The sequence below is a fragment of the Rhea pennata genome, chromosome 5, assembly GCF_028389875.1.
Source record: "Rhea pennata isolate bPtePen1 chromosome 5, bPtePen1.pri, whole genome shotgun sequence".
NCBI classification, from domain to species: Eukaryota; Metazoa; Chordata; class Aves; order Rheiformes; family Rheidae; genus Rhea; species Rhea pennata.
The window spans coordinates 52620666-52687205 of record NC_084667.1 but is presented as its reverse complement, the minus strand read 5'-3'; the positions used below and the strand labels follow the sequence as shown (position 1 = coordinate 52687205).

The window sequence follows — 66540 nt, the reverse complement described above, 5'->3', positions numbered from 1 at the left end:
GATTTGAGGCAGCTAGGCAATATTTCTTTTATATTGTTATGAAATGGTAGCTATTTATTATCCATCACTGTAGCACAGCCACTTCATATATAGTGTTTGGAATATTTATTAGTTCCAGGAGCCAGGGAAAAGAACTATATAACACAAAATGCTGTGCATTTCATTGTTGGGCGTGCTAAGGCTTTGAGAATTTATGAGTACCAGCCAGAGAGACAGTCTGGGGCAGTAGTGCTGCAGAATCCCATGTTAAGTTTGGCAGAGGCAACTAGTTTTTACATTGCTAAGGGACCTTCTAGTACTCTTGAGTCCATGTGGTCCCTGAACACTAACCATAGTATTATGAATAAAAGTGTATTTAGCTTAAGTAACTAAATGGCAACCGGAAGTAAATAAAACAACAGCAAGAGGTAGTAGGAGTTTTAGGCAGGTAAGCCTAGCTGGGTAAGAGTTCCTAAGTAGGAACAGTGCAGAATGGATAGTTCAACCCATGCAAAAGGTATGAGCTGCAAACATTCCTACTCAAGGGAATTTATAAGGACCATAAGAGTGATCCTGAATGCTTTTAGATGCAGGTGTCTGAGAAACTGCATATAGGAAGGGAAATGAAGGACTGGGCATTCAGCGGCTCATGGAGGAGAGCCTACCATGTGAAAATGTTGGTTGTAGAACTGACGTCTATGTAAGAATGTTGTAAGGTATTAAATGCTCTGTCTTGAGTGAAGCTTTTGCTCATAATCAATAGGTGTTTTTGAGTTAAAAGCAGTCACTGAAGTGGTTCTGATTCAGCTGTGTATTTCAGTTTACGTGGAATGCCATGGATCCAACATTAAATCGTATCAGGAGCAAAAAGAGCAAAGGAAATAACTTCAGTGGAGGATTAGAGCACTGAAAAACATCTATCAAAACTGAAACTTTTTCTGGAAATACAATTGGAAAATATTTAGACTGCACTTTGCTCTGTGTGCTCAAGTAGCGAGTGCCAATAAAAATGAAGACAAACAGAAGATTGCCTTATTTTTGACAATAGGAAAAGCAGCAGATGTGTTTAAGAGTTTTCAGTTAACTTAGAGGAGGCTTATTATGAAACAACAAGAATTTGAGGAGTACAGCACTGTAAATAAAAAGAATGAGTCATAGCTAGACTTGCCAGATCTGTCTGGACCCAAACCCAGACTCCAAATAGCATACCGACTGTGGAGTACTCTGGATTACGGACCTATGGAATGCCACCTGCAGGCAAAGGTCACGTAGGTGGTAGACCTCTATCTTTATGGGGCTTCAACAGAACGACGACTGTGGCATGCTGCCCAGAACCTGCTTGGAATGGGAATTCAGGGAGCCCCAGCACTCTGGCTGAAGTGTTCCTTCCCCTGAGCTCAACCAGTTGCTTCAGCTTCCTTGTCCTGGTGCTTTTAATAGTAGGATGCTTTACAAGCAACCTGAAATCTGCAGTGCACCAGCTAAATGTGGCTGGTAAAGCTAGTTGCAAGAGAGAAGTGTTCCATTAGAAACTAAGATGGAAAAGGAAACATCAGAAAATAATGCAACTAATCAAAACCTTGAAGGACCATACCTTTCAGTTTGGAAGGTGTAAACAAAACCCTGGTGTGAGACCAGACTGTGACTGAATCCAGCCTATAGCTCACAGAGTGAAGGATATGTCTGCTTTGTCACAGCACGTGGTCTTGACTTTGTGCTTGATGCTTTGTCTTCCAGTTGCTCCCAGTACCTTTGCATCCATGTTTGCCACCAAAAATTCAATGCAGAGGAGATGGATTGGTGCTTAAAACTTTCATTTCAAAAAGCAGTCAAATTTGCCATCTAGGGCCTTCCCTCTTTCCCTCCCTTTGTCTCCTGAAGGTATCTCAGGAGACTGCCTGACTGCATGTTTCAGTGCCAAGATCTGTGGGAATAACCAAGCCTCACTATATCTTCTGTGGTCACTTCTTGGGGCTGCAAAAGAGGCCCACACAGGCTATAGACTAAATCCTATTAAAAAAAAAAAAAAAAAAAAAAAAAAGCTTTTGCTGGGAAAATTTCCTGCTCACTAGTCCTAGGTGATGATTAGTAGATGACTGGAGCCCATTTCAGTTGCATAGAATAGAAGAGTAAATTTAGAAATAAGAAATCTGTATATCATGGATCACAGCTGGCTTTCTGAGACACCTGGTTGAAAATCTCAAAATATATGTCTAAGAGACCAACCTTAAACCCACTGGAGCCTCAAAGCCAGATTACAGTGCCTACAGTTGCATGGAAATTGGGGACAATAAGAAGCAGCCCAAGCTTCATACATGATAGAGCCCCCAGAAGCTCCCTAATGGATTGTCCAGGAACAAGTCAGAGCTCTGAGTGTTTCATCAACACACTCCTGTTAACGAGCAGTCTAGAAATCGGGACATATTCTGCTGAATTCTTCTTATAGTAAGGGAACCAGAAGGACTAATGATATCATGGATGTCGAACATGCTCAGTAATTGCATCGTGACGTTTTCCAGTTTCAGTTCTTTAACCATTCCTAAAATACTGTTTTGATCATTTCTGAGCATCAAGATTGTGTTTTTACAAAACGATTGTAACTGCAAATTCTCTGCCGTTACTTGCGTGCATGAAGCTTTCCCTCTTACCACATTGCAGCTTGTTTTTTTTTTTAGCAGCATTTGACAAAATGGATGTTTTTGAGTATCTTTGGGGAATCTTAGTAGATTTTATTGTCTGGATCTCCGTTGCCTGCGTACTCCCCAACTCCTTCAGAAAGCCCCAGTGGATTTGTGAGATACGACTTCCTGTTATGATAGTCACAGCAACCTTTCTTTAGCTAACAGTGGGCTTGGGTTTAATAATAGAGTTTTGAATTATCATTTCTACCAATTTGTCTCATATAGTGGATTTACTGTTCTGAATTTTATTAAGCAGTACATGGAAACCTTTTTAAAACAGTGTCTTTCTTGGTACTGTCTGTTCTTCTAGCACTAAGGTAATTTTCTGAGCAGTTACCCTTAACAGTAAATAATTCAGCTGTTCCATACCTTCACATTTAATCCAGTTACAACACTTTGGATTCATTTGAAATTTAGAAATTAATTTGTTACACTTCATTTTGTTGATTTGTTCTACAACCTTTTCTGCTGACACTTCAATTTTAGGCAGATCATCCTGTGTATCATCTTAGAAGAAGAAGAAAATCCACTAAGGAAACCTCCTGAAGTTTCTTTAGCAAATGTAGATGAAGAAGAATCACTTAGTTTTCTGCTGTGATTTTATCTTTTTTTTAAGCACTATTTTTATACCTTGTTCATCTGTTGGCTTTGCAGACTGTTTGGCAGTTTTCCTGCTCTTGATGTGTTTGCAAAAGAATTTATTATTAGCTTTTATGCCTCTTACAATTTGTTTCTCAAACTCTTTCTTGGCCTGTTTTCTTGTCTTCTTACATTTAACCTGTCAGAGTTTGGGTTCTTTTCTATTTTCCTCATTTGGCACAACTTCAGCTTCTTGAGTTTTGCTCTCTTTAAAAGTGGACAAAATGGGAACTGATTGCTTTATCAGGCTCCAGCTATGGGGGCTGCAGCAGTACAGTGTGCCTCTATTGGGAGAAGTGTCCAGAGAGAGTCCAAATTAGCCCTTCCCTGGCATGCTCTTATATTCATCTAAAAGAAAGTTATATAAGGCGCACAACCCTGGGAAACAGATAGGAAGGGAACCAAAAATGTACACAGCCTTGCTGATTGTTTTATGGGAAAAAGAAGCCATGAGACTTTGCTTATGTGTATACCTATAAGAATGAAACTCATATTTAAAAAGTGAATGTTTTCCACCGCTTGGAAGGAGCGAAGCTCTGGAAGAGAGGGCTGATGTCAAATATTTTTCTACTCTGGGTGCATCAGCAGGGTTCTGGCAGGTGCCCTTGCAAAAATAGTACACATACTTGTGAACACTCAAACATCCCCTTTGGGAGAACTTGTTTGAGTTTGTTCTGAACCTGAACTGTTTTAATGGAAATGCAGAATATGCTTGATGCTAGAGAGAGTGGTGTTTTGCTCTGTCTAAAAGCAAATTGCTGAAGCGAACTAAAAGAAGCATTAAAAAAAAGAAAGGATGCTGAACTAACTTTAAAAACCCTGTCAAAATACAAATTCTATGTGTTGGAGATAACGTGTGTTTGGAGAGGAGGGAGCACAGCAGATGCAGGTAGAACGCAGCAAGACCAGTGCTTTACCAGTGCGTGTGACCCAGCAGGACCAGGAAGGCTACCAGGTTGATTTGGAAGGGTGAATTCCTGTTTCCAGGCAGCTGCTCTAACACGCATCCTGAGGCTGTTGTGAGCAGACGCGGCATGGTGCGCAAGTTCATAAAGAACCTGAGAAACGGCAAAAAAAGGCTAGAATCTTGAGAGAGTTAAGGACAAAATTAAGTTTTCTGTGAATATTTCTAATGAAGCTTTTGGTATATCTAACTGGTTATAATTGGAGGCCAATGGCCTATGTGCCACAGGCACTTGCAAACATTGATTGTCAGTTTGCTCAAATAAAGAAATAGACTTTAGCCTTAGCCCAGGGCTATTAAGAGTTTTATGGAATTATTTTTAGCCATGCTGTCTAGAGTGTTTGACAAAAACACAGGGGAGAAAAGATACCTCAATCTTATAAAATAAACAAAAAATGAATGAAAATTTCTGTTTTAAGGCAAAACATGACCTGTGGTTACCAGAGCTATGCTCAGGATGAGATTGAACAGAAAGAAAGCAAAAGTATTGAGAGAGAGGCTGAGACATTGCATTTTCAGATTCCAATAGCAACTTGAAGAGATCTCTGAGTTCTTGAGAAGATATTTTGACTTTAGGTACAGGATGATGTTCTATACACTTTTTACAGAAATATAGTTTTTAGATGATACGTGAAGGTCATTGAAGGATTGAAAAATCAAAGAGAAAAGCTGGGGATGTTCTATACTGTAGCAAAATAATAATGCTGAGGAACCTGTTACAGCTTGTCACATGCACAAAAAATGTTGTGGAAGACCTGTATTTTTCCTAGGGGAAATAATCAAAATCTTTTAGATTGCTTATTTGCTTTACTTCTGGGGGGGGGGGGAGGGGAATGAACCAAAGCTAGTTATTCTTGGAAGAATACTAGTCTTATCTTTCTCAGCCTTCCTAGAAGCCTACAGCTAAACAGGTGATTGTGAGTGTCAAACTTGATCTTGCTAAAGATAATGTACCTGACATAGTTCTGTCTTACAGCAGATGCAGTGCGGTGGGCATAGGTTTAAGCTTTTGGATTAAGGTGTGTACCTTCTAGATCCTATTATCCCTCATTTCACGGAGTTGATGAACATGTTTTCAAAATAATAAAGCACAATTAGATACCTGATCCATGTTTAATGCTTACATTTCAGAATAGAGCCAGTGGTGCCTGGGTTTTCCACTGATTAATCTTGTTCTAAAGGAAAACGTGCTATTAGAAATCGGTGTCACACCACACCAACTGGTGTCACACAGTCACCACAGGTGTGTAAATGTATAAAGAGCTGGATGAGGTAAAACAAAAACTTAACTCATCTGGTCCGTGTAATTGGGTGCTTGGAGAACATCTGCCACATCACTAAGATGTCACTCTGCTTATCGTTCCGGGGAAGCAGTGATAGCCCCAGTGGCAGAACTGCATCAGATAGTGTGGTTAACCCCAAGGAATGCGTGCGTCGAACAGATGGGTGACATCCCCGTACAGGAGGGAAGGTAGGGATGCTGGATTGCCTATTTTCCCCCATGGATATCTCCCACAGGCGGTAACTGCAGCACACTGAGACTGCTGAGCCCCAGGAGACAGCACAACAGGAACTGCTACATTTCCTCCTCCTTAACAACAGCAGTGCAACCTGAGGATCAACCCAGCACAGCGTGGCATCTCAGACTCTACAATTCCCAGTAGGTTTTTGTTAGAAGATTAGCTCTGATTTTTGAAAATTCTATATTACATTCATTTTGACTGCTAATTCTTGCTTATGTTATGTTTGACTGGAAAATAAAATATGTGGAGAATTGTGCCACCTCAAGGTGGCAAATAGAATTCAGGCACTGAAAGAAGCAGACCTCTGCTTGATAACACAAGGTAATTTGCCCTCAGAAAAAAAGAGGGAACACTCCCCAAATACTAGAAGTTTGCAATGGAGATACTGTCCTTGGAGATGGAAGAAACAAGCCCAACCCTTTTCAGGCAGAACTAGGGCTTGACACCAAATTCCCATGTGCTTAGTGAGTATGCTATTCATGCGGCAGTAGGGTGAGATGCGTGTATTTCAGCTTGTCGCTTTAATGTGTTATATTGCCACATGGCAGTATAAAAAGCTTACTTTTTTTGGCAATCTCCAAGAACACTTAGCTCAACCTTTAGCGTTTGGAGAAAGCCACACCTGCGAATGTCATGGAGCTTAGGTGCTGTCAAAATGCAATTGTTTCTGCAAACGTTCAGCAGTTATAAGTGATTTACCAGTTTTTTGGGGTAGGAAATCTGGCTCCATAAGGTTTGATGGCAGCAAAATGGATGTTATAAGCATCTGAATTTGGGACATTTCCCCTTAGAGTGTCAGTTAATGGCTAAGTCTTCCTGTGAATTTGGGTCTGCATGACTATATAAGACGACGTCTATGACTTGTCACTTTCAGTTACTTTGGGCTTGCACAGTGATCACCATACACACATACGTAATTTAATTCTGCTCCCTCGGTTCGACAATGTTCATGGGAATATTCGGAGAGGGTCAACTTTAATAAAAAGGGCAAGGACGTCTAAGAAGGCTGTTTGGAAAATACAGTTCTGGAGAAGTGTAAGTAAAATATCAGATTTTTTAAAAAAAGGAGATGAAGTGTTATAAAAATTAATAGGTGAAGACTTGTTCTTGTGAAGCACACTTTTTGTTCATAAATGTTGGGTGCAATTATCTCTTACTTTGTTTCTTGATCTAAATAAAACTTCCATCCCAGCATTCGGAACCTGTTAGTTTATGTTTTAGAGTACTGAGGATCCCCATTAACTGAGTGTCCTGCATTATCTGCAGGAGCATGGGGCAATTTGTGCGCTCTGTCGTCTGGTCCGAAGAGGGTAGAAATAAGGTTACACTCCGTAGCTTGTGCCCTTATGATTATTTATTGTACAGTTTTCAAAATCCAGGTCTTGAACATAGTTAGACCTGAGTTTCAACCCTAGCTATGCACAAAGCAAACTTTTGAGAGCATGCTTAACAGAACCCCATTTTGAACTTAGAACTAGTCTGTAGCTCTTCGTTAATGTGAAGGAAGAAGTCAAGACAATCTGAGTAAACTAGTGGATTTTAGAACACAGGGGAATAGTTGACAGTTAAAGTGAAAGAGCTGCTCCACCTGAAGTCTAGCCACCATCCTAAGCGTAAATGGTGAAGGCGTCAGCAGATGGTGTAGAAAGATATGTTGAATTGTCTGTGTTTTTATAGGGTGAACAAAGCTTTTGTATACCACAAACGTCTTCCTTTTGTGAAACTCTTCATATCAAAGGGAGCTATAAGAAGGAGATGGCTATATGTCATTATGATCACAGTTACAGGAAGGTAGTGCAGAAATTTCACTTAGCTGTAACATCAAATCCTTTTATTCAGGGGGGAAAAAAAGGGGGGAAAAAATCACCACATTCTAAACTAGGCCAAGTTGTGGTTTGGTACACTTTTTGTACGCTGGGTTTTATCCACTCCAGCTGTCAGATGGAGACAGGAAAAATCAAAACATTTGTGCAGTATTCCTTTTAAAGGAGCTGCTTAGGTGGTCAAGTCTGGATACACCTCCTGTCTTCAGTGCCTAGTGCACATCTGCCAATTGGCTGCTGAATAAAATTCTTTAGCTGGAGGCAATTCTTTGGGAGCAGACTTGGGAACTGCATCCATACGATGTGAAACTGCCTCCATAAGGTGTTTTTAGCATGTTTGCAATGATTTTGACATGTGATGGTGATCAGCAAGTGGAGTATCAGCAAGCATATGGAACAAACTCTTCACCTACAAATATGAATGCTCAAAACATCTGATTTGATTATTCCTCATCATTCAAAGATGATCTTTACACACCTAAAATACAGCAAGCATTGCTACTTTAAGACTTGCTACCTTTCCCAATCATCGAGTGCACTGGGCAGCGCTGGACCTACTACGGGACAATGAGGCTGCTCATTGCTAACCTCTTCCACAGTGACATTTGCCCAGTCTTTGCTTTCCATCTTTTATCTGTTTTCTGACCCATGACAAAACTTTTCTCTCACAGCATGCCCAGTTAGCACCTTCAGCAGTCTCTTGTGTGCAGTTTCTTAAGCCTTTGGGAGCTCTATTTAAAACGAGTGATTCAGTTCTTGTTTAGCTGCGGAGGTACTGACATGGTTCAAAGAACTCTAGGAGAGTGTTCAGTTTTCCATGCAATGCAAGTGAGGTAAGCAAGTCACTAAGACACAAACCAGCAAAATGGCACTGAGCTTCTGGTGCTGTAATTTTTTTGAAAAATCATTTGGACAATTGCAGCCAGTTACTGAGGTACTGAGGTCTGGCATTTCCTATTGGCATCAATGTAGCTTGGTGTTTGGAGGCCTGAAACAGCTAAATCTTTGTATCCAAAGCCAGATACCCACACTTAGAGGCCACTTTTACAACTATCTGTTACAACATCTGTTTCTCCACTTGCAATGTAGAGATGTATGATAGATTTTATCTTACTGGACCTTCCACTTTAGGAGAAGAAGAGCTTCCTCAGATGGAAAGGATTTTCCAAGAAAATCAAAGTCTTCATTTTATGTCTCTACTTAATTTCAGTGTTCATTGTTGGATCTAGCATAACCTTTGCAGCATCTGATTGCTTACCTCTCACATCTAATAAATGTCCTGCTTGACCTACTAGAGCTCTGCCTGTGGCAAAATTGCAAAACACCTGAAAAAGTACTTTATTTCCTTCTTCTTCAGTCATAACTGGAGATCTGCAATATATGCGTTTCCTGAGAAATATTCTGTTTCACAGACTGCTCCCTTAAGTGTGGGGTCAGCTCAAAAAGGGTCAGTGTTTTCAGACAAAGCATTTGCTTTCGTTTGAATGTTTAATTTGTTTATTCCTGTTTTCAAATAATCTCCAAGCTATATAGTTCCCGTAGTTGTGATTGTCATGAATTCAAGTTATTCACCTCCCGAGGGCCAGAACTTTCATCAGTATGCCCTTGGCACAAAGCAGCAAGCATTGCATATTCATTGTCCGAGACACTGGCTAGAGGGGCCCAAAAAAGCTTGACTTTTTTTTTTTTTTTTTTTTTTTTTTTTTTTTTTTGTTCTCAGAGCAAGGAAAACAATCCCTTCCCTTCTCCGGTCCCTTGATAAGTGTTTCTGTCCAATAACGGTGCTCTCTGCTCTGAGGCGTATTTAACTGTGAAGTTTGCAGCGGGAGAGGCTTTCCTTCAAGCTGTTAGTGCTTTATCCTGGCAGGCTCCTCGAGATTGTTGTGAGGAGTCTAGCCAGTTGGTGAGCTTTGTAATCTAAACCAGCTGTCCCCAGGCTGAGGCCCCCATTTGCATTGTTTAACATACTTAGAAAATGAAGTGTTCATTTTTAACATTCCTCCTCCAATTGGTTTAATGCTGAATTACAGAAGAGAACTAAGCAAAACCAGGTGCTTTCTCTGTATTCTCTCCAGTGTCTGAGGAGGTACAGACTCCTGATCTTCTCCATTACTTGCTGTTTCATTCTTTGGACTATAAATGACGGAGGAACTGAAGTGCTAGCAGAGGGTAATGTTTGGAAACACTTTCTAGTTATTCATCAGCACAGACTCTGTTTTTTTTCCACCTTTCCTCAACGGTTTTGGACATGCAAGGATTAAAAAGGTAAGTGCTATGCATGAAACTTCTTTACTTACGGAAGGGAAACCTACTTGTGGAAAATATCTGTGGCGAGGATTCAGTATGCCAATCCACTTGCTAAAGCCATTTGCAAAGAGACGGGATCTTAATGGTCAGAGGTGGGGAAAGATAATCTGTCTGTTATAAAAGCTGTGCTCTCTCTTAACGATTTCCTTCTCGATCTATGCTTTTATCCTACGCTTTAGGAGCCTCAGCATCTGCAGGAGTACTGAATTGCAACAGCAAACCATCCCACTGGCTACAGTAATTGATTTAAAGTTAATTAGTTACTATTGCAATACTTAATTACTAATTTAAAATATTTTGCCTGCTAGGCAGGCTACTGTGACCAGCTGAAAACAGTGTTGATAGGTTGTGCTGCATGTCTGTTAATAATTCTCAGGGGGATCTGAGATCAGAAGTAATGGGTAAATTGCAATGGTGGCTGCAGACAGAACACGTATGAGGCAATAAGGTCACCCTCCCACAAACCAAGAGGAAAGAGTACATCATCCTCTAACAGCTGAAACTAAAAACTGTATACGAAAGTGAGTTTTGCCTGCAGTAAGTTTATAGTGGATTTTGTTAGCGTGTACTGCTCTACAGTAATGTAAAATGTAGCCCTGTTGCTAGGTATGTTAACGCTCAGCTATAACCTGTTTTATTTCCTTCTAGTGCCGTTCTTGCCATACACAAAGTGAGTATGCAGTCGTTTTATCCAGTGCATACTTTAAACAAACCTTCAGAAAGATTCAAGGAATTAATAAATGAAGTGCAAGCCTAAATGGATAATATTGTACTTTGAATGCTTTGCATCTGATTGTAAGGAAGGGTCTGTGTAGAATTTGGCTGTCCTTGTCACTCAGAAGTTGCCAGACAAGCACAGGCTGTCCCCACAGCACCATGAACAACCATCTTAGGGACCTGTTTGCTTTTCAGAGCTTGTGCCTATCTCCACATTAAAAACATACCGTGTTCAAATGTATCCGTTACTGCTTGGGAGTAGTTTTGTCTAATACGTTTGTGGTCTTGTTCAGCAGCTCAGTTTGCACTGGAAATCAGAGACAGCTTTAAGAGAGAAAGTTGGCAGCTCGCTTGGGTAGCAGAACTAAGGCTACCTAAACTATGCCTTGCTTCCTGTACTGGTTTTGTGGGAAATATACTGTATATAATTGCCATTCAGAACTAGAATCCAAGACAAGCAAGTTGTAGGTTTAATTGTATTGAGAAGAAATTCTATACAAGGCATCAGCAAAACACCAGAATCCATAGTGCATAGAAAATAAATACATTTCATTTTGTTCTTTCCTGATCTTCTGTCCATTAATAGATATTTGGGGCAGTTAGTTGACCAGAGAATTTTATTCTCTAGGAAAAGAATTCTAGGTATATCCACAGAGCTCCGTTAGTGAGGGATCCTACTATTCTTTCAGTTGCAGTGAAGAAACCCAGTAAGTCCCACTAGATCCTGAGATGATATAACTGGGGAAGGCCCCATTGAAGATAGCAGCTTCTAGTAGCTGATGACCTGGCACACTATGTCTACTTGTAGAGCAAAATATTACTCAAGATTGAGTAAAGGGACAGAATCTGGCCCTAAAAAATGGATTAATCTCAAGTGTAGTCTCCTGGGGATGAAATGCGGTTTAGCGGTTAGAGCAACTGGCTTGGATTCAGGACCTCCTGCATGACATGTCTGCAGCCCTGCCAATGAGTTGCACTGTGAGCTTAGGCAGGGCCTGTGCTCTGGTTTACCCATCTGTAAAATGTGCATTATGTGCATGAAAAACTTGGATATTCTCAAAGGAAAGGTATCAGAGAGAGGCAGAAATGCTTTACTGAATGTTACGCACTTACTCATTGAACACCTGCTGTATCGGGTGTCATTAAAAAACAGATTAGTTAATAGACATGTATCATCTGATTTTGATCCCACTTGCTTAAACCATAGTAAGATTAGCAATTTTGAGGTCTGAATCTGGCCCATGGATTTAGTATTCTCTATCTAGAGGTCAAATTTATGTTAACAAAACTCTGGAATGCACTGAAGTTTTGCTAGAGATACATTTTTTTTTCTTGTATATTTAATTCTGTACAACAAGCCCGCATATCAAAAGATTTTCAGCCTATTTTCTATGCACATTACAGGATACTGACTGCTTTCACACTGGCCGTCTGCCTTACGAGCCCTGGAAAAGCACAGGTGAGAGGTGCATACAGAGATCCGTGAACTGTTTTATACCGAAGTGCAATAGGCACAAGACTTATCCGGCTAGCAGGTGAATAGGAAGCTCTGTGGTCTGGGGTTTTCATGAAGAGGAAGCTCTGTGGTCTAAGGGTTTAAAGGGGAGGAGTTGGAGCCAACGGGATCCTGGAGTTGAACACGGGCTGAGCTTATTGACTCATCCTTGCCAACTCAGCAAAATATCCCTGTAGAAACCTGGACCTCACTGAAAAGCTGATTCTGCCTCTGAATTGAGCGCTTCTGAGAAAGTGAATAGAAAAAAGCCATCCCATAGGAGCCAGGACAGCTCAGCTCTGTGGTGGAGAACATCCATGTTTTGAACACTTACTGACCAAACATTTTCGGTGTGTAGCAATCCTGTAGAGTTGTGTCCTAAGCCGTTTTACTTTGGACTGCAAGTCTGATGACTGCATCTTAGTCTTCATTTCAGTTCCTATCCCAAGCCATTTCTGTTCGAGAGGCAGGGCTTTTGAGGGTGGAAGGAAGTAGAACAGTCCAGTTCTTGAAATAGCAGAAGCATTAGTTCTTTGTGTTCCTGGGCACCAAGTAGACTTTAAATTAGGAAAAACAGTTCCCAAAGGCATGTTAAGCTTGGATCCTACTTGATAATTCAGATATGCTCAATGTCCAGAGTTGTGTTTCTAAATACCTTTTCCAAAAGGCTTTGAAACATAGTTGTTTTTTTCCGTTACATTGATAAATTCCTGCACATGGCTTGCTTATTGCTATTTTTGTGAGCTTTAGTTCTAGATGGGAAATGCTTTTCACGCCCCTGGAGAATTTTTGTGAAGTCTTCAAGGTTTTGCTTTTATAATTTAAATAATACTATTTCCATTCTGATTTTTATAAAAACATTTTTTACTATAAGCTAATTTAAAAGGCAAAGCAGAAAGCTACTTGAAAGCAAAGAGATAGCAACATTTTTTTTCTGAAGACATTGAAACAGGTCATTTCAACACTATTGGAATCTTTTCTGAATGAAGTTCTAGAAAATTGTTGATACAGATTTTACACCAGTTTCAGTGTTTCTAAATCATCATTTACTATCAAAAAAAAATTGTTTTGTTAAAAACTATCTCAGCTAGCCTAAATGTAGTGTATAAGGCACAGCACAGAAGAGAGGAAAAGATGTAATATGTACATTCTTTACAACATGGGGCTGATTATAGTTTCTACTACCAGAATACCTTGGCCTCCACTACATGATACCAAACATCTCATAATGCCAAAATAAATGAAGGCAGAACTCCCTCCCATGTGTTTGATGCTTCTAGCAGTAGTTTTGTGTGTTCATATGTGCAAATGACAGGCACACTCCAAACAGTACCGTATGTTTCGTTCCGTGCCCCCTCCCTGGTTCCTCCAGCAGTCCCTTCCACCGCCTCATCCACTTCACATTGTCTCTCATCTACAATTTATTACTTTTCACACATATGCAAAGTGCTTTACCCACTGATTTCTTCCACAAAGTCCAAAATAAGTGTATTTATCACTTACCAAAAGAAAAAAGAAGGGGGACGAAGAACCTTGAATCCACTCCATCCCTCTGCTCTGTTACTTCAGTGCTTTGTGTTTTCTGGATAGCTCTGGCTTACATTCCTCAGTAAAACCCATTTATTGGCAGGGTCCTATGCTCGTGTCAACTGCTTGCCCATTGCTAAATAACTGGAGACCCAGTCAAAAACTAGGGAGAGCAGGAGATCATTTTACTGGGCTTTGAAACATTCTCCACTGGGATTGTCACCATTTCAGAAATGCTGGGGGTCACTCGTTAGGTGCTGAAGACCCCAGGTTCCAGCCCTGATAATGAGCAACTAAGATACAAGCAAGGCCTTCAGTCATCTTACGTGCCTAAAGCGTTTGTCATGTAAACATTTACCCTCTAAAATCAAAAGGTTTGGTATAAGTGAAAAGCCTTACTTTTATTGTGTGTGTTGTAACTATGGCTTCAATTCAGTCAGACAGAGAACTTGTTACAAATTATGTTCTGAATTGTCTATGCATGGAGTTGTAGAGCCCGTTACTCAGAAAAGCTAGCTAGCATCTTTGCACTGAGCGTCTTTGTTGTGGCAAAAACAAGACCCAAAACCAGAAGAGCGTGACCGCTTTGTTAACCCCCGGTAAGGAGCCCGCAGCACATTTTGTGTTAGCCCCGTCGAGACCACTGTCCTGACGCTGTCCCCACCCGAGGGAGTCCGCTTTTGAGTCAAGGGACTGGCGTGTCTGCCGACGGTCTCAGGTTCATGCCTTGCTCTCTGTCCTGTGGGGAAGGGCCCCTATTCTGATGCAGTGTATAGCACTGAGCAAAATGCACTACCTTGTAATAAGCCAAATGACTGTTTGACTCTGCAGCCCTCTCGTTTCACAGTCACTGAGTGTCCTCTCTTCTTTTTTTCTGTTTTTAGCAGCAATGCACTAATGGGTTTGACCTGGACCGTGCCTCTGGGCAATGTTTAGGTAGGATTTTAACTCAATCAATGGATTTAAATTGGGGTTCAAAACCCCTGACTCTATTGAGTTAATGTTGTGCCACTGTTAGTATGTTTTGACTATAGAGAAAAAGTTCTCATTATATGACAACTATGTGTGTGTATATATATGTGTATGTGTGTGTATTTACATAGCTCAAGTATGTACCTATCTTTGATATTGCTGAGCTACTAATTAGCTGTCAGTGCTTTTCAAATAACGATGACACATTCAGCTGTGTTTGGGAGCTCAGCCCGGCTGCCAATAACAAGTGCTGTTAACTCTCCTTCTTTCTCCTCCAAACTCAAGATTTGCTGTCTTTGAACGGCAGCCTCCATCTGGAGGCCACAGATAGATAAAGTCTATCCCCGTTGAGCAGTCAGAATCCAAGTTAATTGTTGATTAATTGCTGATTAATAAGGGGAAACATGTGCTTAGTCATGTAGCATCTTTTTATCAATAAACGTAAAGGGAGGCTTTAAGTCTCCAGGGCAGCATGCTCCGCATGCATTAAAGCTACTCAAAACAATCAGGAGAAAAACAGCAACAGACGGCTTGCCCTGTCATTGCAGCTTAGTATTTCTGTGCTCTGAGAACCAAACAAATTCTCAGCTTGGCTAAACTGTATGCATCTTTCTGCATTTAATTCAACAACAACAATCTTGATCAGAACAAGAAAGACCTGAACCAGGTCCCCAGATCTGAACATCCCTAAGCTTTTCTATAGGAGGGAACTTGGGAGTTCCAAAGCAGGATCCAAGTTTCACAGCTGGGCAAACCAAACCACCAGTGTTTGAAATCCTGATATGCATGTTGTGGTTTGGACAGGCCCACTAGCAGGAACAGGCGGTAGCATGCTGTAGCCATGTGTAAATCAGTGTTTAAACCGAACATTTATAGAACAGCAAAGCAGGCTTTCCCCTCTTCCCCTACTTTCTAATGCTGATGAAAAACAAGTAGAACATAGGAGTTGAATGTATGGGATTTTTCCTGTTTTAATGTGATTTAACTACAAAGTGAGAATCATAAGGAAGGATTAGCTTTTCCTTACAAACAAGGTACCAAAGTTTTAGCAAAGTCTCAAGTAAAACATATGTGACCTCTTTTTGGATGGGTCACATTAAGAAGCAATCACTGATTTAACTTTTGTGATCTCCTTCCAGATATTGACGAGTGTCGGACTATTCCTGAGGCCTGTAGAGGAGATATGGTGTGTGTCAACCAGAATGGTGGCTATTTATGCGTACCCCGAACAAACCCAGTGTATCGATCACCATATCTGAATCCTTATTCAAATATTTATCCACCGCCCCCAGCACCAGGCGCAGTTCCTAACTACCCTACTGTTACAAGACCTCTGATCTGTCGATTTGGTTATCAGTTGGATGAAAACAATCAGTGTGCTGGTAAGTGCTGGAAAACTTTATTCTAGACTTCCATTTATATTATAGCGTGTATGACATTGTGGAAACTATTGTTCTGTATTGTCCTTCAGTTATTCTTTTGCCACTCAAGCCTGGTAATTTGAAGTTCTGTTCTTTAAAGGTTGTGAGTTGTACATTTCATATATTCTTCAGTGTAAGCTGAAACATGTTTTAGCCTCTTTATTTAATCAGGAAACCTATCTTTATGAGAAGAGTAATCTTTTTATGGTAGCCCTCCCATAGCAAGTGTTTTGTCAGTACATCAGAAACATGCCTTATGTTTGTGATTCTGACCTTGACAGAGAGCATGGCCCTACACTTGAAGCATTAGTCCGGGATTGTGGAAACCTTAATTCAATTCTTGGCCTTTTGTGACCTCGTTCAGATTTCTTGACTTCGGTATTCCTCCTGTAAATGATATAAATAAGAGTTGTTTCTTTCTTTGCTTTGCTTTCTTGACTTAGGCTATAAGGTCTTTGGAGCACATACTTTGCTTGTCTGGAGAGAAGAACACAAATGTTAGCACTAACCATTGCTTTAACAGCTATAGATAATGGCTTTTGATAATGTCAAATTATGAAGAAATGGAGAGAGATTTTCTGAACTAAATTAATGGAAATTCCACTGGCCAAAATATTTATTTTGAGCCAAAACTGGGATACAGGATACCAGAATCAAATTAATTGCTGGTGACTGCTCAGAGTAGATCCAGGAGATGGATCTTGTAGTTCCACCACAAAGTTCTTGTAAAACCACTGTTCATTTGGTATCTCAGTTGTCCTAATGATAAAGTAAATATGTTATCTGTTATTTATCCAGTTTGTTTCAGAGTTTTTATCAAAATCTTTATTGACCCTGAACTGTTCTTTGACAAAAAATAAAATGCATCCCAAAACACAGAAAATAGGTGCTTTCAATGGAGAATTTTCGGTTTCCATTGACTAAGGAACTGCATTTGACTCAAAACATTTCTTTATGGAGAGCAGCTGCAGCACAACACAAGAGCTATAACTGAGCTGTCTTTTGGGCTGATTCTGCCCTCTTGTCTAGCATTTCTAGCAGGACTTTGTTTGAGATGATGCATTTCATTTTCTTCCCTGGTGAGGAGACTATGATCCATCATGGAAGATATGGGAGTTCAGATTTAAATTCAGCCACTTTTGGACACATTTTTCTATATTTTAATTATTGCCACTATTATGTTCCAAGGTGATTAAAATGGTATTTTCTAACCAGTACTAGTATTGATGTACACTGTAAAATTTAAAAAGCTATTATTTTATGAGGGGTTTTGAAACCCTTGAGTAGCTGTTGAGCTAACAGTAAAGACAAGCATGCACACTATTCATTTATTTTAAAATTTCAACTAGTCCTTCTGATGTAAGTGAATTAATTAAGCTCAGTGTGCTATGTACTGATTGGTAGGCTTCCAGGAGTGTTTTCATTTTGCTAGCTTTGGTGTTGTTGAATCAGGAAACGGGGATCTTAATAGCAAAGAAGTGTTAAAATGAAAGGAGAAAAGAAACCCCTAGACTGTCTCCTGTGCTGCACCCAAACCATACAAATCAAAGCAAGGGGATATTTGGAAGCTTTTACTGTGGAACTTCCAGCCTGCAAAGGGACATGCATGTTCCTTATCCATGCTGGCAGAAACATGAAGGCCAGTGCTTTTGTCTATTAGTGTTTCTGTCACTTTGATTTTCAAATATGGGAATTTAATTGTGAGGGAAGGTTTGGTGAATACAGGCATTAAGAAGAATAGATGGGAAAGGACAGACTGCCACGGGAGGATCACAGTTAGCTGGAAGTAGTTTTTGAAACTCTACATCAGGTTTCATTTGGGGCAGATGATAGATCACATTTGTGTAAGAGGAAGAAAAATAAAACTTTATGAAAACACGACCTGGTCAGAGCTAAAGGGTCCCTGCTGGGATAAGATTTCTTTTTTCATTTAGAGACATTTTCTGGAGACATTCACCATCTTTATGCAGTGTTTATTTTTGTATCAGGGTGCCCTAGGATGGAAAGGGTAGACATCAGGAGAAACAGTAAGAAATACTGCATGTCTCTCTGCAGAGGTGGTGGAAAGGCCTGATCTCCCCGTTCTAGGACTTCTGATGCAGTTAATGGGGGTGATGTGCAGCCTCGTGCTTGAAGACCTCAGAGATGAGATACCAAGGAGCCTTGGCAAGGTCCCCAGGCAGCCGCAGGAATTTCCCCAGGTCACTCAAGGAAGTGTTAATGATACTTTAGTTGCTCTGTGCTTCCCTATTTGTCAGCGCTCGGGAAGACTTTAGGATATGAAGCACTTCAAGGGTTAATTCTGTGGTGGAATAGTTGGAAAGAGTGAACTGGAAGATATTTTATCCAGTAGCTGAGCCACTATATAACTTACAGGTTTGTTATATTGGTGTTTTGGCATCTCTTTCCAGCACCTTCTTTCCAAATAAAATTAGTCACAGGTATTTCCATTAAAGATGATGAGACTTTTTGCTATTGACTTCAGGAGCAGCAAAGCTATTCTGATGCCAATGTTCCTGAGAATTCTCCAGTTTTTAACAGAGTACACATTTTTGTCTGGTCAGACATGGGGTTACAGGTCTGGGCCACATTTTCTGTAGCTAGGCCAACAGAAATCTTTACTTTCTCTTTGAATTCCAGTCAAAACAATTTACGAAACACAGGAACCTTCCCTGGGAGATTTGCAGACACAGCTCCGAAACACTGAGCTTGTACAAGAGACTTCCAAAGTGAAGCAGGATGAAAATTTGATCTGAAAGCAATATGAGCCTTAACAAGCTTTTTCCTTTTTTTCACATTGCTAGAGCTGTCAGAAACGTAAGGTGGCTGTGAGAGAGTCCCTCTGTCTCAGCCTGGCATCTGACTTGCCTGTCAAGGCTCCACGTTCCCTGGCTCTCAGAGGAATGTGCATCCCAGGTGGTTCAAATAACATCCCCCCCCCCCCCCTTGGGGTCTGATTTATTCCAGCAGAGCAAAAAAAGATGTGATCAATTCCTCTCTCTTTCAAGCTTTTTAGGCCTCATCCTTTCTGATCCGAAGTCATAGGCAGAGCTTAGGTGTCCAGCTCTTCTTCGTCCTGTTCAGCACTCGGGGGAACTTACCTCCTCATCTCATCCTTTGTGAAAACAAAATCCTTCCTAGCACAAATGCCTTGTGACTATTTATACAATAGTATAAACTCTAGCTTGATTTCTCTGTTGGTACCACAAGATTAGGGGGGAAGAAGAAAAAAAGTCAGTTCTCATTTTAAAAAAATTAGAACTTTAAAAAGTCAGGATGATGTGAGCCCCTGGCAGGTTAAAATGCAATAGGCAGAGAAATATTTTTATGATAATTCTTTCTTATGTGGGGTTTGAGTCCTGATACAAGGTTTTCAGCAACTGAAAGTAATTTTAAAAATCATCTTGCACATATAAATGCACTGAGTGTTAAACTGCACACATAATGTGTAATTTCCTACCGAAGCAGGTTGGGAATGAGTTATGACCACAGTTAATGATGGGATAAAAGGCCACATCTGAAACATAGCAAAGAACATCTAGCTCAAGGACTTTTCTAGAACTTTTTGTCTTCTAATCATACTTCTCTCAAAATATAGAATGTGTAGTCATAATGATGCCTTTTTGTTCAAGAAACTTGGTCTAGAAACCCTTGGCAAGATTAGACTGGAGCTTGGGCCCATGTCCTTGCAGTATGCATTCATAAGCTGAGAGTTCTTTCCTATTTCCCTTCACTCTACCTCACTGTTTCCTGATTTACAATGATCTTTGAAATACGCCTCAACATAGATCCTTCGGCGCATTGTGGAAAGAACTGTAATGGGTGGGCGCTTGTTTTTGCTTTTTCTCCTATTAATGCATGTGCACTAATGAGATGGTGGGCGTGAGGAAGCATCTAAGAGGGTTGAATGGAGGAACTGGAGAAATTGCAGACAGAAAAGAAAGGAAGCCAATGTTAGAAATGGTGTAAGAATAAGACAAAGTGCACATGACCTGGAGACAGAGAAAGAAGGGAAGAGGCCAGAGGAAGAAGTGATAAAGAAAGGCATCATCTTTATTTTTAAAACAAAAGCTGAAAGTGAGAAGCAGGAGAATAGAGGGAAAAGGAAAGATACTCTTTGCAAGCAAAAATGAGAATTGTTCTCCAAGGCCTAATCTGTGCAGTGGTCACTACTTCACCTTTCCTTGTTTCTCAGAGACTGCCAGGCCCTCCCCACTCACAGGTCCCCATTCCTACATTCGTGGAGTGAAACTTCTTCCTTCAAAACATTATGTTTGCATGGAGGCATTTTACACTGCAGGCATACCTAAAAACCACATCCAAGCCTGGAATCATACTGACCTGTGTTCAACCTTATTAAGAACAGCCTATGCCTAGATTATTATTCAAACAAAATAAAGAAACCAGATGTCTGTGCCTGGTGAGAGGGGAGTCAAATGAGATACACGGAAGTGAAATGAGGTGCCCAAGTCATGCAGCAGGCCCATGGCCGGATTGGGGGTAGTCCAGAACTCCTTATCCAATGCCTAAGCTGCTTCGTAATAGTGACTTTTCTACAGTGTCTTCTTTGGGGATATAGAAACAGGAGGAAGAAAAGAAGGGAAATGCAGCAAGCAGATTGTGTCATGGAAGGGTTTGTGTAAAGGAAAATAAATGCAATCCACTCCCATTACTGTTTTTTTTTTTTTTTTTTTTTTTAATGTTGTTTGTTCCAGCTCTGCATATTTCTCTTTCCCTCTTGGTCTGTGAGGCGATCTCTCTTGCCATTTCAGAGGGCCAGTTCCTGAAGGCCATGCCTAGTTGGGCCAAGTCTTGTTAGGGCAACACTGCTATCTGTCCAAATCAATGAGACACCAAAAGCATGAAGATAGGTTTTGCAAAAGGTTTGGGGCAGCGTTCTGAAGGCTTGTGTGACGGAGTGACATCTGCTTACAATAAGGACCGTGATTGCATCACCTTTGTTCACAAGATGCTTTTCACTTCTGTCATGTAGGAAACTATAAACTTGGACCTCATATGCTGCTATAGCAACAGGAAAGTTGCCTCTGAAGCATTTCAAGAAGCTGTAAGTGGTGGCTAAGGCTTAGGCCAGAGGATTTTGCATTTGGTCCCTAACTCTGCCATAGACAAACCAGCTGGGTATTTTGGGGCTCCAGGTCACTCTGCATAGACTGAAATAATAATTATTTTCCTGGGTTGTTTTAAAGGGTTGATTTAATAATCCGAGAACACTGAAGCGCAAAATGAGGTATATGGAATCTATTTACTAGCCTAGTGCACTAACCTGTTTGGAAATCACTGGAAGCTTTTGTCTATGTTTCTATATGGATCAGAGGAAGGGGGAAATCCTGGAATTCCATCAGTATCTCCTCAGTTTATATTAGGAAGGCCTGTACTACAAAAGCTTTCAGTGATTATTTGATTCTGTTGTTTTTCAGACACTGTCTACTTCTATTGTGCTCATTTCATGTTTTAGCAAAATTCAGAATATTTTTCCATTGATTATCCAACACAATGATGGGACAAGATAAGCCAGATAAAATAAAGACCTGGAAAATATGAACTATATGTATTAAGACAGAGCACCATATGCCAGGGGATGAAGAAGGGCCAGTAACGCTGTGGAATATAGACTTCCTTAATATAGCACTGCCCCATTGGATAAACCCACATCATGCTCCAGGCGCACATAAGTACAATTCTTCTGGGCCCAGCTTCAGTCCTTCTGAGTCTGATGGCCTGAGCTATTCACAACCCCAACAATCTTCCTAAAGGAATGAGTTGACCATAAAATATTCATGAATAAAAAAGGTCCATCTGAAAACACTCAGAGCTACTTCCTCCCTCAGGAAACCATTGCACCAGCACAGAGAATGGGCTGGGACTGAGGAAAGGCAAGATTCAGCTCGTCCCTATGGCCATGTCCATCAGTATGGTCATTCCTACAGAAACATGTCCACTGGTAAACATGGAGAATGAGGATGTGAATGCTGCTTTTCACTGAAGTGAATCCACTTGTGGTGAAGGAGTTGGCTTGATAGAGAAGGTTGCTGTATGTATCTGTCTGTACCAGGGTAAACTGAGCCTTCTGTGGCTTGGATTATTAATTCTTTCATTCCTCACTAAGTGAAGGGTGGGAGTAGTGTGCACCAGTGGTTAAAGCACAGGCGAGTGTTTCATTTATTTGTAGAGCTTCTACTACTCTTACAGAAATAAGTAAAACTGAACCAAGAAATATAACATGTAAGCCAAGAAAGTTGGCATCTCGTTAAGAAAACTGGCATCTTTGTGTAGTGAAGTGAAAAATAGCAGGCTCTAGGGTATGGCAAAGTGTAGCAGTAAGTGCAAGTCCGTCATTCTACGTCTCAATGCCTCTCAAGCATCACTGACTAATTGTATTAATGTGCAATGATGTGGGAAGGGAAAATAAAATAAACATAACTGCAGTAGAGCCACAACTGAACTTGGCTGAACTACAGTCATGCTGGATAGGCAGCTGGATAGTTAACTGGAGACCTGTTAACTGTCTCCTCTTAGACCTGTGCTTATGGTACCCATTGACTTTGTGAAGACTTTAGGATCTTGGACGGAAAGTTCTGCCAGTGAATTTATTTGATTTAAATTAATCTAGTCTGGAGCCTAAACCACTGAGCCCAGCCCAGAATAAACTGAAGTGACTTATGAGCAGGGATATTTTGAGCTTGGTACCGTGTTTTTCTTCTGTGGGAATCCTGATACCATGGCAAGGATTTCTTGTGCATTGTCGGGGAGGAACAGGCAGCTGCTTCAGCAGATTGTCTTCCTGGTGAAAATGGTGGCAGGCAGGAGTGTTTGAGTGTGGTTCCAATTTCAGCCTGAACTTAAGCTGATTCAGTCTGTAGAAGTGCCATCACCTGGTTATCAGGGGGTGATTTAAAGTTTTATTGTTTCTTCGGTGCTAAGGCTGGGAGCCAGAAGGGAAGCACAGTGGCCTGTGGAGGGGGTCAGCTGTCATATTGCTGCAATATGAGTGTGTCATATTGCAAAATACGGTTTGGTCATATGCGGAGAAGGAGTGTAAGCACAAAAGCGACAACATCTGAGTCTAGTTAGGTGTACAGACAGCAGTTCAGTCACAGGAAGGTTGTCATGCCTGTAGATGGTGACCTCTCTATTTCATCATGTGTTTCAGTTTTCCCGTTTCCTTGGAGTTATCTGATGCTTTGGTACATGAGGTGGCAAGAACCCAGGAATCCCATCTCCCTTGATTTTTCTCTTTGAAAACTGCAGAGTGAATGAAAGTGTATGCAAGGCAAAGAGGTTTAACTGGTGCATTGCGTTCTGGTTGGTTTAATGGCCTCAGTTAAGCTTGGTCTCTGAATTGGGGCTTATTGGTCACTGGGCTCAGAGCCAGATAATACATAGACTTCAGTTGTCAGCAAGAGCTAGTTGGCAGGACGTTATATGTGACTCACCTCAGAGGAGCAGTAATTGTGCCCAGCCTGCCATATCCTCAGACGTGTGTTGGCCAGGGCAGGGTTTTGACCCCTGCTGTTAATCTCTGAATGATTCTTTAGACTTGCTGCTAAAAGCGGTTGAATATGAGGGGCTCTGTGGCTGCTTTGCCTTTATTATGTCTTACTTCCAGGGATTTCAGCAGTGCCAGATCAGTTAAAGCCACTCTGTACCAATTAGCTCTGTCTGCTCTGGAGCAGCCTGAGCGAGCTGTCCTTTGGGGGATAGCTGTCGTGCAAATCGGTCCTGCCAACTAGACAACTACAGTGTTTTTTAAAAAATTAAATCACTCAATGGTGCTGGAAGTCTGATGGACTTCACAAGTACCCTGCCTCAATCCATTGGCTCTGAGACTTGTTCTCTCATTTTTCCGCTGGCATCTCTTTTGGCTGTGGATGACGGTCTGTTCCCAGCGTGCTGCTGAGAGCCTCAGGGATTTTGGTTGTATCACTGATTCCTGCTCTACCTCCCTGCGGCATAACGTGCAGAGTTCAGTCCGTAGTATAACGGAGTGTCTTTCCTTACCTGGAAGGCTTGCTTGTTTTCAGTTTGCTTAATAGCATCTGCACTCTTCTCAGGCCTGCGTTAAGCGTTGCATGTGCCTGCAGCGCCTGCAGTGCCTGGAGAGGGCGGTGTTCTCAGTGGCTTAGAAGTCACCGTTTTCGTTGGCCTCTCCCTTATGTTTCTTGGGTCAGCTTTGTTTCTTTTCATTTGGTTCCAGCCTGAAATTGGCCACGGTTATATGTCACAGTCAAGATGTTAGGCCAAAATATATAGAAAATATGAATTGGCTCCTTTACTGGCATAAATCAGCCAGATGGGCTGTATGTTTTGCCAGACTCTATAGGCAGAGGTAATGTGCTGGCATTGCTCTTTTGTCTTGTCCCTAGGACACCGGACGCAGGACAGAGCTGTCATGCAGAAATGCAAGCACAGCCTGATGTTGTGTGGAGTTTAATGTGCTCTGACCCCATCATCTGCCAATTGTCTGGCTTTCCATTTTATTATTTGGGTAGTGTTCATCACATCTGCTTTACATGCTGAGGGTCCTGGGTTCAGGCCCCAGTGGAACCAACACCAGGAAATCTTTGGGAGGTTGGACTAGATGATCTCCAGAGGTCCCTTCCAACCTTACTGATTCTGTGATTTATTTCAATGAGATAAATGGCAGTTGCACATCACCAGTCCAGGTCAGGTGAGCAGTTTCAGTTTTCTGCCTCCTGGCTGTGACATGCTGCCCATTGGGGATGACAAGAAACACTCCTGAAGTCCGTATTGACTTCTAACATCAACAAATCCCTCTCTGCTTGCAGTTCTTCCCAGCCATAGCTTATGGTTGCTAGTGCCTTGGGGTGTAAAGCAACACTGTCTTGGAAGAGCCGAAATGAAGGCCCATGTCCCCAAAGCTTAGTTAGGTCCCCCAGTCTCACTGACCTTCATGTTGAGTGGAAGTTTAGCACAAAAATACCCTTTGATCTGGTCTGTGGTCCTTTGCTGTGGACTCCCAGTATGACCTCAGACCTCTTATTTCAATACTATTCTCAGAAGGGACTACTCATCTGAGGAATCTCACAGTTTGAGCATCCAGATGGAAATTCTCATGGCATGTGTTTTCTGGCAGCAAGTATTCAGCACTTTCTGAAAATCAGGATGTGTATAGTTACCTCTCTTGAGGCACCCAGAAATGTATGCATACAAAATCACTAGTCCTCCTGGAAAATTTTGCCCTAGCTTTTCTATGCCTCAGGTCTCAATACAGTGAGAATAAATTTGTGTTTGTGAGGCATTTAGACACTGAAAGTACAAGAATTGCTTCAGCTCAACAGAGAGAGCCTAAAAGTGTGTCGTAAACTTGAAGGATTCAAATAAATCCATGCTCTACTGTATGGTCCGACTCTAAGAGTGTTTTGTTTTGTTTTGCTCTTTGTTTTTCTTTCCCCCCCTTTTTTTTTTTTTTTTTTTACAAAAGAAAACAATTTTAATGTCTGTTTTGTTCTAGCATTTTGAACTTGTTTTCAGTTTTTCAAATTTTCTGTAAAGTAAAATTTTTGTTTTCCATCCAACTCAGCCCAAGTAAATGAAGCTGGTCAACTAGTAAATTGCTGTTTGGGTCAAAGGCATTTACTGTTTTTATGCATGACTCAAACATATCTGTAGGTGACACTGAGTGGGAAGGTTGTACAAACAGTAATACACAGAAGTCTAGAAAAGCTAGAATTGTAGTCAGAAAATTAATGAACTGGAAACTCAGCAGTAGGTTGAAAGACAGTCTAAGCCATGGCCATATGATGAAAGAGGAACAGCAGAAGGCAGTAATGTCAAGATCAGCATAGCATTAGGCAGCTTCTTGCAGTGCTGCATCACGGAACGCAGCGAGGGAAGTCCTTTGATGTGATTCTACCGAGAATGAATCAAAAACAATTGGTGTCAAGCATAGGTACGTTACTGTCAGATAAATATAGGTAAGTTTATGGAAATCTTGATATAGAACAACAGTAAATTGGAAGCATTACTAAGATTGATTAAAAGAACTAAGTACATTGTAAAGCTTAGATTAAGATGACAGTGATTGCAACTGCAAATGTCACGGAAGCAAAAATTGTTTATGGTAGGTGGTACAAAAATAAGATTATTCCTGAATAGGGTGTAATTAGTTGAAATGAAGGAAAATTACTTTCAGACTGAACATAGGAAAAGCCCTTATGACGGTACCATGCATCAGATAATATTCCTAGTGTATTATGTCATATAATATTGGTATAACAGTATAAAACATTAGCAGGAACATCTACAAGATATTGGAAAAAATGACTAGTGATAAATGGTCCTGCAAAAGTGAGGAGAGGAATAGATGTTATCAGATATCTTTACGTTGCTATATCTTTGAGTACTTCGATGTGCTTCCAACTTCCAGTGAGAGTGGAGGTGCAGAAGAAAATTGTTTACTTCGTCTAAGACTACAGAAAAAAGTTCACAGCATGGGTAAGAGCCTCCACCTACTAAGTAACAGTTATTGTCACTGTGGTGGAGCAAAGCAAAGCTGAGGTAGCTTAAATGGGTAGTCTGAGATCCCCTTTCAGTAGGAGGACTCTTTGCAAAGTCAGTTCAGCCAGACTCCTTACTCCTGGTGCAGGAAGGAGGCCGGGGAAGGAGATGTGGTCTGAAAGCTATAACATGCTGCTGATTTCCTGCTATTGCAACCTCTTCGGGAAATCCCAAACTAAGCACGAACTGAAGCAGCCTCGAGATTGTGCTCATGCATGTCAAGGGCAGAGTGCAGCAATATACACAACATTTGTTCCTCGCTAATCACTAAGCATTGCACCTGCAATTTTAATACAGAAGCGGATTGAAATTATTGTAATTGAAGGCAGGGCTGACTTTGTGATGGAAAAGCCCAGAACTGTGCATTGACACTTATTGGCTAGTTTTATGCAGTTTTCCCAAAAGACTACAGCAGTCTGGCTTTGGGACGGAGATGCTCATCCCCATTAAATCAGTTTTCTTTGAAGGTCTGGTTTTGCAAAGCTGTATCATGTTATTCAGTTAGTGCACTGTATTTCTTGGGAAAAATTCTCAGTGAAATGGGTGATTTTTTTTGGGGGGGGGTCTGAAACATAGTTTGGTCTGTTGATGTTTTCAAGAGGTTTTAACTATTCTTAAATGACAAGTGGCATAAAAGGATAATAAACTTTTATAAGATAACACGTGGGACTTGCATCACTGCCTGTAGTTTTAATTGAAACCATTGAAAATTTAATCTACAGATTCTCCAAGCAATTTTGAAAACCTGAGTGTAAAAATCTGTTGAAAATCTGAAACTTAAGCCCAGAGAGATATGGCATATAAGTAAGCAATGCAGACTGAAGATCACTTGTAAATGTAATTAGCAGCTGACAATTTGTAATATCTCCAGTAATGTCCCAGCAGGTTATGTGTGCTCTGAAGCTGGTAAGGGATAGATATCTTCACAAGATGCCAAATATCATCACACTCGGCTCCACCAAAATCTCAAACTGACATCTAGAAACTTAAGACACAGAAAGACTTCAGAGACACATATTCCACATCAGGTACATTTCTTTAGAACTGGGGAGGGATTCCCTCTGAATTAAGCAGAGTCTGCAGTATTTGACTGGATGTGATTAGAAATATTAAGTAGTAATCATGCTGAGGATTTGCTGGGTAGACTTCTGTGCTGGAGACGGTGTGTTCTAAAATGTGTCTGCTCTTTTGCATGACTGAGTATGACCAAAGTCCTTGTCGTCATGAGGGACTAATGAAAGGAAAGTGCTATATAAAGGAAGAAAGTGTAATTTGGCCTTTTCACAAGAGCAGGTCCACATGATGGAAAGCTTCCTGGGATGTGCCTTCTGGAGAGTAAGAGGAGGAGGAGTTTGCTCCAGGAACAACCACAGACATTAAATCTTCCAGCTGGTTGGGAACATTGCCGTTTTGTTTATTTATTTGATTTTTATTACCTTATCAGAATGTGTTTTTTCTTCAGGCCAGGCCACCCGGAATTGAACCATTTTGACTTGGGAAAGTTCAACGTGATCATGCGTCTTTCTGAGCTTTCCTGGAGCCTATGAGAGCTGAGAGCACTGTCCTGTGATATTTGTAATATCACTAAGTGTTCAGCCTTTAGCACTGGCTGGAAACTGCTGAACTCTGCAAAGAGGCGGTTGACCTTGAGGCTTTGGGAATAAAAACGTTGAGTTTTCAGTGAAAGCTATTATAATCTTTATGCTTCAGTGAGACAGTACTGGTTCTAGCCGTGTGTGTGTGGCATCCGATGAAACGGTTCTCCCATGTAAATGAACACTTTCTAATACGTTAAGCAGAGGTTTCACAAAATATTGCCACCGAGCCACACTGATAACAAGATTTACAACCAATTTGTATGTACAGGCATTTTCAGTTAAATATATTTGTGCTAAAACAGATTAAATCAGAAGTTTTCTTCTGAACTTGGAACAAAAGCTTGAAGAAAATCAGCTTTGATCTCAGACTGCAGTAGAATTCTGATTTCTACAGATTTTGTTGTGTTTAAAAAAGAACATATGGCTGCATCCTGAGTAAATGAAGATGCTTATATGAAGATATGAATTAGCTAAGCACGGTAAAGAAGGAAAAACATCTGTTTTACCAGTATTCGATGATTCTGTGACTGCAGTGCTTGAAGTGCAGGTGCCTGTGTCTGTGATAAGATCTAGCCTTTAATTTATCTGCGTCTCAGATTCCCATCTGTAAAATGGAGGTGACTTTGAGTTTTAGCATTTGTTTTAAGGTGCTGTAAGATCTTTGGATAGAAGTTGATATAGTAAAGTAAAAACATTAATCAGAAGTAAAGGATTTTATTCTCAACTTTCCAATGAAGTGAAGTGAATCCTGAGTTTCAGTGAGTGCACATTCAGCCAGGACCATCCAGATCTGTTTCATGGCAGGATTGGTACAGGGGAAGAAGGTCTGCCCTTATTCATTAGTTTACTGATTACTGACTGACAGTTGGGGATTAGGATTGCTGTTGGTGTTAGGTAAGTTTCATTAAACAGACATCTCATTTTTTGCAGTTTCAGGCTTACATCTTGGCCTGCCTGGGAGGTTCACGATCATTCAGAACCTGTCATGCTCCTACACAGAACTGGCAGTTCCTGGGACTAAACGAAATGCAATTTGCTGCCTCTAGAGGCTGGGCACACATGTTTGGAGGGCTTGTTATTCTAGGATTTCACAAATCGTACAAGTTTATGTCTTTATGCATTTATGAATTTATGCATTGAAGGTAACTGAGTGGGTTTAAAAACAAAGAGAGTGAAGGAGAATGGGTAAATACCCTTTGAAATGAAACAACTGTTCTTCCAGAGAGCCATGGACTGAGAGCAAGAAAAGAGGGCAGGAGAATTGCCAATAGACATCCACATCACATGCTAATTGGAACAAGCTCAATCTCCCATATCCACACAGTTTTGATTTATCCAGAAAGGTTTGGAACCTATTTGGCCAGCGGCAATAATTGGCACATTGCAAGGAAGAATTCTAAGCAAATGTGGTTCAATCGTTATAGGCCAGAAGATGCCAACTCTAAGTTAAAGCCTGTTACTTAGCAGAGATTATAGTCATTTTCCAATGATCACCACCGCAGAAACAAATAAATAGATGGCTTGCTCTGCATACACTCAAAGAGGAATGTTGCCCAACATGCATAGCTCTTTGCTATTAACAGTAATGAGGACACAGCTGTCTGGGCTTGGAAGCCAGTATTTGCAGAGGATAATTCTCAAGGATTTTTCTTCTCTGCTGGCTTTTGTCCACTACCCCTTCTTTGCTTACAGAAGAACCCAGAAGGCCCTTACATTTATACAAAAATTACCTTGGGTTTATGATGCTTTTGAGATTATTTTAGAGCATGCTGACACATGGACAGATTTGAAACTCAAATGAAATATGAAAAATATTTTTCTCCCTGATAAGCTCCCCAACTCCCTTAAGGCCAAGCAAAACACTCCCTTCATAGACCATCAAGACAGCTCCTAGAGCAGCTGGCAAGGATTGCTGCTATGGGTAGAGGTGTGAAGCCCTCCCTTCCCAAGAGTGAGAGCACAGCTGGTAAATCCCACTGCCTGCAGAGTTAGTGGCTGAGTTTGGGCAGAGAAACGACGTGACTGTCGAGTTACGTAAAACCAGCCAGCTCTGCAGAAGCTCTAAAGCAAAGATACCGATCCTGCTGTCCGGACACATGTCCTACAAGCACCTTACACGTGACTGTCTTATTTTCCCTGTTTTTATCAGCTAGGTTCGGGTGAGAGGTCTTATGTTTCTGAAGGAAGACAAAACGTTGCAGTCTTCATTGCATGTGTTTTGAGCTCATATGGTTCAAGTGATGTGAGACAAACTGCAGCCATGGCACCTTCACCTGGAGCTTCCTTGTATCTTCAAGCCAAACAGCTTCAGATGCAGTTAGTTTCCGAATGAGATGTTTGTGATAATAGAGGAAGTTTTGTGAGAGATCAGTTAGTGATGGCTCTCATATTGCTCTTCCAGTTCCCTGTAATGCAGATCCCTTGTTCATGTGTGTGTGTATGCATGTATATATATATGTATGTATGTGTATATATATGTATGTATATATATGTGTGTGTGTGTGTACAAGATCTTCTTTTTCATATATATTAAAGAATTTAAGGTATCTTATGAGAGTAACTTGAGCATCCAGGCAGAATTCTCACTATGGGTAAGTACATTTTGCAGCCTAGAATTTTTCTTGTATTTTCGAGGCTCCAATATGTCACTTTCCACAGTTCTCTGTGCAGCATTCTTGAGCAAAGGTTGAAGACTTTGTCATGTCACACATCAGAAGTGACCACATGTTACTGAAAGAAGCAAACCTTCCAATGAAAGGTTCTCTTATATCCTGCAGGTGGATATTTGCATCCCTTTGTTTCTGTTGTGGCTCTAATTTCTGGATCTCTTTGGATCAACAGGAGGGTTGGACCAGATGATCTCCAGAGGTTCCTTCCAATCTCAGTTATTCTGTGATTCTGTAATTTCTTCTGCTGTATTAAAAGTAGGGCTGTTCTGCTCTTTAATAGTTGTTATGGTCTATTCACAGTCACAGACCTCTTTAGCCTGCCAAAACACTTGGAAAAAGAGCTCTTAATGACTCAGTTAAAATGCACGGTCAAGAAGTTCACTTATTAGAGGAAATGTAAACTGACCACCAATTGGCTAAACCAGCTGGCTGGACTATTTGTGCTAGCAATTTCTCAAAGCTCCCTGGGGAATGAAAGCAGGAATAGCAGTTCTCTTTTAGTTCTCTTGTGCTCTGTTCCCTAACAGAAAAGTCTTTGATAGAATTCAATAGAGCAGAAGCCAATAGTATTTCACAGAGATGTTTAAGGGCTTTATAAGTAGTGCTCTAAATTCTTATATCTTTAATATTTTTCTTCTTACAAGGTCTTTTTAAATTATCTATAAAATTACAGAGAAAAGATACAATTCAACCTTAGAAAAGTTAACTTCTTTAGTATTAGTTCTACTCTTCTCAGTGATTTTTTTTTAAGCCTTCTCTAGGGATGCAGAGTTTGGCACTTGCATGAGACTATTTCACATCATGCAGCAAAGGAAGAACTGTAAGGCCCTTTTGCTAGAAGTATGTTTTAACATCTTAGTGGTCTGCGTGTTTCCGGGCTCTAACTGTGTTCCTTTCCCTTTTCTATTGCAATACTGTCACTTACATAACTTCCTAGCAGTTGGGAGTAGTCTCAGTAACTGCTCACTGGCTCCTCTTACCACCATACCAACAGATCTCGGGGTAGCATATGATCTTATGAAAGAGGTCATTTTGAGAAATGGATAGTGCACCATTAACATTCTGTTTATTCAGTTGAAAAATATGTGTACTGCTGATAAAGGTGAAACCACAGTGATGTAAGCAGCAGCTGGCTGGCATCTCCTAATTCAGCAGATTCAATATAGTGAGCAGGATGCTGTTGCATCTTTGTGCCATTCCTGCAGGGTACTCAAGTCACTCTTGTTCTGCCTTGCCACAGCTACTTGGAATAGCATACATGCAGCAAGGAAATAATTAGGATTACCAAATCACATGCACTGACCATGGATTTTATAAATTGTGCAGAACCCAGATCAGGCAATTATGAATCCAGTTAGTACTCCCATGCCCCACTGTGTGGAGTTTTCACATTTAAGCAAAGCTCTTAACTGAGAGTGAGGGTTTGAAATCAGTAGTTTGTCTCATTTCTCATCCTAGAATTAACATACAGACTGTGCATTTGTGCAAAGGCTCTCAAACAGCCACAGGAATAATCCAAGCCACAAGGTGTGTTCTTGTACCAACAGGGAGCCCTAGGAACTGGTGGGAAGGAGGATCTCCGATCAGGCAAGATGATGCAAAGTATATGTACCACACGTAGGACCGTGTTCGGAGCAGAAGGGGAAGAGGCTGCCACCGCTTTTATGCCCTTGGAAAATTCTTATCTGCATCACTGTCCTATATCTCAGTCGCAGAAGCAGGACTAGACCTGTGCTCAGAAAGCAAAGTCCTTTCACAGTTAAGCTGTTGTTTATCATCATTGAGTAATGTTAAAACTGTGCTAGCTAAGGAAATGCGCTGATAGCTGGCAGGAGATCTAGAACCTGTGATACATGTTGAGCAATTTTCATACCAGGCGGAATAAGCAGTATTACAGATTGATGGCTCACACTATTTAGCATCTTCCAGGCTGACCATCTATGTGAAAAAACACGTTAATCCTTGTTTAGCAATCAACCATTAACATAATGCATGTGGGAAGCAGATAGAAAATGAATTCAGCAATAAATGGCCAGTCCTTAGACACCGAAATATGCAATTAAACAGGTGTTTAGGGAGTTGGTCTTGGATGGTGTCCAAGCTCAGCTGGGACAGTTGTCCTTGGAAAAAAGCATTGACCCCACACAGCAGCAGTTTGAATTTGGCTTCAGTCTGCACTTCAGGAATGTGGCATTGTTATTTCACCCCTTTTCTTATCAAAAGTAATTATCTTGAGGAAAAAAGCTTCTGAGAAAACATGTGATTTCACTGAGTAAAAATCTACTACTGAGGAAATTATTTCTCAGTGTCCAAATAAGGAATGGGGGAGAAGTTGGGGGAAAGTGCTCTGTTCCAAGTAATCTTGGAACTGATACCCATGTTACTGAGCTTGGCTGTTTAGTCCTGGCCTGTAATTATTCCTATAAAAAATAGATATCCAATCTTTTTATTATTCTAAAATGGAGCCCTGGGGATTATAGATGACTGAATGAGCTTTAGTGTTTGAGCAGACAGAGGTTCTGGAATGAGCTTGCAGCTTTGAGCCTGCTACAGGAACATTGTATCTTGAGAACAGTGCAAGTTCCTGGGGTTATGTTGGTACCACCTTGAGACTAAAATACAGACATTGGGAGAAGTAGAGCCCCAAAAGAAAATGCCTCTTGTTAGAAAGAGGAAAAAAGCCTCCTTGGAAAATTCTACAATTGCTCTGTAGGATGTAGGCTCTCCCAGTTGTCAGATTAATCTCCAGCCCTAGTGCATTGAATCTCATGGTGCTATTGGCTCTCAAAAAATCATGATGGCAAAAACATGCGCTTTTGTCAACTGTTGGTCAAAAGAATGAAACTCTGTCCTAGCTACTATGACCAACAGAAATCTGTGGCATGATTATCAGGATTCGTTACTTAAGAGAGGAAGTCATGCATGCTAAATATGTTCCAAATAGAACAAAATGTAACAGTCCATCTGCGAAACAGCACACATTGCCAAAAACATATCTTCTTGGAAATCTGCTGTCCGCATTGGCTTCCCTCTCCAATACAGAGTCCAAGCAAAGTTTCTCTTCTGATAGCCAAAGTGGCCAAGAATGTGGTTCTAGCTCAGAGATGGTAAGTTCACATCCGTCTGTAATTGCTCTCTGCTGGGGCTGTTACAAGCTTGCCAGCCAGCAGGGGCAGGAACAGTGGCAGAGGGAGTGGAAGAGCTACAGCACCCTGAGCATGGACCTCACTTGTGGAAAGATAAGTGTAGCCACAGATTCCACGTCTTTCAGCGCTGATGGTTGGAGTTAACTAGGCAATAGTTTCCCGTGTTTTTGCAGTGGCAGGTGTGAATCATCTCCTTGGAGCAGAGCTTCTTGGGTAAGCTTTCCATATGCATTGCTTCTGTCATGTGGTATACAAACACATGCTCATAAATATGAAAATGAAATTAATCAATATAATTAGCAACTTATTTTAAAAGTAGCTTTTTGTCAAGGAAGCGTTTTGCTGAAGAGCATGGATATTGTTGTCTCTAGACTGAGTGATTAACTTTGGGGCTTTGTTTCCTGCTGTAATTCCTGCAATTCTAGGTATGCACAAAACCTGTTTTTCTGAGCATAAGAAAGGCAAACAGTTTCTTTGTCTACCGTTTCTGAAACTCTCTTTCCGTTGATTCTTATGTCCTCAGCACCTCTGCTCCCTCTCTTCTTGTCTGCTGGCTTTCTTCCTCTTGAACCCACTCAGCTTTCTAAACAATCTCTTAGTTTCTGCATGTCCACTTCTCCTAAACTGCAACTTAGTCCTCTCTGGGCTCTTTCATTCAACAAATTACCCATGATAATAATTTGTATTATTGCTCTTTATCTTGGTTCATAAAGACATATGGTCATTTCACGTGTTTTGAAAGGAAGGTGGTTGGCATGCCTGACATCTTCAGGTTGATGACTTAACATCTTTAGTTTGGTGACTTAACATTGTCTAGCATAAGAATGTCATGGACATTTTCAAAGTTTTCCATAATTATTCTGCCTTCGCTACAAACATCAGAGGAAAAAAAGACAAGAAAAAAAAAAGAAAAAAAGAGAAAAGAAAAAAAAAGAAATTTATGAATAAAAGTACACAAATAAAAATTCAAGGAAAGAACTGAACATGAGCATGTTTAGATTTTTGCACAGGAGAAGTAACTTGGAAGTAACTTGAGAGCTTTACAAGTGCCTATCCCCATTTTCAGTAATTCCAGGAAACAAGATAGATCCTAGGCCTAGAAAATTAAAAAAGATGAAAACATAAGTTCTTAGGTGTGATAGTTATCAAAATAGATTTTTTAAAAAGCCTAAACAATGTTATATTATTCAATGAAGAATTTAAGACCCCACTTTGACCGTGTAAACTGTCTTTCTTCATAACACAGACCATAGAACCTTGCCTAGCAACTGGTAAGCCCATGCTTTTTGCTAGAGCATACTTCAGAGAGACACTGTTCAGGTGCAAAGCTATAAAGGAATGAAGAATCTACCATATGCTTTATTGTTTTTCAAATGGTCAATCAGTAGTACTGACAAAGTATTTGCCTTATTTGTATTTTGAATTTGTCTTCTAAATACTAAGCCTTGGCACATTGTCTTCCTCCAGCTGCAGTGAAGTTATATTGTATATTAATTATATTAATAAACAAAGCAGTATCTTGCTACGAAACAAGTTTTCTTGACATGGAATTATTCTTTGGAGATTTCCTCATCTCTTTGCAATATCCCTGTTTTCATGTTGACACCAGAAATGTCTTTCAGTAATTATTTTACTAACGTGATATACAGTGATAAGATCAATTTTCAGCTTCTACTCAAGTGTTCTTATGTTTACATCTGCCCTTTCAATAATAGTGTGTCAGGAAAAGTTCATGTTCAGATGATTCTCTTCAGTGACCTTAAAGTTATTTTCATAACCAACTTTTTTTTTTACTCTTCGTAAATGATGTTTCATTTGTCTGCTTTGAAATGCACTTTGAAATGTGCCCACGATACCTAGCTAACTATCTTTTGTGTAAGTGTGCTGTTCCTATTTTGGGTCTCAACTCTACCAGCTTTGATCTTCTGTGTGTTATCCCAGATGTAGAAAGCAACAGATCTCAGAATCTTGTAGGCACTCTCACAGAACAAGTTCACATTTGCAGTTTTCGAAACTTCTGGTCTCCTAGTTTCATTTTCTTTTCTATGGCCAAGATTGAGTATGTCTGGTGTTAATTCAATGGATTAGTGTGTTGGTTTTCTTTGTGTTGTGGTTTCTTGCAATATTATTGATACAAATGAATAAGGACCACAGTTATGCATTCCTTGTGGCAAGGGTATGTATAAAAGATCACTATGTGTTCTTGTGATAATTAGCCTCTCTGTCAAGAAGTGATGGTGTCCTTTAGTTTGACATCTAAGCTTTCTTTCTCACTATATTGAGATGCTGCCCCCCCTTTTTTGTATGCATGTCTTTTTTTTTTTTTTTTTTTTTTTTTTTGAATTATGAGCAATGAATTGAAAACTTCATTCATTGTTGTATGGCATGGCTGAATTCTAAAGAATCTGCGGATGTGACTGCATACCCTAACAGATAATAAAACACAAAACCAGTAATTTGCATGCTGAACACAATTAGTTCATTTATTTTGATATTGTAAATGATATCTATCCAGGCACCAGGCATCCTGTCATCCATTAAAAATACAATCTGTACCAATAAAAACAAAGCACAAAGCATCAGCACATCACATCTCACAGAAGACAGCCAGGCAGCCAAAAACATAAAAACCTCTCTCTCCACCCTTCTAATCCCCAGTGGAAACCCCATAGCCCTAGCCACCTCACCTCTGTCAAAAAGTCAAATAAATAGAACATCACACTCCAAGGTTGCTAGACTCGAATTATGACCAAACCACCACAGCCATAAAATTTTTAAGGCAGACAGCCTCAGCTAAGAGAGAGGGATGCAGTTAGCTTTGGCGTATTCAGACTCAGGCTCTCGTAGAAAGAGCTTCTGACAGACTTGCTATGGAGAACCCCCTATTTGTTTTCCCATTCAGTCTGGGCAGCTTTGGATCTTGAAAGCTCATGACTTTCAGCTATGATGCTCCGTCCTCATTCTAGGTGGTATTTCTTAGGAGGCAGAGAGTGGTGTTCTGGCTGGGCAGTTGCTCTCAGTATTCAGTTGGGAAGTAACAAAGTGAATTGTTCCAACTTCTGGCCAAATTTAATTTCAGTCTGGACTCGTGCCTGAACTTCTGCCCTTGGAGCTACCTGTGGGAGCAGTAATATGAATACAAGAACTGGAATAATAGATTAGAAAATGCATATGACTGATAATTTGATAGCACACAGCAGCATAATCAAGAGCTGAGACATCCAGGGCCACTTTTGGCAAAGCACTCTCAGGCAGAAAGTTTTGAATAAGGATCCACCCTGCCCTGCCTTCGTTCGCTAAAGTGGTTTTAAGTACTGAACAGCTGTTCTCTCAAAATCAGAAACCTTTAAGAAGTCAAAAAAAAAGTCACTTGTCACTTGGGAAAATCTGAATTTATGCAAAATGATTAGGTATTAGGACAGTCTTTAAAATTCTCTTGTTTTTGCAAGTAATTCCACAGCTACAGTCCCAGTCTTGTCTCTAAGGGTAAGAAAAGGTGTGGTAGCTAAATAAGTCTTTCAATTTGTCACTGACCACGTCAGTAGTTCTCTTTCTACTTCAGCAACCAGTGGAAGCTTTGAGGTTCAATTCACAGTAACGTTGTGAGTAGCATAGAAGAAGCAAGAGTTTAGCTGAAAGAGCCTTCGGATGACTCTGAGGACTCCAACTGAACGTGATGCTTTCAGAACGATGGTTAGTCCTTTATTTTAGATCTCAGTAGCTATACAGAGGTTGCATAAAATTTCTGGGAAAGGGTTATATTTAAGTGTTAATATAATAGGAGGCATTTTACATTGGGCTGCACGAAGGCTAGAAGTCAGGAGCCTCTGTGACCTGTTCTAGTTTCTGTCTTGTTGAGTGATCACAGGCTAGTCCTTTAACGTCTTAGTCTTGAATTTCCCTGTTACAATGCAGGGGCACTGCTATTTATCGTCAAATGCAACATTGCAGGGTTTCATCGTACAGCTTGATTTATATTACAACTGAGGGGCTTCAAATAAAAATAGCCTAATTGTGGACTGGCTCTGTATATAAGGAGACAGGCCTTGCCCTGAATAATTCTAGATACAAATCAGTGAGGGAGGCTAGACTTTGAAAGACATTTTGCTATCCATGCTATTCAAATAGGAAGCCGGGACACTGGAAGACGAAGAGCCAGGATAAGTTACCACAGGGAAATTCTCAGCACATTGACTGCACTGTGATTGCTGCCCCTGTGCACATCCCTTGTTGTGCATAGTAGCTTCCAGCCTATTTTCACTGAGAACTGATCTAACTTGTATTGGTTTCCTATTTCACTTCATGGCAATTCTTCATCTAGACAGAATCACAGCAGAGGTACTCAATAAAGTTAGGTACTAGTAAAGCCTAGACTTGCTCTAAGGATGCAGCACAGTATTGATGCCAAAATCGCCAAATATGACGATCTATTAAACACTTAGCACTGGAGTCAGAGGGGTTTCCAGGGCTGTTTTCTCTCTGGCTTATCTTCGGCAACTCTTCTGCTCTCCAGCTGACTAGACCTTATTTTGGAGCTCAGACAAATCATTGTGGGGTTTCTTTCTATAGTGAAGACTGCAACACAAGTTACACTGCTGCGTCTCTCTCCCCAGGTCTAGAGAACTGCATCTCAGGGACTTCTTAGCCATAGATGCTATCCTTGTACCAAATAATCCTCAAAGGTTTTTTATTCTGTGAATTTACCTAATTTCCTTTGAAACTGCAAAATTACTGACAATTTTTGTATTGTTTAGTATCATTTACATTTAGAATCACGTTTTTATTCTGATATCCTATTATCACCCATCAGTAGGGCAGAGGTGGTAGGAGTGAGCTTTGAAGTGATATTCCCCCGGCATGTACACACCTAGGATTTGTGTTTGAATGAGACAGAAATAATAAGCCATGCAACCAGAATAAGAGGTGATTTTCATATTATTGACTTGCTGTCAGGTTGGTTCCACTTGTAATTTTCCACTCAACTAAAAATGCCCTGGGAGTGTTTTAATGTGGTTTCTGTGCTGGCACTTAATTCTAGAGAATTCATTATAGGCGGTCCCTCCAGGTTTTATGGATAGTTTTCACCCCTGTTGAAATGAGATTTGGGTTTTTTGTTTTGTTTTGTTTTTTTTTTATTTTTTATTTCTTTCCCTGTTAAATATCTAATTTTGACTTTATCAGCCACACTGCTTCTCACTGTTTGTCCCATTGTATAAATGAATTAGGCAGGACACTCTCTATCTTCCAGCTCTGGTTTTCCTCGGGAAAATATCTAATAGTATAAATTGTTGCACAGACATTTTTCCCAGGGTGTAGACATCAGCTTTCATTTAATAAGCCTGTGTAAATAACCCCTGGCAAACAGACTGGGATTATACTGTATATGAGAAGGTTGCATGCTAAGCATTATTGATTTGGTTGCATTGGCTGAGGTTTAAGGGTGCATCATGGTAAGAGACAATGTTAGAAAAAGCCAGTCAGAGACACGTAATGTACAACTGGGTGTATGCATTAAGGCCCAGGCCAAAAGATAAGATATTACCAGTAATGCTGTTTATACCTCTCCATTGCATAAAGCTTCCTTAATCAAACTCGTGAGGTATTATTCAAAGTAAAATGAGGGGAGTCAGGGTGTTCTGCACGGACAGCTGCAGGCTGATCAGGTTTTCCTGTGGCAGCAGAAACTCCAAAGATAGCCTTGGTTGTAAAAATTTTGCTTCCTCATGGAAATATGTCTCCACTGTTGCTGTAAAAGGTGAAGACTGAGCGTAAGCCGAGAAGTCTGCCTGGTAGATTGCAAAGAAAAGAGCACTGATGTCTTGGTTTTCCTGAGTGATTTTATTACTTCTTATCCTACTGCTACAAAGATGACTCAGGGGCAAAACTGATGCCACAACCTCACGTTGCTTTTGGTGAAGGATGCACATACTACACATGCAAGAAAGATGCACCACAGCAGGTTGGAGGGTCTGTAGACTTCAAAGAGCACTGCCATTACGTATGATGATAAGATCCTGACCCTCATTTTGGACTCCACTGGACTCATCGATTAATATTCCTGGAAGAATTGAGCATGGAAAAATGGGTATTTTCTTCTACAAGCTCAGGGTAGGCTAGAAAGAACAGAGCTGGCAAGATCCCACTCCTGAAACAGTGAGAGAACATGACAAATAGAAAGCTTTTTCATTTGGAAAACATTAATGTCATTCTTATGAAATTTATGGTTAGATAATACCTGTGTTCCAATAGTACCAAGAATGTGTAATATGCTGTGTGAAGGAAGGATCCAAATTTTTTAACCCAGTCTCAGAAGCAACGAATGAAAAGCATGAGGAAATGACCAACATATCTATGTAATCTATATAGTCTAGACTTGTTATCTTACCCCTTCCCCAACTTCCCCCATAATTTTGCCAACCTTTCCTCTAGCCAATACATACTTGGGAACAGACTTCCTGCAGAGCTAATTACCTCTCATTGTGCCACTCTTGTTATTGTACCAGCTTCGTCTCTCACCATAAATTGCTCTGATATAAGATGCTGGCAAGATAAGAAGTCTAGACTCTCTCTGTATAACATGTACTTCTATATGTATTATATATGTTTATATGTGTGTGAGTGTGTGTATTTATTAATATACATTAGATATGCTACTGTGATGGATCTGACTGGATCAGTCTTTTCGTGACTGCTAGGTTTTTACAATTCACGGGCTGTGCTAGGTGCCTCGCGGGCAGATATGGAGACACAGTTCCTGCCCTCTGCCCCATGCTCCAACCCAGTGTGTTTGTGAGATACTATAAAACATGACCCAACAAAATTTGGATTAATAAGAATCAGGGAGGAATCAAGGGAGTAGCATTACTCAGATGACATAGTACTTCAGCAAAGGCCAGTGCACAGTATGCTGGAATAAAAAATAGTTTAGGTATCAATAAATAAAACATAGAAATCTGAGTTGGCTGAAAAAAATGACACAGTTTATCTTTTGCTATTTCCATTTCTGACATTTAGAGGCAAATACGATGCCAGAAACATCAGGGAAGAAACTGAGTAAGGAGGGATTCAAGCTGAACTTATGACTCTGAAAGGCATTTTTAATCAGTTAGGTTCCAGTGTCCTGGCTTATATAAATGTAGGAATGTTATTCACCTCCTTTGCAAAAAAAAGAGAAAAAAAAAAGCCCACAACAAAACATCCTAAGGGGTTGTAATAACATGCCAAAGACATCAAAACCAATAAGAATGGTTAAAAAAATTAAAAAGAAAAGAATTTTATTCTCAGGAAATTGGTTCCAGTGAAGTATACATTTTTTTGTCAGGTAAGGGTTCATTTTGGTTGAACTTCCTGTCAGAAAAAATTACAGTAGAATTTTCTGCATTGGTGGGGGTAGCAAGTAATATTTTGCATACGTCAGCACACCGTGACAGTTGTGTTTGTGCATCTCTCAACTCGAGCAGTCTCTTCTTGTTGTCTTTTCTAATGTTTTGTTGATATACTTCTGTGTTGCAGATATTGATGAATGTGCTTCAGACTCCCACCAGTGTAACCCCACCCAAATCTGCATTAATACTGAAGGGGGATATACCTGCTCCTGCACTGAAGGCTACTGGCTCTTAGAAGGCCAGTGTTTAGGTAAGTTCTTCAGAAATGCTCTCTAAAAGCCCTTTGGCAGTTGGTTATCCTAGTAAAAATTTCTTCTCTTCCCTTATCTCTGTTGCTTTCATCGTTAGCAAGGTCGGATTGTTGTTTTGATAGTTTCCAAGGGTCCAAACTTTCACAGTTTAGCTGCAAAAAAAGGAGACATGGTGCAATATGGGATTTGTGCATGCGTGTATGTGTGCTGAACTGATTTACTGAGCATCTTTGTCGAGTACACAGTCAACCTTAGGCTACGTGGAAACTCATGTCTGTCTTATTTTGGTAAGTGCCAACAGTACGCTTGGCAGAAAGACTCTCATGGAACAAAAAAGCAGGCGTGAACGCCGCATGAGAGGCATCCACATTACACGTGGGATTTCCACATTCCTAGTCTGAAGGGATCCCCTTTCACTTGAGATGAATCACAAGCATATGTACAAAAAGTCTGATCTGTTCCCAAACTGACATGTCCTTTCCACGTAGTTTACAGTCCTGCCCCCAAAACATCAGTATTTGATACCGAGAAACAGACCACTAAATCCCTGGATTCAACCAACCCTTTTGCATGGGGACAAGAGAAAACATAACTTTGAAGTGGGTGCAGTTTCTGTAGCTTCCAAGCACTTTTCGTTTTGTTTCGATTTGGTTTGGTTTTGCTATTTTTCTTGCAGCAATGTCCTGCCATCCTTTTAGCTCAGCCTTGTTGAGAAAAACAGTGCTCGACCAACAGCACAGGAATTCGGTCCAGCTCCCCTCTCCCCAGCCCATTCCCTCGCTTAACCCGCCCGTGGGACACTGAAGTACAGCGCTCCAAGCGAGATAGGACGCAGCAGCTTTTTTTTAAAGTTTGCTCTTCAGTTTCTTTCCCCTCGGCGCGGGCTCTTTGCCTGCCAGCTCTCCAGAGCTGGACAGTCCTGCCACGGTGCCTCAGCTGGAAGGAGAGCAGGGTTTCCCTGCCCCTTCTTCCCCCGGGGCTTGCCCAGTTACTTTCTAACTTCCTCCGCCTGTGTAGCAATGGCAGTGAAGGACTGACTCACAGCTGCTCTTCCAACTGTTGCCAAGGGCGGCTGTAACTCGTCTGGCAGGCTGAGGGCACTGGTGGGGATGGACGTGATCTCCATCCAAACGCGGGTCTGCATGGCCGCGGCTGCTTTGGGGAGGCAGTGTCAGTGACAGCAAGTCTCCAAGCCCGCTGCTCCTTCATCTCCAGGAATTCCTTTTCCCTCAGACAAAGTAGAAAACTGTATTAAGTGTACTAGGTTAACTGGGATTTCCAAAAAGAGCCTGCTTAGGAGAAATGTCGAGCGGGCCCTCCCTTGCCCGTCCTCAGCGAGCACGCGGAAGGGGGACTTGGAGGAGGAAAGCAGCTCGTGCAGTGCACATACGCCGACCTAACCTTGTGCCGGAGGTGGCACGGGCACACGCGGCAGGGTGGAGGTGATGGGGAAAGGAGAGGGCGGCTGCTCCGCATCATCTGTTGCGTTACTCATTTAGTTCTCCCAGTCCCGGCCCAAATTTGAGGACCGTGTGCACTGTTAGGAGTTTGGACGTGGATCTAAAGCACTTTGCTTCTTGATGGATATACCAGAGAACTGAAATGGCTGCTTTGCTTAGGATTGATTTGAGCATCTGCTTATGCCATTTAAAAAAGGCAGTAACATCCCAGTGCTTGATTTAACTAATTATGGTGTAGAGCATTGCAAGACAATGCAAACTGTGTTTAGCGTCACTGCATTTTTCTGTAAGTAAGGGGTAAAACCAGTCTCATATAAGTTTCTCATACTTTTCTGCTGGCACTGGAGAAGTGATTTTTGCTGGTATAAGGCAGTAAAAGACCAATTAATGTAACTAGAGGGCTGAGCTGGGTTTTCAGAGTCACGCTCTTTCGGTGCACTCTTGTATACTGCAGTTAGAAGCTACACTATACTACAAATTTAGTCTAATTATTCCAGTAATGTTTACACAAGAAGAGCTGATACAGCAGTGTCCATATGAACCACTCGCAAAAAGAAGCCCTGTAAAAGTAACGTCCTGTCCTCAAGACATATCAGTCTTGAAATATAATCTGAAAAAGATGAAGCATTTATTTAAATTAATGCATTGTGCTAGTGAAATAAGGATTTGGGCCAAGCCTAACCCTCCTGTACATACCATAGCTGGCCCTGGCCTTTCAGGTTATCTTGCTATTTAGACTGAAGTGAAAAATGAAAACTAATAAGGGTAAAACTTAGTGTCAATGTCCTTGTTATTTTATATAAAGAGAATTTTCCCAAGACTTCTGACATTTTCAGAATGGCTTCCTGAGCCTTTCTATGGCAAAATTTCCCCAATGAGGCCAACAACATAGACTTGAATTACCGGACGTAGCTACTTATACAACAGTTTCACATCATTGTTGTTTCTGTGGTATTACCACATCATATAAATGTTCAGGTCATTCAAGAATTCAGTTTCTCAAAACATTCTTAATATTTAACACCAAAACAGGAAGCAGCCAATTTAGCTAATAAATAATGAACTACTGGAATTTATGTAGATATCTGCATATGTACGTATCCAAGGGAGAATATTACCATTCTGATTTTTCTGTGTTTTGGAACTTATGATGAAAGTCACTTCACCAAAACCTGTGCCTTTGAGTGGGCACTCACTCTTGCAGACTAACTGAAAATAATAAACTTAATTTTCTACTGCACTAACTTAACTTTATGCCTGTAGAACTGGTTCAGGCTAAATTGATATGGAACTGGTTTAACAGAAAAAGAATTAGACTCAGTATGTCTGCTAGGAAAGTATGAAGACTATAGAAGGTCTAATTCAGATAATTCAGCTTTCTAAAATTGTTGGAAGCTATATGTGCTGACTTATGGGATATGGAGCACTCACAGAATCACAGAATGGTTGAGGTAGGAAGGGACCTCCGGAGATCATCTAGTCCAAACCACCCTGCTCAAGCAGGGTCACCTAAAGCATGTTGCATAGGATCACATCCAGGTGAGTTTTGAATTCTCTAAAGAAGGAGACTCCACAGCCTCTCTGGGCAACCTGTTCCAGTGCTCTGTTGCTCTCACAGTAAAGACATTCTTCCTTATATTCAGATAGAATTTCCTGTGTTTCATTTTGTGCCCATTGCCTCTTGTCCTGCTGCTGGACACCACTGAAAAGAGTCTGGCCCATTCTCTTGAATGCTGCTGATGCACCCTCCCTTAAGGTGGGTCGACACTGATAAGATCCCTTCTTGGTCTTCTCTTCTCCAGGCTAAACAGGCCCAGCTCTTGCAACCTTTCCTCCTAAGAGAGATGCTCCAGTCCTCTGATCATTTTCATAGCCCTACGCTGGACTCTCTCCAGTAGTTCCATGTCTTTCTTGTACTGGGGAGCCCAGAACTGGACACAATACTCGAGATGAGGCCTCACTGGGGCTGAGTAGAGGGGGGGGCAGGATCACCTCCCTCGACCTGCTGGCAACACTCTTCCTAATGCACCTCAGGATACCATTGTCCTCCTTCGCTACAAAGGCCCATTGCTGGCTCATGGTCAACTTGTCAACTACCAGCACTCCCAGGTCCTTCTCTGTAGAGCTGCTGTCCAGAAGGTCAGCCCCCAGCTTGTACTGGTGCATGGGGTTATTCCTCCAGCATGCAGGACTCTGCACTTGCCCTTGTTGAACCTCAGGAGGTTCCTCTCTGCCCAGCTCTCCAGCCTGTCCAGGTCTCTCTGAATGGCAGCACAGCTTTCTGGTGTGTCAGCCACTCCTCCCAGTTTGGCACCATCAGCAAACTTGCTGAGGAGGCACTCTGTCCTTGTTGAACAAGACTGGACCCAATACTGATGCCTGGGCGACACCGCTAGCTACAGGTCTCCAAATAGACTCTGTGCCACTGATGACGACCCTCTGAGCTCTTTCTTTCAGCCAGTTCTCAATCCACCTCACTGTTCACTCATCTAACTTGCACTTCCTGAGCTTATCTAGGAAGATGTTATGGGAGACAGTATCAAAAGCCTTGCTGAAGTCAAGGTACACAACATCCACTGCTCTCCCCTCATCTATCCAGCCAGTCATTCCATCATAGAAGGCTCTCAGATTGGTTAAGCAGGATTTCCCCTTGGGAAGCCATGCTGACTACTCCTGATCATCTCCTTTTCCTCCATATGCTTGGAGATGACATCCAGGATGAGCTGTTCTATCACCTTTCCGGGGATGGAGGTGAGGCTGACTCGTCTGTAGTTTCCTGGGTCCTCTTTCTAGCCCTTTTTGAAGACAGGAGTGACACTGGCTTTCTTCCAGTCCTCAGGCACCTCTCCAGTTCTCCCTGACCTTTCAAAGATGATGGAAAGCAGCCTGGCAACAACATCCACCAGCTCCCTCAGTACCTGTGGGTGCATCTCATCAGGTCCCATGGATTTTGGAGTGTCAGGTTTGCCTAAATGATCTTCCTGGACCAAAGGGAAGTCTTCCTTTCTCTAGAATTTCTCCCTTGTCTCCATGCTCCGGGATTCTTGAGGGCTGCCCTTAGCCGTGAAGACTAAAGCAAAGTCTCTGCCTTCTCTGTATCCTTCACCACCAGGGCCCTCACCTCATTCAGCAGCAGGCCCACATTTTCCCTAGTCTTCCTCTTGCTACCAATGTATTTCAAGAAGCCCTTCGTGTTGTCCTTGACATCCTTCCCCAAATTTAATTCCAAATGGGCCTTAGCCTTCCTCGTTTCATCCCTGCATGCTCTGACAGCGTTCCTATATTCCTCCCATGTTGCCTGTCTGTTTTTCCACATTATGTGTACTTTCTTCTTCTGTCTGAGTTTTGCCAGGAGCTCCTTCCTCATCCATGCAGGTCTCCTTCCCCCTTTGCTTGACATCTTACTCAGGGATGCACCAATCTTGAGCTTGGAGGAAGTGATGCTTGTATATTAACCAACTCTCTTGGACTGCCCTTCTTTCTAGGCCTCCAAGTAGGTCTCTGAAGAGGCCAAAATTTGCTCTCCTGAAGTCCAGGGTTGTGATCCTACCTATTTCCCTGCTTCCTCCTTGCAGGATCTTGAACTCCACCATTTCATGTTCACTGCAGCCGTGGCTGCCCCCAGCCTTCACATCTCCAACCAGAGCTTCTTTATTTGTTAGCACAAGGTCCAGCAGCACAACTCTTTTCGTTGGCTCCTCCACCTCCTGTGTCAAGAAGTTATCATCACTGCTCTGCAGGGGCCTCATGGACTGCTTGTGCCTAGCTGTGTTGTCTTTCCAGCAGACATCAGTGTGGTTAAAATCCACCAGGAGAACCAGGGCCTGTGATTGTGAGGCTACTTCCAGCTGTCTGTAGAAGGCCTCATCTACTTCCTCTTCCTGATCAGATGGCCAGCAGTAGACACCCACAACAGTGTCTCCCATGTTAGCCTGCCCTTTAATCCTTACCCGTAAGCTCTCGACTTGCTCTTCATCCACCCCTATGCAGAGAGAGCTTGATACATTCCAGCTGCTCTCTCACATAAAGAGCAACTCCACCACCTCGCCTTCCTGGCCTGTCTTTCCTAAAAAGCACATGGCCATCCATGACAGCATCCATGATAGTCATGTGAGCTATCTCACCCATTCCTGTAATTTCAGTGAGATCATGGCCCTGCAACCACACACCGATCTCTGATTCTTTCTGTTTTTTCCCCATGCTGCATGCATTGCTGTACAGGCATTTCAGAGAGGTGATTGAGCATGCAGGTTTCCCAGGAGGAGTGCAAGGGGATCTTCTGTAGGCATATCCAGTATGCACTTCCCCAGCTGCCTGCACCTAATGGAGGCAACCCAACTTGAGCTGCATTTTGCTGATTACCCTGTCTCTATAACTCTCCCCAACCCTCCTCTTTCCTAGTTTAAAGCCCTCCTTACCAGGCTGGCCAACTTGTTGGCAAAGATGCACGTGCCTTGCTTAGTGAGGTGGATCCTATCTCTCCCCATCAGTTGTCAATCTTCAGAGTCCAGTGACTGTAGAAATCAAAGCCCTGTTGTCAACACCAGCAGTGCAGCCAGTTGTTAACTTGGAAAATCTGTCTGCTCCTCCTCCCAACTTTCCCCCTGATTGGCAAGATTGAGGAGAAAATCACTTGGGCTCCCAGACCCTTGACCACCATCCCCAGAGCTCTGATATCCTATTTGATGATTTCCAATTTGTCTTGGTATCATTAGTGGCCACATGGAAGAACAACAGAGAGGGTAATAGTCTAATGTGTGGACTAGCCTTGTCAGTCTTTCCATGATATCTCATATTTGAGCCCCTGGCAGGCAGCAAACCTCTCTAGACAAGAGATCTGGTCAGTGGATCAGTGCCTTTGTCCCGTGCAGCAGGGAGTCATCTCACAGTAATCACTCACCGGTTTTTCTGGGTGCTCCTGCAGGGTTTAACAGACCAGTTGCTTCCTTTGAAGCCAGCTCCTCTTCAGCTTGGAGGGCACTAAGTCTGTTGCTCGATTCAATAGAAGCTGCATATTCTCAGCATCACTGAAAATTAGGCCAGGCATCATTTCCTCAGAGTATGATTCCTTTTGGAAGTGTTTATTTGAATGATGTCATCTTTGTAGCTTAGTGTTTTGTTGATTGAATGCTCCTTTTTGATACTTACTTGAGAGCCTCAGGATAGATGTTCAGATATCTATGAGTCTTCTATCAGGCAAGATTGGGATTTTTTTCAACTTATCCCCAGACTTTTATATAATTATAATTTTTCCATACACTGTTCTGATTTCAAATTTGAAAAAGAAAAAAAGCAAGAAATAATTTACTATTGCAATAAAACATTCCACAGTGGCCTTATATACATGAAGTACTTTTACAGAGAGAGTCTTCCAGTGCCTACTTTCTCATCTGCTATACTTAGAATAGCTGCTGAGAACAGCAGGGATGGCTATTGAATCAGGGGTAATATTTGCTCTGAGATCTTATGGGAAACGCCCATAAGGAGAATCTGAATGAGAACTTTATGTTCAGAAGTGTCATTGGAAAGATGCAAGCTTTGTAGGTAGCCATAAAGAAAGCTCCATTGATCAAAAGCCAGTTGATACCAAAGGAAATGCAAAGCTTTGGAAGCGACAACTGCATCAGGTCTTTCATTCCAGTTCCTAGGCAATGAGCAAGGTTCTTCTTACATGTACGTATTTGTAGGGTTCATGGAAGATTTTTAGGGTACTATAATTCGGTAAATTAGCCCTGTTTATCTTACAACATTTTATTTTGCTTGTAACAGTCAAATGTATCTATTTCTAATGCTGCAATTCGGCCAAGACTAATTTTTGGCAGCAAATTAGTTTTTCACATTTTAGATCATGTAGTTTGTCAGTTGAAGGTTCATATAAAATGGGAATGGGAATGTGACTGTTGGAGAAAAATCATTAAAGTATATCTTGTCAAAAAAAGAAGCAGCACTTAGGAACAAATACTTCTTGCTTTTCTAGGTAAGTAGCTTTGGTATATGTAAAGGTGAAAAATGACTTCTCTCCTGATTCTGACAAAACTCTGATACAGTGCTGACTGTGCGTGTATTGACTGGCTATCCAAGCTGCCAGGACCGCTTCAGAGTCACCGCTTAAAGGGACTGACCCTGAGCTTTCTGATGAGATAGCGTTAAACAGAATGTTACATGCATGACAGTCAGTTCACAGGCATTGATATACAATCAGAGGTTTATAAAAATACACTGCTGCGTTCTTTTGGGTAGAGATATGTTTTAACTAGAATTCTGGATCTGAACACCTGAAAGTTTGGCTGTTAGTTCTGTGAATAATATGTTGGCTAATTTCTCTGTTACTGGTATAGTTGATTCAATGTGTGTGTTAATTTGTATCTGCTTTTTATCTTTTCCATTTGTAGACATAGATGAATGTCGCTATGGCTATTGCCAGCAGCTGTGCGCTAATGTACCTGGTTCATATTCCTGTACATGCAATCCAGGCTTTACCCTCAATGATGATGGAAGATCATGTCAAGGTACTGTCTATGGTCAACCATGAATGAAAGCTTTGGTCCCAACCCTGCAACACCCTTAGAAACTTGTTTAGTTTTCAGAATACAAGTAACCTTCCTAACATTGCATTCGAAAGTGTTTATAGATTTGTCTGCCTGAGATAGTTCTGTAGCCCCACGTGAATGTATGTGTTTGTCTTCACCTAGAAGGGACACAGGAGCAGTGTGACCAGTGTAGCAATAGAAATATGCACAGAGGCCCTGACCCTCTAAAATGTAGTTACTCATCTCACTAAAATTGTCAAGAGATAGGCAGTGAAGTATTTTGAAATTCCAAAGCTATGCAACTCTTCTGAGTCAGGAAATCTCTGACAGATAAGGAAATTAGTCCCATGTTTCCCAATCTTCAGACTAATGACCTGAGCATTAGACCACTTTTTGCTGTGACATGCTACCTGAGTCAAAGTAGATATGACCTCTTCGTAGAGGCTCTCCGTAGCTATCCAATACTGCTAAGCAGCTTCCCACATACTCCAGGAAATAGTCTGTGCTAATGACATGAGGATTTCCAGAAGCTGCTTATATGCTGAAAGGAAAAAAATTGGTTCTGTCATAGCCCTAGGTTTACATGAGGAAGTGTATTCCACATTATATAATTTTCCCCAGGTATATCCTGCTGCATTTTGTCTCAGGTCTTTACGACAAAAAAAATCATTGAATAATTCAAAATAACATGATAAACATGGAAGCCTTTGTAATAAATACTTTACCCCCATGCTCTGTATTATTCTTTTTTTTTATTATTACAGTCAGAGCATGCAGATTTCCTCTGTGGTTCTTCTGTTGTGAGTGACCATCTTTATCCATCAGAAATGAGATCAGGAGCCAAGAGTTATGTTAGAGCTGAGCCTCACTGATTTATTAAAGAGGCAGCCTGAACACCAGCATTGGTGAAGACATTCCCAAATACTTTGTTTCCAGGCAATCTGGTGTTTCCAGTACGCCTTTCTCGGTCACCACCCTGAATTCCAATAAATAGTGACTTCGTTAAATTTTTTCAGACCAAACCATTTTGCCTGTACAGCTAGTCTCTTTGATATGATTCACTGTAATGAATAGAAAACAAAGTTTTGGGAGAAGTCACTGATGCATTATTTTCCCACAGATGTGAATGAATGTACAGGCGAAAACCCTTGCACTCAAACCTGCGTCAACACTTACGGCTCTTTCCTCTGCCGCTGTGAACCTGGCTATGAACTGGAAGCTGATGGAGTTAACTGCAGTGGTAAGTATCTTCAGTTATTTATTGTTTTGGTAAATACTTTAAGTAACAATGTTTACGTAAGTTTTCTTTTTCCACTGTATTGTTCTGTACATACTTTTGTAAAGGTCTTCTGCATTGGGCTATGGTTAGCAGCAGGATAGTTCCAAATAATCCGATCCTTCTTCAAGTTAGAGCAGATAGCAAAATCCCAGAAAAGCATAATGGATGAAGGCTGCAAATCATTTTAAAAATAAGTAAATATTAAAAAGCTCTAAGATAGTGGTAAAGAAAAAGTTTTCAAGTACTGAACAGGGAGCAAGTAAAACAGGGATATTTCTAAAACATTCTTCCATGATTCAAGAAACTCTCATGGGCATAAAGCACTTTTCTATATGTCTGTTGAATGCATGTATTCCTCTTGTTCTTATGCTGGCATACTTCTGCCTGAGACCTTTCCCAGTTTCCTCCGTGTGGCTCTGACTACATTTCAGAAACAATACATGATTTCTTAGCATAGCTGTTGCTGATCCATTCAGCACGTAGCAGATAATTCAGTGTTTATGTCCCTATTCTTTTTCTTCTCTTGTTTTTGTTTTTATTTTATGGCTTTATTCTAAGTGAAGGCAAATAGTTAAACCTGTTTCTGTGCTTAATGTTCCCACAGCCTGATAAAATGAGAGAACCCAGCCAATATTTCTTGGAAGAAAAACACACTGGAAAATATTTGTTTTTTAATTTACAGTAAACAGATGTAATATGCTGTTTTGAGACAGAAGACATGTGATACACAGTATGTGTATAAATTAGTGCTTACAAAGCTATCCTTCCCTGCAAACCTCATTACTGTAAGGAAAAGAATGAAGACTTCAATCTCTGAAGGGTCTTACACATTTAACATTCAGAGCTGCAACACCTAACTTAAGACTTTTGCTTTCAAATGGAGTTTCCACTTCTGAGTTAGACTCCTGGGCCTCTTACATGTTTCTGAGACCATCAGGGGCCTCAGCAAGTAGATTGAGGGCAGTGCCACATAAGCATTGCCAGGAGGAAATGGTGACAAGAGGGGTAGTGCTTGAAACCCATTCTTATCTGAGAGTTAAGCCTGCAAAAAGAGACCTGCCTCTGCTCAGACTCAGAGCAGAGAAGCTTTTCTGGGGGAAGGCAAGCACACTGCTGTGGCTGTGTTTTGTGTAAACGTGCTGAGGAGCAGGTTGTGTTGGTGTTACCAGGTCATTCGGTGCGGTGAAATATTTAGAGGGCCAAACACAGGAATGGGAGAATCAAATTCAAAACTGCTCTACTCTGCTTAAGCTGGAGTAGAGATATGAATGCTTTTGTGCCAGCAAGTGCCTCTCATGAGCAGGTTAAATTTCTCTGGATGAGCTTTTTTTCACTTCCTAGGTAATCATTAGACGTAGCTGAGGCTCACTGATGTGTTGGATTAGTCTGTGGCCTAGCAATTTTTTGACCTTGAAGATGGGAGATATTCCCACTCCAATTCAAGGAGAGAGGCAGAGATTTGAACTTGGCTCTCAAAAGGTGTTTCCTAATCGCAAAGCCCTTTCAGGTGCATTAGATGTGCTCTGCAGTCCTACCATCTTGGCCCCTGTGGTGAGATGGTTGGCAGGAGCCCCAAAAGGTCTAGGCATAGTGAAGGTGCATCTATCCTGTATGGAGTCAGCAGCAGAAATTTAGGGCCCTCTGGATGCTGAGTGCCTTCAGCATCTGACAGCAGCATAGGTTTTATGAGTCTGATGGTGCTGGAGCCTTGGGCTGGTCACCTAGAGGAAGAGTTTGATATCTCGGTCCTTTTATGGAGTCAGCCCTCCGTGCTTGTTTTGTCAGTAAGATGGGGTTTTTTCAGAGAATTCACTGGGGCAAGCCACAACAACAACAGGACTATGCAGGTGTAGAGTTCCTTTCGTCTCTCCCTTGGTTGTGGACGTGTGGTTGTGGACATAAAGCCACTTGAATATATTTGCACTTCAAATACTTTCCAGTGCATTTGTACAAAACACCAGAAGCGGATAAATGGACTGAGCCCAATTTAAAAGAAAGGGAAATACAGTGTGAAGAGTAAAAGTGATTTGCCTGGGAGAGTCAGTATGTCAGAGCTGGGAATAAGAACTTGGGAGTTCCTGGCTAGGACTCCGGCCTTTGTTTCTTTCTTCTCCTGAAGAGGGAAATAAGGAAATGATTAACAGCAGCCTCCCTCAGTCTAGCGCCTTTGCATGTGTTTTCCCCTCAGTTAGCTGCTTCCATGTGCAGCTCTGAAGTTCATCTTCTCACTTGAACACAGCTCTGCAGAATCCACTGGCTGGTCAAGTCATGAGTAAAAGCGGGGGAAAAAAGGAAAAAAAAAAAAAAAAAACATGATTTCTGCTTTGAATCAGAGATTTGACAGACTGCTTAGCTTCCTGGGTATCTGGAAGATCACTAGGATTCCACCATTCCACTAGGTCTAACACAAGCTGGGACGAGCTTGAAGTCTTACTGGAATGCATTGGAAATAACTCGCTAAAGGCTAAGAAACATAAAACAGCCAGGGTTGGCTGCAAGAGTTCTGCTGGGACGCATGGGTCTCTGGGAAAGAGAAGTTTGCTCTCCAGAAAAAAAGAGAAAAAAAACCATTTGTCTCTCCTTACAAATTACAGTTGCAGCTTTGTTGCTAGAGTAGCTCTATCTCTGACATAAAACAGAACTGAAAACATGGCCAACTGGTGACAGGTGTTCTGAAAAGATAAATAAATAAGTTAGAGCCATACACTGGGTCCAGCAACGGCCTTGGTTTCCCTAGGAGTTAAAGGTTTAACAGAGAACTTGTTAAACGGTATTTTGCCAGGCTGCTGCAAAGCTCTGAGGAGCTGGAGGGCACCAGCCCTCCGGCCAGGGTAACAGGCTCACAGTCTGCTTCTGCCTGGGGGGCTGCTCCATCGACTGTAATGCCAAAGACTCTAAGCTTTGTTTTACCGCTGCAGACATGGACGAATGCAGCTTCTCCGAGTTCCTTTGCCAGCATGAATGTGTGAATGAGCCTGGTTCTTACTACTGTATCTGTCCTTCGGGCTATATTCTGCTGGATGATAGCAGAAGCTGCCAAGGTAAGAACATTCCAGCTCTGGTTAAAACCTGGGCAAGGGGGCGGACTAGCAGATAAGTCCCATGTCTGGAAAGAGGCTTTCAAGGACTGAGATGCTTGGTCTTGGTGCTGCATAATGAAATCCTTGTAGGGGCCAGTTAGGCAATTCTGGTAAGAATGTCGTCACGTGAAGAGATCCACTGAGGCCATTTGGGGCACTGGTGTAAGAAAAACATTGCTGACTAAGAAACAGTTAAACAGTAAAACCGTCAAGATGCGCTCCTCTCCACTGCGTGTCTCTTTAGTTAGCAAATTCTCTGAGGTCAGAGAGGTTGAGCAGCAAATTTCTTTTTACTTGCGCAGCACTCAGCACATGGGAGCACTACCATAAGCAGAAGTGCACGCAGTAAAAACTGATCTTAAAAAAGGATCCAGTTATCAGAATGTCACTTCACATGGTGCAAAGACGTTTTTGCATTTTGGGACAATTCCTTAAGATGGAAACTGTTTTTAAAGGTGGTATATTGCACAAATTTCCCTGCATTAGCCTCTCTTTTGTTTCTTGTGTTTTAGATATCAATGAATGTGAAAATAGAAACTTCACCTGCACTTTACAGCAAACGTGTTTCAATATCCAAGGAGAATATAAATGTTTAGACCCAGTCAGATGCGAGGAACCTTATATCCAGATTAATGAGAAGTGAGTAGCACCCACAGCCACAAGAGCAAATTCTATCTGTGTGAAGCATATCTAGAGTGAAACAAATAAACTGCACTTTCGAAACACAGCCATGAAGTGTGTCTAAAGATCTATAGGTACCTGCTGTTGCTGCATTTACCATTAGTAAGCTTTATAAAAATAATAGATTGCAATTTCTTATGAGGTCTCCAGGTGGGATGTGATATGTTATAATGTGATATGATACCCAGATGTGTGGGAACTTAGACCACAAAAACACTTACCAGTAAGTAGAGAAAACAGCAAGATCCGTAATGTAATAACAGACATTTAGTAACATCACTAACTGACTTCATATATGCTCAAACACAGCCTGTTTGTTAATATGAGCACTTCCTGTGAGTATTAACCAGCTCATGCCTGGGAAGTACTTTATAAACATTACATGTTATAGCAGGATGCAAATAGTTGCCTGCTACTTAAAGGTTAAATATGCTGAAAAGGCTACGGGCTGATTTGCACTGTCTTGAAATTGGGTATGTCTGAATGGGGTTGATAGCACCATTACTGCCTAAACTTGGAATTATTTGACCAGTGATTCTTGCATTGAAAAAAAACCAAACCCCACATCTCTAAAATTTGCATGATTCTTTTACATTTTGTATGTGCCTTCCTGGGGCTCAAATTATTTCAACCACCGACAGAGCTCTATATATTGCAGTCCATATAATTTTGTCCATAGTGTTTGCACTGAACTAAGTTACTTGAGATTGCTTGGCAGCCTAATGGATTTTATAGAAAAACAAGAGATGAAGAATCCAGTGCTTCGCATGATAATTTCTTCATATGTTCATGTTGTTTTCTGGACTAGGGCGGCTGAGGACTGGGCACATGTTCCATTCTGCCACTTCTGGCTTAGAGCTGGCAGGGTCTTAAGCTGAAATGTCTTAAGCTGAAATGTCTTAAGCCTGTGTATCTGAATTCCTCCGAGGCCATCTCTGGAGCCCCTACAGATCAGCTTGCACCAAAACTCTTGATCTCTGAGCTTTGTATTTGGTGGCTTTGTCTTGTGTCTAGATGTGACTGAATTTAATTTATGGTATATGTCTAGAAATGGTCAGTATAAAAGCCAAATGAATTCTTTGCATCTGTGTTCTCCGTGGAAGGACCTGGGTGTTTCCAATGCCAGGAACCTTTTTATAGGGCACTCACCAGAGGAACTATCTAAAATTAGTGTCAGTAATGGAAGCTATAGAATAAATAGGCAAAAAACATACTCTTTTGCAGTAAGTTCCCTAAATGGCTTTTATAAAGGGACATCCTGTCTCACAACTTTATTGGATTTCTTTGAAATGTGGTTTAGGAACAGGGGCTGATACAGTCTGCTTGAGTTTCCAAAAGCTTTCAACCAGACTCCTTACATAAAGCTTTTGAAGAAATTTAGCAGCTGTAAGAGATGAATAAATGAACAAAATTTTGAAAGATAAGAAACAGAGTGTAGGATTAAATTGTCAGCTTTCACAGCAGAGTTCTGCAGGAGTCTGACCTGGACCTACTCTGTCCAACATACCTGTAAGCAATGTGGGAAACAGGATAAACAGTGAGGTGGCAAAGTTTGCGAAAATGTCTGAGGACAGTAAAGAAAAGGGCAAGCAGAAAAGAATTACAGAAGGATTGTACAAGACTCAGTGACTGTGCAATGAAAATGGCAAATGAAATTCAGTGTAGATGAATGTAAAGTGAAAAGACAATCCCAACCTCACATATGAAATAAAGAGCTTGATCTCATCATTAATGACTCAGAAGTGAGATTTGAGCAGTATTATGGGGAGCTTAACCTCCCTAATGCTCAAATATTGAGTTCTGCCTATAATGCTCAATCTGCAGTGTTCAGCAGAGATCAGAAAAGCAGTATGAATGCTAGGTGTTACTAGGAATGGAATAAAAACATAGAAATAGGGAAGGGAATAGAAAATAAATCAGAGGATATCCTTAGAGTGCTGTGCCATTGTGTATCCATGTCTTCAGGACTGGGCAGTTCCACCTGCTCCTCCCAACAGTACACCACAGCCAGAAAAACGTTCATGAACAGCAACAAAGATGATCAAAAGCAGGGTATGTCTTTCGTGTGAGGAGCAACTAAGCTAGGACACCTCAGCCATGAAAGAGGTCAGATATGAAATCCTGAGTTGCATGAGATGGATGATGAGGGTTTGGCTGTTTGCTGTCCCTTGCGACAGACAAGCTGGGGGCATCAGAGGAAGTCAGCAAGGGAAGTTTTGAGACAAGCAAAGGAGTTGTTCCTGCCCATAGCCTGTTGGGGCTGTGGGACTCCCTGCTGCTGGGTGCTGGGAGTACTAAGAGTTTGTGTGGGTGTAACGGGAAGCTACACAGGTTAATGGAAGAGAAGCACATTAAGGGCTAATGAATACAAAGGAGGCCTTTGCTTTTGATCTACTGGAGAAAGAATAGAGAGTTTACAAGAACTTTGCTTTGACCGAGGATGGCTTGTCATGTGTTTTCATGTAATATATAAAGGATTGTTAACCAAAGAATACAAAATATAGCACCAGCAGTGTACTGCTCCAATAATTAACAATTTTGAGGACAGTATAGTTTAAATTACTTTCAGAACAAACATACACACTGAGGGGTTATTCTGCACCTGCAGAGTTGCTTTAAGGAAAGTATAGAATTTTGAGTGATCTAAGGAGACTAAAGATGCCAAAATATTTTGGCAAAACGTGGACGGGAAGAGGAGGAAGACAGAGATATAGGCAGGCCAGAGCAGTGGTATAGATAATATTAAAAATGAGCAAATTCTTTGCAAGTTTCATTAACTTTGATAGACAATAAAATTCTTTTATTCATTTATTTCTGCAGACATATTAGCATATAAAGAATTAGACATTACAGGATTTTTCTAACCACTGACAGTAATCCTCTCTATTAGTCGCTGCATGTGCCCAGCTGAAAACCCTGGCTGCAGAGATCAACCATTCACCATCCTGTACCGAGTCATGGAGATGGTGTCCGGGCGGTCTGTGCCTTCTGACATTTTTCAGATGCAAGCAACAACTCGCTACCCTGGAGCCTATTACATCTTCCAAATCAAATCAGGGAATGAGGGCAGGGAATTCTACATGCGGGTAAGTCTGATGCCTCTACAGAGAACCTAGAAAAACCTCTCGTTAGCTGAATTTCTTTCTGACAACAGAGCTCTGCCTTTAACAAATACCATTTAAATCTTCAAAATGACATTTTTATATGCTGACATGCAGAGCAGTCTGCTGATCTGCAGGCATTGATGGCTTTTTCAGGAAGAAAACCTACCCAAAACAAATGCGCTCAGCTGCAGAGGGCTTGGGCTACCTCTTTTAAGGCATTAAGTTCAGCAAGATCTGTGACTCCTCTCAAAGAATGACTCATGCTTGCCATGCTCAGGTGAAACTGCTGTGTGAAGCCTTCTTTATTTAATAGACAATCAGTACTTGCCACCTAAAGGCTCAAGTTTCCTCTTTTTTTTTTTTTTTTTTTTTTTTTAACTGTGCATTGGAAATTGAAAAACTTGAAAATCAAAAAGGCTGGCAAAAATCTTTACGCCGAGAATTGGCTTTTTGGATTGTTTGTTTTTGTTTGTTGCATTTTTGTCCACTGAGAAACCGCATTTTATGTAAAGAGTATTATAGAAAACAAAACTTCTTTAATCAGAAGTTTCTTCAGAGACATCCCTGTTCCCCAGACATCTTCACTGCACTTCTGACAAAAGTGGTCTGGGAATGATCATTTACATCTCACAAGATCTTTCCTGTTGTCAAGTCATTACAGATCCCACTGACCCTTTCCCCCCCATCTGGTTCTTCTGCCACTTCTTAAGACTTCAGTGACAAATGTCATCATCAAGCCTGGTGGTTTTTTTTTTTTTTTTTTTTTTTCATTTATCTCATAAAACACCCAGGGCCTTTCTTTGCTTGCACAAGTTGACTTTTTCTTTAACTGGCAACAAAATGTTCCTGAGTTTATAACCAGCAGGTGGTGCTTATTCATTGTTTTGAGAACAGTAGAAGACCTGCGGATGGGGAAGGTGCCAGTGGGGAAGGAGCAGGGTGGCCCCTTCTGGAGATGCTGTTCATGAGCTGGGCCCCGCAGCCTGGCCTGCCTAGCTGCCTCCTCAAATTTCTGTCAGGCTTTGGGTAAAACAGATCCCTCTCTACGCTTCTGCTGGAAAACAAATTGCACTTCATTTTAACATCAGAATTCCTGATATTTAAATACTCATAGTTCACTGGTCTGGCCATATGTTTCTAAGCTCGGCTTCCACTTACTAGCGGTCAAATTTACTGAAGCACCTGAGACCTGGATTGATTATAGGTCCTGAGCACTTCTGAAAATCTGACCTACCATCACCTTAACCTAACATATATTTAAAAGTCTCTTCAGAGGGTAAGGTTTTGCAATGTTGCGTATGCAAATATAAGTCAAACTCTGATTCCGTTCACACAGGAAAAATACACAAGAACATCTGTTCTTTAAGCTCTGCTCACATAAACTCTCCTTAGCGTCTGCTGCTTCTAAGTAAGTGTTTTATACATCAAACTAATACCTCATCAGAAAAAGGTCATTATTTGTGCATATCGTAAATCTGTGTTTTCATCTTCTACTGTTCAGACAATAGCAGATTTATACATACAATGGCTTCTTTCATGTGCAGGGCTCCCAAAGGCTTTAGAAATTGTAGAAGGTGATAGTTCACGGAAAACACTGAAATGGAGCCAAAGACTGAGGTGAAGCTCTCTCCAGTGAATACAGTAGCTTCTAAGAGAGCAACAGAAAACAATGTTATTTTGGCTGCTCTAGGACCAAAGATCATAGTTTTTGAGCGTCATTTTTTAATATCTTACCTACTTCCTCTTGTTTTGTGCACAGCAAACAGGACCGATCAGTGCTACTCTAGTGATGACCCGTCCTGTGAAAGGGCCCCGTACTATTCAGTTGGACTTGGAAATGATCACTGTTAACACCGTCATCAACTTCAGAGGAAGCTCGGTCATCCGGCTGAGGATATACGTATCACAGTACTCGTTCTAAACCCTGAGTTTGTGCCCTTCAAACATTGAAACAGAAAGACCTAATTCCTCCTCTGCAAAACTCTGTCAGTACATATAGCAGCTCGAAACCGAATCAGTATTACCACAGAGCCAGTGACCTAAGCCAGTCTGAGGAGGGAGGCCTCTTCGTGCACAGTCTCCACCAGGATGCAGACAGCCGAAGATGTATCATCAGCAGATCCCATATGATTCTCTATATGGTTATATATTTTAAGAACTCTTTTTTTTTTCCATTGTAAACATTTCTAGAGTATGAGTCTATGTTTGAAAGACTGTGAACCTTTGTAGCTCCAAGGCTGCTTAGCAAAAAGCACCAAAGAAACTGAGAAAGAAGCTGGCTTTTGCAATCTTGCTTTATTCATTTTAAAAGGAAAGCAGACAAACAAGCAGAAACCAAAACAAAAAACCACCTCTCGAAAGAAAGGATTTCAGAAGTGCTAACTTACATTCCCAATTATCTCTGGAATTATCAGTCAGGCACTTTGGCTCAATTTGCCCTGCATTTGTCTTAGTTTCATCTGTTTCTCTTTCATTCTATTTTATAGTTAAAATTCATTGTAAATTCATTCCAAAATACATGTTGTACTATGTAATCTTCTACTTTCTAACGAAGTGTCACATGTTTGGGTTCCTTACTGTATTAAATCTTTCTATATAATAGAGATCATAGAAATCTATCACTGGATGGTATATTTTACAATGTTTAGGATGTCATGCTTATTTACACCCAGGCTCTTTGACATATGCCTCCACAGCCAAAATAGTGTCCAGGGGCTTTAGAGCTGAAGAGAATCAGATCTCTGTTTTCCCCTGTTTTTCCGACTGTAATAGTTACAAACAGGTTATGATCGTTGTAAGGTAGTACTAACTCAGTAATTCTGGCTGCAACTAACTACTAATCTCCCGTTAAAATACCATTCAGATCAGACCAGTCCATATTCCTTCAAAGAAAGAAAGAAAGACAGAAAGAAAGATTTATTCCATTTACATATAGTGTCTCTCATACATTCCTAACATTGGAGAAAAAAGGCTGAAAGGGACTTGGAATAGTCATATAGTACGTGCCTTTGCCACAAAGCAGAATCAACTATGCAACCAGTACCCAGACCTCAAAGGATGGAGATCCAGAGTTTCCATAGGCAATGTCTTCTCAGGTATAACTGCTCTAACCAGTAGAAAGTTTTTCCTAAAGTCTAATGTGAATGTCCCCTGTTGTAATTTAAAATCTGTTGCTTTTTAGTCTACTCCTAGCAGAAATAGAGAACAGTTTATTATATTCCCCCTTGTAACAGTCTTTCACATGTCTGAAGACTGTTGTCATGTCTCCTCTGAGACTGTTCCTTTCTAGTCTAAACAAACCCAATTCTTTTGGTCTTTCCTCATACATCACATTTTCTAGACCTTTAATCATTTTTTGGTTTTTTTTGCTCTCATCTGGATTCTATCCAGTTGGTTCACATCTTTCTTGAAGTGCAGTGCCCAAAACTGGGAAAAGTATTCCAGCTGAGGCCTCATAGTGCTAAGCTAAATATATATATATATGTGTGTGTGTGTGTGTGTGTTTGAAAAAAAAAATACACACAAATAATTGTGTAGTTTGGAGGTATATTCCTCACCTTGTTGAAGGCACTGGCAGTTTGATCTTTGATTTTAGTAGGGTCAACATTTCATATACCTTGCTTTTAAATGTCCTTGATGTTGGCTCTTTTGCTATTCCTTCCCACTTTTTTCTTTATTGGCTTGTTTGCTCTACACCGGGGCTAGGACTAGAAAGATTCACCTTTGCTGGCCTTTTGGGGGACTAGTAGAACTTAACGTTGCGTGGGAAAGAGAACTTACAAAGATTATAATGCAAAGAGGCAGGAAAGGAGGTCTTCATTAAAGTAGGAGTTTTAAATCAAAGATTATAGATGCAAAATATTCTTACAAAACAGACTGCATGACATGATCAGAAAATTGACTCTCTTGCTCCTAATAAGCTTTGTGAGTTAGTCTGAAGTTGTTTTCTCCCAGCTTTACTAGCAACACTGCTCTTTTTACTTGTGCTCAGCCTGAAGGAAGCCCTGATACTTTAGCCCACAGCAACAAAATGCTCTCTACTGATTCAAGCGTGCTTTAGCAGTTTCCATTTCTTAATTGCTCACAGGTTTCTGCCTAGTGCTGCAAAGCGCTGGGGTTCAGAGCTCTGTAGGCAGGCTGCCCTCTGCCCCCTGCACAAACCTGGCTTGCACCTGACTCCAGGCTTCAGCGGGCCAAGCAGCGTGCTGGAAGCCAGCGGGTTTGTGAGCAGCTCACTTGGAGGGCACAAAAGTAGAGGAGATGTGCAGAAAAATACCAGAAACCAGAACGTGTTTCATGAGTGGGTCACACATGCCGCAGTCTTGGAGGGGAAAATAGAGATGACCAGAAAGGAGGAATGATTGTTGAAGCAGTGATGCCAAAACTGCTCACGGGTACCAAATGATGGCAGGGGGACAAGGGAAACGAGGAGGCTCCGGTGGAGGAGAAAGAAAAGGGGGAGGCAGAGTCTTTCTTTAAAGGCATTAAATGCTTTACGAAGCTAAAAGTTTTCCCAGTGGCTGGAAGTCCTTCTCCCCCCCCCCCTCCCTTTTGTGCCCCTCTGCTATCACTTCTTCATGCCTGGTTGAGGGGTCCACTCTCTTGCTCCCATCACATCACCTCCTGGAGAGGAAGAGCACTCTGTCAGACATCAGGCAGTTTCTCAGTTCTGGGCTGTTCTCCCATGGCCCCCACATATCAAGCTGATTTAGCCCTAATTTAGAAACATCAAAAAACCAGAGGAATTCCATAACAAAATACTTTGTTAAAAGAGCAAAGCTTGAATGCTTAGTTTTAGTATGGTCCAGTGAATACTCATAAAACAATATTACACTTTCTATATAAACATTCTGTGCCCGAAAAAAAAAGTGAAAAGTCTGGAAACAAAGGAATTCAGCCACTTCCCGACCGACATAACATCTTTCATCACTCACTATCACTCCAGCCAACTTTAACTTTGCCAAAATATATGCCAATCTCAAAATAATAAATTACCACCAGTTTATAATATCTAAACTCTCCATTTCCTATTCAGGGATGTGTTTCCAATAGAACGTAGCAGGCTCATATATTACAGCAATTCTCACCAAATAAAAGAAAGGATTATGCATGACAGGTCTTTACATGATAAAATTTAAAAATGCAAACTTGTGACTCCTATATGTTCATGCTCTCCTTTGAGGCCAGCTCTCTCTAAGAGCAGACAGATTTCCCACTCCAGACTAGTCAGAAATTCCTTCTTCTAACCTATGATTTTCTAACAGGAGGAATTTTACCATATGGACAATATTCTGGCCAAAACAAGATGAGGGCGCTGACCTGGCTTCTCTCTGGCTCTGCTGCAGGGCTACCCTGACATGTTCCCGTTTCCTGGCAGAGCTGGGGAGGGCCAGCTCTCCTCCTCCCCTGCCTGCCAGCTGTCACGTCTATTTAAACAAAGTTCCTCAGGAAAGAGACTGCCTCTCACTACATGGTTGTACAGCACCTGTTGCCGGTGCAATAACTGGAATAAATATAAATAAAGGCAGAAATGACAATAATCTTTGATACAGATCACAGTGATTGGGAAGGAGAAGCTACTCTGACAAATGAGCCACATGATTCATGCTATTCTGGTTAGGGGGCAGAGGGAGAAGAATGGCAATAGGTGAACCATCCAGTACTGTAGAGTTGAATGGATCCTTTCCTGGATTATTTGACTTTGAAATATTTTTAGGGGATCAAGTTTTTTAAATACAGACAACATAATGTTACTTCCCTGAGAGTTTGCTGGACTCCACAGAGTCACTTTTCAACCCGTACTTCTCCGAAAACAATAACTTTGTTGGAATAACTAAACTTCTCTGAGTGTCTGGTAACCACCCCCATCGCCAAAAATGCAGCATCCAGTGCTCTTTGGTATTTAATGCAGAGCTGTTTCCTTTTCAGTTAGGAAGACTATCCTTATATTTATCTTCTCTTGGCTCAATCTTTACAAAATTTAGTCTTCCACTCTTATATCCTCATCACAGACTGTGTCCGACAGTATTAGCATCAGTACGACTTACTCATTTTTCTGTGACTAGAACAACCAGAGCAACAGCATCAATAAATTTTGTGTTTCTTCATGTTCTCAAGTGCAACATATTCACAAAACACGTTACTGAATCTTTTCTGTAGAAAAAGAAAAAAGAAGTTGTTTAATCCTGACAGGCACCATTGTATGAGGGCAAATAAATCTTCATCCTTGATGAACTAACCCTCAGCTGATGTTAATTATCATTACTCCACTTCTCTTTAATGGAAAGATAGAAACCATATTGAGGATCCCCTTTACAGGTGGTTGTATGGAGGGGGAATTTTCAGCGGCTAAAACTAGTTGTGATCATATCGTTCTGCGTTTGGAGCAAATTGTGTTTCCTCATCTGACACAAGTGCATAAATGTAATTTAAATCCTTCACATTTTGCTGGTTTAATTTTTGAATGAGTTTGGATTGGTTCAGCACAAAAGCTGGTGCCACACAGTTTGTGGACTGCTTGAAGGTTGAGGCTGATGGTCATAACTGGACTTCCTAGCATGCTGTAGAAAGCTTGCCCAGAAAAGGAACCTGTACTGAAGGTTCAGTGTCATTGGGGAGTGCAGTGGTCCAGAGATAGTTGCACTTGGATGTCTCTGATCCAGCAGCTTGTCTCTTTCCTTACCTGCTTTCTCTGCAGGGTGCACCTGATGTAAGTACACAAGTCACAGGGAGAAGTCACACCTATTTTGGTTTTCATTAGTTCAAACTTCTGCACATGAGATCCGTCATTCCTTCAGCCAAATCGATCCCCTGTGTAACTTTAGTATCAGTGAGATCACATGAGGGAGAGTTTGGCTAGCAGGCAGATAAGAGAATACTGATGCAGTAACACTGATGTAAGAGTTGGGGAACCTAGCTGAGTTTCAAGGGGATCTTCAGAAAACCCTTCGTCTTACCTACCAAATACGCCCCATCCCTATCTTCCCCTCTTTCTCTAATGGTAACATTAAATTATGTCCCTTAGAGGCTTTCAGATCCCTCCAGAAGGGAGGGAGAAGTCACTCATTCTCCCTTTTGAGTCATCCTGGACAAATGATCTCATTAAGGTCATGCACAGCAAATACATAATGACTGAGCTCTACTTCTTCATTAGAGTTACTTAACATTTTTCATCTGCTTTTGTAGATCAGTTGTAGGTTATGTGTCTTTTCTAGACTCCAACTGACCTCTGTTGCTTCTTCCTTAGCCAAGGCAGACCCTTAACCTTCCTGCAGAGTTCCTCTGTACCTACTGGCGGTACAACAGGCTCTTCTCCTGTTTCCCTGGACACGCATGGGACAGCATGCTGCTGCTGCACCTGCTGCTTCTGTATCCCCCTCCCTCTGTAACCTTTCAGCAAAGTATTAGGCCTGAATCACTGCATGGGTCACCCAGCCTGCTGGCAGAGCCTGATTTCATTAAGAGGATCTAAAAAAAAAAATAAAAAAGAAAGAAAAAAAACTCCACCACCCCCTAGTTTTGAAGGTAACAAATGCTGTTTTGATGAATATTGATGCGATGAATCACTTTTCTCCTGAAACTGTGTGTATACCAAGCTGGCTTAGTAGCCACCAGGCTTTTTAGGAAGCCTGATAAAGTTGTGCTTATGCAATACATCCTTAGACTCCTCGCACTTTGAATGGGGTTTTTCCACTTTGCAAACACAGATATTGACCCCGTCAGACAGTGCAAAGTGATCACTGCTATGCTGCATATGCACTGCTGCTATGTTAGGTGAGATTGTTAATCACTTTACATCAGTTCTGGATTAAGCCCAATTTCTTTTTCCTTTTTTTTTCTTTAAGTCTTCAGTTCCCATGTCAATGATAGAAATGTAAGTAGACACATATTATTTTTGCCGTAGAGTTGAAAGACTGTTTCTAGTAATAAACAGTAATACAATTGCAGCATCTCTAGCTCTGTGGGAAATATCTTGGGGTACTTCAGTGTTTTCTGAGATGTCCTTTGTCACTTTAAGACTTTCTCAGATATTTCAGATTATTCATTGATGTGTTTCCATGAATTATTCCTTGCCCCTGTTCTTCAAAGACCAACACAGACACTGGACTCCACACATTTTAAAAAGCTTAGAGTCATAACTCATGCACTGTTCATAGAAATTATTCTTTTGAGTTGTCAGTATAATACATAAGGAATCATGTCGACTTCCTCAGGACTCCACAGTGTTCAAAGTAATGGATGTACATATGTCTGCAGACCTCATCAGCAACTTTCTGCAAATGTTCTGTATTTAATAAGTGAAAGCATAGCTACAAAGGTTATTTTGACAAAAATCCTCAAAACAGATGGTGGTATGTGTGTCCTGGCTGGTTATACGTAATGCAAACACAATTCAAATGCCCAGCTCTAGTGTTCTCCAGTATTCATATGAAATTGCTGTTTTTAAGAAACATTCCAGCCAGTACACTCACTTTGTAGTGTGAAATGCAAACAAAGAGGCAGAACACCTGCCAAGATTACACAGATTTGTTATTCAAATCAATATACCCCCAAAACTCTAACTTTACTTCATCATTTTAAAATGTTCCTTTGGACTTTGACATCTGATATCATTCAGGTGGAGAAGAGGGGCAGAAAAACTGGCCACTTCCAAAATATTGGTAGCTGCTCTGCAGAAATCCCTGGGCTCCTACTGCTATTAGGAAGACCCATCAGCCCAAGCCTGCACCCTTGCTTTTTAAGGAACCTCATGGAGACAAGTCCTCAGCTG

The 66540-nt window shown here is 41.2% G+C and overlaps 1 protein-coding gene across 1 annotated transcript; it reads left to right on the top strand.

Moving 5' to 3' along the window:
* Positions 1-9421: 9421 nt before the first annotated feature.
* On the top strand, positions 9422-64210 carry FBLN5 (fibulin 5). The gene is made up of 11 exons (XM_062576195.1): positions 9422-9874; positions 12038-12092; positions 14540-14591; positions 15767-16009; positions 41513-41635; positions 49489-49605; positions 50747-50866; positions 53824-53946; positions 54498-54624; positions 57557-57752; positions 59530-64210. The coding sequence occupies exons 1-11, from the start codon at positions 9858-9860 to the stop codon at positions 59689-59691; spliced, it is 1335 nt and encodes a 444-aa protein (XP_062432179.1). The 5' UTR covers positions 9422-9857; the 3' UTR covers positions 59692-64210.
* Positions 64211-66540: the final 2330 nt, after the last annotated feature.

Excerpts from the sequence above, each read along its gene's own strand:
- FBLN5 (XM_062576195.1), top strand. Across the intron at positions 41,636-49,488 it reads CTTAGAAGGCCAGTGTTTAG|ACATAGATGAATGTCGCTAT; the intron begins GTAAGTTCTTCA and ends TTCCATTTGTAG. Across the intron at positions 50,867-53,823 it reads TGATGGAGTTAACTGCAGTG|ACATGGACGAATGCAGCTTC; the intron begins GTAAGTATCTTC and ends TTACCGCTGCAG.